Below are 72,089 nucleotides of genomic sequence, written 5' to 3'. Positions count from 1 at the left end.
AATATTTTTTAACCATATAGAATCTCTTCAAAGAAAAAGTACAGAATAGTTTTTAACTGCTGCAATACTCATTATATTTCTTACATTGACAACTATCAAAACTTAATATTTAATCTTTAGAATATAGAAGACTTTTTTATTTTAAGGTATATAAATTTTCGTCTTTTTGTTATGGGTCATTAAGTTTAAGTGGCCCAGATTTTGATGCCTGGGTCTAGCGTAAGACAACAAACTTCCAATGGCAACAAATTTTAAAAAAATAAATTTTAACGAAAGTTATCTGAACATTAAGTTTTAAATTTAAACAAAACAAACTAAAGTTCATAAAAAAAAATGTTCAGACTAGTTTGTCTTTAAAACGAATCCTTAATTTAAAAAAATAATAAATAACCATATTAATAAATAAAGGATTAATAATTTTCGGGTTAGAAACGATCAGTTAGAAATAATTTGGTTAAATTGGGTTAGAAACGTTCGGGTTAAAAATTATCTTATTAGAAAAGATCGGGTTAAAAGTGATCGGGTTAGAAGTGATTTGGTAAGAAATGATCGGGTTAGGAGTGATCGGGTTAGAACTGATCGGGTTAGAAATGATCGGGTTAGAAATGATAGTGAGTTAAAAATGATAGTAAACCGTTTAATTTTATTGTTGTATATTTTAATTTTATTAGACAAACATTAATAGTTAATTTTAATAAACTTTTTGAAATATAGTACTGTTGTATGAATATGCTTATTCCCAACTTACCATATACACCAGTGTTTCCCAAAGTAGGCCATATGGCCCTTTTGGGGCAACTTTAGAATTTTAGGGAGCCGTAAGTTGCAAAGGAGCCAGAGGGGTGCCATGAGGCCATAGTTTGAAACTTATCTTAAATATTTTTAAGCTGGTGGTGAAGCGCAAAAAAAAGTCTTATGCGTATTTAAGGGTAACTTATACTATATGTTCTGGAGGTGATTGCGAAGTGTTTAAGGGTAGTTTTAAAACTTATACTAGATATTCTGGAGTAGACGGTAAAGAGCAAAAAAGAGTTTTAAGCGTTTTTAAAGGTAACTTATACTATATATTCTAGAGGTGATTGTGAAGATAAAGAGTCTCAGGCGTTTTTAATGGTAGTTTTGAAACTTGTACTAGACTAGGACTTCCCAAAATAAGCTGTTTTAGAAATGTAGGGGGCCATAAGACCATAGTTTGAAACTTGTACTAGATAATCTGGAGTTGATGATGAAAAAAAAGGGTCTTAAGCGTATTTTCCATATTTTTTTTGAGAAATAGGGCAATAGCCCTTAAATATTTTTAAAATGGACCAATGAAGAGAGTTTAAGAAACCCTGGTGTACAATTTGAAATATCTTTAGTGCATGAAATTTTAAGTTTTTACATGCTTTTATAAAGGTACGTATTATAGAATTTCTATTCATACATCGTTTTTTACATATATTGACAGTCATACTCTTGTGAAGTTTAAGTTATTAATAGTATAAAATCCTTAGTTAAAAGTAAAAGACGTCAGAAGCACAATACTTTTTTTTCCTAAGTTTGTCTATTAGGCTCAGTCTGTCTCAAGTCAGTTTCCGGTTACTCTGGCTAGTTTATTTTATTTCTTTGTTTGAAAACATGGCAACCCTAATTTTCAAATTAGAAATTTTTTTAAGTATATACAGTTTTTTATATATCTAAATTGTTAAGTATTTATGGTTATTCTTTAAAATAGAGATGTTTTTTTGTAACTTAATTTGATATTTTTAACATGAACAAATTTTGAATTTTAATTATAAAAATGTAAATTGAAAATAAATATAATGTTTTGTAAGGTATTATAATCTGTATTATATATTAGTAAATAGGTATAAGAAAAGTGAATGACCAAAATTTAGTTTTGTATTTTTATTTAATATTTTAGAACATCATAGCCTCACTACCCCCAACCAATATTAAGATGTTACAAAGCTCTCATGACAACTTGCAGAAGCAGAATTCGTGAAATCAGCTACGATTTGTTCTATTTAATAATTACTTGCATGTCTTTGACAACCAATGATCAAGTTCACCAAACTGTTAGTTTAAATTTTGTGTTTACCATATGTTTCAGTAAGACTTAAACAAAAGTATACTCCAATTGTCTTTTTGTAACTTAGTTTAGTTCATGTAAGATATTATATGATTTGCTCGCTTATAGCAATATCTAAAAAAGTACCTTCAGAAAACAACTTTAGTTTTGTGCATCAAAAAATACTATTCATAAATATATCTTAACAAAATGATCACATGTTTTAAAACTAACAGTGTGAAGAAAATATACAAAATTTATTCAATGCATTGAGTGTAACGAAACACGTGACCTGTTGCAATTGCACACCAAACAAATGCTCGATTCAATGCAGGGTTCCTACACGAGTTGGACCAACGACTCAATCGAACAACGCGTTTTTAACACATTACTTGATAGAGCAGGTTAATAATGCTTTTCAAGTTGTGGTTTGGTATTTATTAGAGTATATTGTACTTTTAAGTGTTTTTATTTTTGCACAATAAAATATGGTCAATAAAATAAATTATAATTTAAACAGAATGTGTAGTAGGAGAGGTTTTAGAGGAAGTCATTCCGATTTTGAAAGTAAATTTACAAACAGACAAAGATGTTCATTTAAGATTGAGCTTGTTCACTTTACTGTCAAATCTCATAATGAAAGCTGGTGATGACGGAGAATGAAAAAATTAATTATTTTACAAATTTTGAAAAGTTTATAAATAGTTAGATAAAAAAATTTAAAAAATTTAAATTACATATGATATTTATAGGTACTTATTTTACTCTAGCTTACATTAACTTTATCTTTTCGTTTAGTAAAAACAAAGTGTTTTCAAAGACAGCCTTTGTTAATAAAAAGTAATTTAAGTTCCTCTGTGCTTACCTAAAGCTATTTTTTTTATAAAAATTTCATCAAATTATGTAGAAAGCATCGAAAGCTACATGATATCGCCAAATGTCGCTTACGTTATAAGTTATCCGAGAGATATAAGGTATATCGCTTACGTTTGACTCGATATTCGAAAAGTTCTTCGTGCACCAAGTCTTAGGACTTAATATTTTGAGCGTCTTTTTTGTCGTTTATTAAACTAATATGGTGTGGAGTGCCGGAAGAGTGGCTGGGGCGTTGCGAAGCATCGCTATTGCTACTTTGTGGGCGCTTCTACGTAGCAACATGTTACCTAGCAACCAACAATCAACCTACCCCATTTTTGCCAAATGTCTTACTCTGCTTAAATCTATGCTGATAGACGAGAATAAAACAACCCGAATTACTACAGTAAAAATTTTTAAAAGGTTATTTTTTCCGTTATCTTTGTTGAGTTTTTGCAAAAATAGACGTTTTCACAAATAAATTTGTTCACTTTATTAACATTTCTAAAACCTTGTAAGTTCTAAAATTGCATAAAGAGGTATGCCAAGTTCTAAATTACATTAAATTGCCAACATTTTTTGTTATAAAGCGTGAACTAGTTTTTTTAATTTAAAAAACAAATAAATTTTATTTAATCAAATTATTTTAACACAGATCAAAAGATTATTTTCGTTTAAGAAAAATGATGTTACTGTTATTTCTAAATTTTTCAAGTTTATATTTTACCATGATTTTCAATGATAAAACTTAAATAAAATGTGCATATTTATTAACGTTTGTGGTGCGAGCTTACACGTGGATGATGTTTTACACAAACTGTGCAATGATCTTCTCACCCGGCTTAATGACAGTGATGACCGCTATGACCAAATAAGGAGTGTCATGGCTAGCTGGTAACACGAATTTTTTTAATTTGTTTTTGTACATTGTGTATGTAATGTTCATTTAATTAACTCTTTCATGTCGTGGTATTTTAATAATTAAATGAAATCTTTACAAATAAGTTTCTTAACATTTGATTGAAAAGCTTGTGTTTAAAGTTTTAGTAAAAAAAGTATGTAGTTAAAGTATTTTGAGTAATTATTTAGAACTATATTTAGGCTAGATTAGATAAACTATTTTATTATAAACCATAAATGAAGATGATAACACAGGCAGATAAGAAAAAATTATTTTTTAAATAAAATCAACTTTTAACTTTGGCTGTATAAAAAGGAACAGTGTTTCAACAAAGACTATGACCAAATAAACTTTCATTAAGCTCTTTCTTAAAAAAAACTTGAAAACTATCAAAATATTTATTAACAAGAACAACTTTAACGAATAATCGACATTTGTACATACTTTTTAGATTGTTTTATAATTTTGGCATTTTACCGCTCTTGCGAACTTATAACTAAGATTGAAATTGTAAATGTACGTGCTAGAAACCTTTTTGATCTTTACTAAAATACCCTTTAATGTTATTCTGCATATAGATAACTAAATAACACTGCGTTGTTTGTGATATCTTGAGATAAAACTTACAATAAACGAGTCATTTTAATTATTTACTGAAACCCAGAAACACCTTATGAAAGTTTATTCAAATCATCTTAAATTGTACACAAGGTATTTTTTGATAAATTTCTCTGAGGTGAGAATTGAAAGGTCATTTTTCATAAACACCCTAATAAACAGTCCTCCTAAACTTTTAGTAATATGATTTTTATCGCATTGGTATAAACTTCAACACACTATATACAACTGCAATTGAAGAAGATGAGACAGAAAATAATTCATCTTTTTTTGTGTTATTTCAAAAGTATAAAATTTTCTTAAGCTGTAAAATCAATTGTAATCTGCACTAATGTTTTTGTATTTAGGGTTTTTGATTATAAAAGGTTACTCACTTTTGATTGTGTTTCTAAATTTTTAAAAATTATATGGATATACATATATAAACACATTTAATACAAAACCCATTCTTAAAATTGCTTGAATCTAATTTGTTATTTATATAAGAAATAGTTTTTTTTATAATACTTTGGAAAAGTTTTAATAACAAATAATAGGAACTGAGTTTAGAATATTGCTACAAACCTGTAATAGTGGATGATTTGTGACCCAGAACGATTCGCTTAGCTTAATTCAGAAACTAAATAAATACACGTATCTTTTTTTTATAATTATAACCTTGGTTTTAATACTTTTATCCAAAAAGTGAAAAAAATATAACAAGTTCAGTATCGCAGAATACACTGATATTAACTGAGTCAACAGTAACTTTAACATAAAAGACTACATTTTAAGAATTAAAGTATCATCAAAACTTATTGCTAATTTAGCTTGTCTCACGGCTCAACAAAGTCAAAACTTTTTGCTCTGATAGATTTTCGTCGATATTTTCTTTGATTTTTTATAATTTAAGTAATAGTAAATGTGAGATCCTACTCAAGTTCTTCTGCAGACTTTATTATTGAATACTAATTAATATTACACTTTAATTCACTTTGATAAAAGTTGTTTAATTGCTTTTGATAAAAGCTAAACAGTCAAAAAAAATATTTTTTAAACAACATTGTTTTTATTTTAATTTACTTTGGAAATATTAAAAAGTACTGCAGGAAGTTATTTTCGCTTTATAAAACCTATGTTTAATGTATCAATGTTTTATATTTTAATTTAAAAGTATAATTTTTTTATCATGTTATTCAAAAGAGACTGAACACGTTCCAGTTTAAAAAGCAAAGTTTGTATGAGTTATCGTTTACCTTTGTTAATTTAGTTGAATCAAAAGTCTTGACAAGGGTTTTAAATACCACTGGTCGGAGTACTATCTATATAAGTTTTATACTTTAAAAAACTTTTTAGCAAAGTACTGAATGACTAAATACGCCTTATTCAAACAAGAGACTTAATTCTACTATTCAATTTGCTAACAAAATTCTAAAATACTTCAACAAGTTTGTGTTTACAAACATGTGAATACTTGAATTATAGGTTACAACTTCTTTAAAGAAAGTAAAATGTAATACGCTGAAATTTTTTACAAAAAATTTGACAAATTAATTCATTTAACACATTAATTCAACACAAAAATTTACACAAATTAAGAAGTATAATTTCCAAACTTTCTACTTTAATAATATAAAACAAATTTCTGTGCACTTTAGTTTCAAATGTTAAAAACAAGTCCAAAAACATAACCACTTTGATTTGATGTTTTTAGTTCATGTTTCTAACACTCTACTTACAGCGAGGACCACGTGAAGGAAATAATAACAATTGAAAATTATTTAAGTTAGTTGATACATAACTTGCAATTTCCAGTTGCGACTAAGTGTGCACTTTTTACAGCTTTGAAACACCTTACATGTATTTCAAAGTTGTAAACCTCACCACCAGAATTTACCTGACTTTACCTGAGTTTAAAAAACAACCTAAAACTAATTTTAAAAACTATTTCCTTAAAAAACCTAATATATTAAACCTGACAGTAATATTGAAAACTGTTATTCAAAAAACCTGGTATCTCAAACTGACATTAAAATCAAAAAACATTACTTAAAAAACCTGGAATTTAAAAACCTGACACTAGTATATAAAATTTTAATTAAAAAAAACGTGAAAATAATGCAATAAACTAAACGTTTTAAACCTGACACTAACATTAAAACACCAATAATTTATGTTTTCTAAAAGTTTATCCACTCAAAAACTACTTACAACAACTGCTTACCATTTAAATTAAAGCTTTTATTAAGAGAAAACTTTAAAAAAGGTTAAGATTTAAAGTAAGATAAAGTAATCAACTTTGCTAATTGAAATATTTATACTTAACTCTTATAAAAACTTTAGATGTGAGTAAATAAAAATTATATTAACTTCTATAATAATTAAAAAAATAAATCAAAAACTTGCTTTAACTAACTTGTTATTTCTGAACGAGATCTTAGACTTAAACTTTCGCTTGCGAGAACTGGTCAGAGGAACAAATCCGATCAATTTTGTCGAAGATTTCCGGTCTTTGACCAAATTTGCTTTAGTGTTGTCCATAAACCTTTTCAAGCTCTTCTCGTATTTTGCATCAATCGGTTTTGTAGAAGCTTGTTTGACATTTGTCCGGGAATTTAACTTATTTTTATCGTAACGCTTTTTATCAGCTCTTTCTTCTAACCATTCATATTTTCGTTTTCGTGGGTTGAAACAGCTTGGCCTCGTTTTCGCCCGGCAAGTTAAATCGGACTGGCTTGGGTTTACATTGCTCGTATATTTCGTCATCTGCTCGTTCAGATTGTGCTCTTCTTTGACAAAACGACAACTTTTGTAAGCCCTTTCCCGGTCTTCTTGCTCGGAACATTGTTTGTTGGGTGGTAATTTAAAGTGTTTGAAAGCCAACTGCCTTTTCACTGTAGTAGAAGCTTTCAAGTTGTTGCAAGTTTTGCTTCTGTTGGTTTTGAACTTTTGAAACACACTCTTGCTGGCAACAAAGTCCCGAAGGCTTTTTTTGCTCCTGTTGAAACCGCAAATGTTACGCTTCGCAACAATCGGAGTTTTTGAAGAAAATGCTTCTTTTAGCACAGCTTTCTTGTTCCCTGCTTCCTCGGGTTTAAAGTACTTTGAGGCCCGCTTCTTTTGCGTGGTGCTCGCGCACGGCTTGAAAAGTTCCGCGTCTGAAAGGAACCTGCTCTGCGTTGTCTTGATCTCCGGGTCGCACTCGTAATCCGGCCTGCAAAGTCGCGTCACCTCTGCCTGCTCTCTTTCCTTCATCATTCGCATCTTCTCCATGCTCGCCTTCGACCACGGCTTTAAAACTTCGTCCATAGTAAACATAATCTCATCAGACTTGACTTTTTCTTTTTTGATGTTTTCCTTAACTTCATCGTTTTGAAGAGCTGAAGGGAGCGTAACCTTCCACTCGCACCTTTTCTCAAACTGTTTTAAGAGCTCCTCTTCGTTCGCACAGTCAATAATTGGGCCTTCGAAACGATAGAACCTAAGAACAAGCTTTACACGATCTTCAGGTCCCTCCTGAGGAAGTTCTTCGACTTTATGAACTTTTTTCGATGCGCCGATCGACCCAATTGTCTCGTCCATTCGTTTCATGATTTGATCCAGAAAATCCGAAGACTTTTGACCACTTGACATATTCATTTTTATAATATGTTTTGGTTTTAAGAAAACAAATAGAGAGATCTCAACTGCTGGAGGAGAAGTAATATATTTTACCAATTAGTAAATAACTGGATACCAGAATGCTTTAACCAACTCAAATTTCAAAGACAAACTCACATACTCCAACCACCAAAACAACCAAAGCAAAAAGAAGCCAGCACGAACAAGAAAAACAATCTACTTCAACCCACCCTACTGTCAATCAGTAAGAACCAATATATTTCCTGCAACTAATAGATAAACATTTCAAAGAAGACCACAAGTTAAACAACAAAATAATAAACAGAAATAATTGTAAAATTTCATATAGCTGCATGAGCAATATTAAGAAACTAATCCAAAAACACAATCGAAAATACTTAAAAACAAGAAACGATGATCCAAACGAAACACTTTGCAACTGCCGAACAAAAAACAAATGTCCCCTTAAGAATAAATGCTTAGTTGAAAATGTGATATATAAAGCGACAATCAAATCGGAAAACGAAACAAAAAACTATTTAGGCTCAACGGGTGGAACTTTTAAAAAAAGATGGTACAACCATATTAATGACTTTAAAAGCTATAAAGAGAACGGAACAGAATTATCGAAGTATATATGGAAGCTTAAAAATAAGAACATCGAATACAAAATAGATTGGGAAATTATCCACCACATTGGCAAAGCAAAAAACCCACAAAGCATTTGCAGTACTTGTATATTAGAAAAGGTCGCGATCGCTAAAGCAGACAGAAGGGATAATCTAAACAAACGGTACGAACTCTTTTATTCCTGCCCGCACTTCCGAAAACTCCACTTCAAAACTTAAATTAATCGTAATACAGGTTTTATGCATGCTTTTTAATTTTTGTAACTATAATTTTCTTAAAGTTAATTTTCTTTTTTTTTTTTTTTTTTTTTTCTAAATTATTCAAGCAAAATTTTAAAATTTTGGTAACTATTACAAGCACAAAACTACTTAAATTTACAATATTCAAGTCACAATAAAATTCAGCTTGATTAAAATGCATCTTAACTTAAGCCTACTTATTATTATTATCCTTATTCTTATTTATTTGTGTTGTTCTTTGATTTTTAAATTTAACTAGAATTTAAACTTTGCCAAAAATTCAAACTTAGTACCATAATTTAACTTGTTTTGTTTTAAGGTAAAAATTTGTTTTAACTGTAAGCTTTCATATAAAGCATTTGAGCGGAAATTTAAATTTTAATAACGATTAAAAGCACAAAATTGTTCAAATTTTCAATAATTACGTCACAATTAAAATAAGCTACACCAATTTCAATTAAATTTTAAGCTCATTTCATTAATTACACTTTTACTTAAGCAATGTTTAGTCTGTAAATTATTTAGAAGAAAAAAGAAAGCTACATACAGCTTTGATTATTGTTAGTATTGTTGTTATATTGATTTTAAAACTTAGCTAAAAATTTAAACTTCTACTAAAACTCAGTCTTAATATTAAAATTTGATTTGTTTAGTTTCTTAAGTAAAAATTTTCAGTAATATTTTGTTTTTATCTTAATTTAATTGTTCAATTGCTATTTTCCATGACTGTCACATATCTTTTTTTTTGATTTATTTAAGCACTGAAGAGGTCTTTGACCGAAACTTAGTTTGTAAAATAAATTTTTGAAAGAATAAATATATATTCATTTTTATAATTGTAATGCAATGAAAGTATAAAAACACTTGTTAAAGTTTGTTTTTATATTTTTCGTTTCAAAATTTGTTTTGGATATCAGTTTGGTGAAAACGTCATAAAGAAACTTACTAGATACCTTAAATGCTTAGTTACAAGTTTAAGCATTAGATTAATTTATTGATAAATAAAGTATTAGCCAATCAGAAGCGCCCTAGGTTTGCAGCTTACAGTCATACTTACAGTCAATATATACATCAGGAGTCAGCAGTCTTTTATAAATCGCGGACAAATTTTTCTATAAAAAGCTGTTTGCAGGCCGCGCTGTATAGAAAAAAGTCTTTCTCAGGCCCAAATTAATTCAAATGATTATATTAACCAATTTAAAATTGTTCTTCTTAACCAAAAATATGATAAAAGAAGCAATAGTATAGAGCAGTGCTTCTGAAATGGGGTTCCGCGACGCCTCCCAGGGGTTCCGCGAAGCCTTTCAAAATTTAAAAATTTATGTAAAAATTATTTACATTTGATGTAAAATTAAAATTAGGGGTTCCGCGGAAAAGTTGAACTTTGGAAAAGGGTTCCGCCACTAGAAAAAGGTTCAGAAGCACTGGTATAGAGTATTTATATTAATTAGATTAAGAGCTGTATTGTTATTTTTGTACAAAAAACTTTATATAAATTGTTTTAATAAGTAGTTTTTATTAGGTATGCCGCAGTTTGCTGTCTGCTGATTAAGGTCATAGGGAGATTGACCTTATTTTTTACAAGTTGGTCTTACTTTGTAGAACTCTATCACAGCTATTTGACACTTTTTACCCCTTAATTAAATTTAAAGAAACATTTGAGATAAGCATTAAAATTGGCAAGTTCCATAGGTTTCTTATAGAAAGCCCGAACTAAAATGGGTAAAAAAAGACTTTTTTCTTCAACTATATCTTCCCCTTATTTTTTTTTTAACAATCTTCTTTAAAATTTTACAGTTTACTTTTGACTACTTTTTTGCGTGCAGGAATTTTTACAAAGAGTTTTTACCCCAAAATTTTAGATTTTGATTTCTTAAAAACTTCCAATATACCATTAAAAATTATCTCAATTAGACAAAATACAGAATGATAAAGAAAGAAAGTATATATTTAATACAAGTTTTAAAGTTCTGACTAACAAAAATAGTACATTTTTCTATAAAAATTTTTAAAAATATTTAAGTTTGCATGAGGAGTAAAAAACAATTTGAATTTAAATTTATCACTTATGCTTGATATGTATAAAATAGTTATGATGTTTTTTGATATAATAACTTTACAAAGTATAATTTTTGTTTGTCTAACTCTAACAGATACTCTCCTTAGCAATAGATGAATGCAGTGACAATGTACTTGCTGAACAAAATTGTTGAAGTTTTAGTTATTTAAAAGAAACCAGGAAATTTTTCTGCGTTGTACTTGGCTCTACTAAATATTAAATAAATATATCTTTCTTTGTTGAGTTTATTCACAAACTAATTAAAAGAATGATAAAATATGTACAAGAAAACATAATGAAAGCTAGGTAAATACTTATACATCTCCCCCCAGATTTTATCACCAAGGAGATGAAACGACACGTCTAGCTAACAAAACAAATTATTTACAAAATTGCAAACTTAAATACAGTTTTCTGTGCTAACATCAACGAAACAACTTTCAAAACGAACGGAAATCACTAAAATGGTACAATAAACGTAGTTACAATTTGTACAAAAACATTAATTTTAACAACAGTTTAAACAGGTTTGTATGTACCACTTTCGGCATCATAAATCTTTCTCCGGGTTCTTACACGACCGGAACGACGCAGTTCATTTTCTGGAAACACTCCATCGTCATTAAAATTTCTTTCAGATACCCTAGATTTATCACTAGGGTCCAAACGAGACAATACACCATATTTCTGATTTGTAGAGGATTGGCTTTCATCAGTGCAATTTGAGTCCTCAGGTGAAAGGAAGGTAGCTGGTTTTGCTTTGCAAATTTTGTCAAAGTTATCTCCAGTTTTGAAACGTATTCTTTTATGGGAGCGCACACAATCAAAACTTTTCTCTCATAGTTGCCAGAAAAAACCAACTTCTGCGTTGGTATGTTTGCTTTTCTAAGATAAGGGATACTATTTTGAGATTTGCAAACAGGAGGATTAAATTTTCTTAAAAACTTTCGATTTCGTACAGTTAAGCGACCTGATCCATCAATCTTGACAACATACTGATGATAGTCTTTTAGCTCTACTATTACACCACTTTTCCCCCACTTGATAGGGAAGTTACCTGCTTGATTCTGTATCATGACATGATCACCGCAATTCAATGGTGGCAACAATCTTGTGTGCTCACTTAAATTCTCGAGAGACTTAACATAACGAGACCTAAGAGCTTCTTCCTTTTTACTCCATGCGTTACGCCAAATGTTTAAGATCTGCGGGTTATTGTAAGCCATAATACTCTTCCTGAGGTAAGGCAAGGAGTCCTTTAAATTTTGTCCCAGAAGGATCTGTGCAGGTGATAGTTTGCATCCTGGATCAGGCGTGTTTCTCTGCGTAAGTAAAGCTTGTACCATTTTGTCATTATTTAGTTCACCATTTGAACCAACATTCTACATTAACAATCGCTTAGAAGCCTTTACTGCTAATTCCGCCCTACCGTTTGACACTGGATGATATGCAGATGACATACAATGGTGTATACCCCATCGTTTCAGAAAAACTTTGGTAACTTTTGCAGAAAACTCTGGACCTCCATCAGAAGATATTTCAACTGGAACACCAAAAGTCACAAAAATACGATGCAAAGCTTTACACAGCCCTTTTGAACCAGAATCATTTGTACCCAATTTGATTCTTTGTTGTTCTGTCCATCCTGAAAGTCTGTCGGCAGCTACAAAATAATACCAACCTTTGAACTAAAAATAATCACAAACAATTGACTCAAAAGGAACCTTTGGAATCAATGGTTCAATTGGAGGTAGGCGAGGATTGCTTGGTGCAATTAAGTTGCAACTATTGCAATTTTCCCGACAACCTTGAACGCATTTGTTATTCCCGGCCAATAAACAATCAATTTTGCTCGCTCGTTCATTGCAGTGACTCCTTGATGAGCAGAATGCAACACTCTTAAAACCTCTTTTTTTAATGATGGAGGAATAACAATTCTATATACATCATCCTGAAGTATACTGCTAGGTGATAGAAGCTTATTATGATCAAGTTCTCGTTTACGATCACCACACATAATGACCCCATATATCATAAACAAAGAATAGTGAACTATCCAAAACTCATGCAATTCTAATGGTAGGTGGTCTTTGGTCTCTGGAAAACCAGCTTGAACATAATGAATAAGCTTCATCATTTGTTTATCTTTCAAAGTTTCTTCTTTAACTCGGTCAAAAGTCACAGCTTGAAAATTGTCACCTACTTGATTACTTGCAATGATACACTCACTGTCTGGCAAACGTATTCCAGCTAAAATTTCAGAAGCACTTATCTCAACTTCATCTTTTGTTTTATGTACGGTTTCCACTGGATGACGTGACATTGCATCTGGAGCAAGGTGTAGTTTACCAGGTTTATGTAGAATCTTGAATCGCCATAAACTTCTCTGCTTTAACCGGAAAAGGCGGGGGTTTGCAATTTCATCAAGTGTTCTGTCTCCAAATAATTTAACCAGTGGTTTGTGATCAGTCAGAACCAACAAATTATCACATCCTTGTGTGAAATACCGTGATTGCTCAAGTGCCCATACAATTGCAAGGCTTTCTCCCTCTACCGCAGCATAACGTGATTCAGAAGGTCTAAGAAAGCGAGAGCCTGCTAAAACAATATGCCATCCGGTTTGACAACATCCTGGCACAGCAGACTTACAAGAGCAATGTTTCTGTGACAAAAAGTAACCAATACCAGTTGTAGACCAGTCTGGCTGTATACAAGTGGGCTTTCCCATATCAAAAATTTGTATTCCCTTTGTTATGGCTGCAACTATAGCTTCTCTTGATTTGTAGAATGTATCATCTAGCTCATCATTCCAGTAAAATTTAGTTTTTGGACTTAATAATGGCTTAAACACAATCATCAAATAAGTCAATTGGTTGTAGTGTGAAACTTGGTGCACTAAACCAAACCATGATCGCACATCTGTTATTGACTTTGGTATAGGAAAATTTCTTATAGCATTTATAAACTTTTCTGGTGGCTTAATTTCAGATTTCGTAATAGTAAAGCCAGCAAAATCTATTTCTTTTTGTGCAAATTGAAACTTTTCAGGATTGAGTACAACTCCATCATTAAGTCTAAATAGTCAATCATACGCCACCAATGATCAGCCAACTCCTCATCCCATAAAACAGTGTCATCAACGCATTTTGTCTTTCTAGGTATGTCTATTATGATTTCATCATACCTGCGCGTATATGCATCTCCACTTGCCAAATAACCTTGTGGCGCTACTTTGTAGTAGTACCTTCCCCATGGAGTAAGAAATGTTGTGAGATGATGATCTTCTGGACGAAGTGGTACTGAATGAAACCCATTCCATGCATCGGTCACACTTTTCCAAGTGTTTGCAGGAATTTCACATACTTGAATGAATGGTGGCTTTACATGATGTGTTTCTCGTACACAATACTTATTTAAAGGTGAAAGATCAACAACTCTTCTACAGCTACCATCAGCTTTAGCAACCACAACCATACGATGTACCCAAGTAGACGGAACACCAACTGGAGTCTTACCAAGCACACCTAATCGAGTATCCCTATCCAAAGTATCTTTTACTTCATTTTCCCAATGTTTTGGAATTGGGGAAGCAGTTGATATTGCTTTTGGAATGGCATCTGGGTCAATATGAATTTTCAAAGGTGGACCTGTCATTTCTGGAAGCAATTGGTGAGTACATTTATTAAATGTAGATGACGCGTACCTATCTAAAAGCCATTCTCTCATCTTTTGATTGTTTGCAGGAATGCAAGCAAATGGCAACTTCTTTGGCCTATCAGGGGGAGGAGTTCTAGGTATACAATCACAAGTTTGCAGTTCTTCATGGACAGTGCAGGATTCAATGGTCGCACCAATACGAGGAAAATCATGATTTATTATGCCAAGTGTTATGCAGGCATTTCTTGAAAGAAAAAACCTGTCAGTACATGGGCTGATATATACCATTTCTTTTGCAACATGAACTTTACCTTGTACATCTTTAGCCATTAATTCCATAAATATAGCACCAGCTATTTTGATCTGTTCTCTGTTGGCCGCTAACATTTTCCTTTTAACTGGTATAAGATTTGACTTCTTAAAACCATGTTTGAGGTAACTATTAAGGTCCCATAAGCATGACTGTGCACCCGTATCTGTAACAACGTTAATTTTGCAATAATTTTGTCTAGGGCATTTTATATTCATCTGAGTGTATGCTTGTACATCAATAGAAGCTTTTAATTGAATTGTTGGATGTTTCAGTGACACTGATGCTTTCCATCCATTCAAACAATCAAAGACGTAATGATCAAGTTTTACTACACTATCATTAACATCAACTGCCTCATCAAAATTTTGTGTATATGATCCACCAACTAGAAGTGCATTCGTCTCATCTGCACATTTGTTGTCACCATGATAATCTTTTTTCCTGGATTTAATCCAGCATTGCTTACAAGTAGAACACTCAATATACTTGTTATTTTTTCTGCTCCAAATAAATTTTGTAGATGTTTTACTACATATATTACAAGTTATTTTACCACTTGGTCGTTTTGTAATTTTCCTAAAGGATTTGTACGAGGAAACTGAGGCCGTAACAGCAGGTTGTGTCATTGCATCACGTGCCATCTCTTTTGCTTCAATAAAACCAACTGTCTCATTGACATCTTTCTCGTCTAAACTACCCCATCCTAACACCTCTTTGCGTATATCCTCATCAGCTAAACCGGTTACCATGACATCTTTAAGGATAATGTCTGTGAAATCTATCATTTGGTTACAGCCATCCTTTGGGCAATTACATGTGTACGAGCATGTACTAGCTTTTCCCTTTAAACGGGCAGCAAATGATCTCGTGTTTTCAGTCAAATCCTGTCTTGTACTAAGAAAGTCTGATCGTCGTACAACAACTGAAACAGGAATAACTGCAAGAAGCTTGATCATCCTTAAAAGCTCTTGCTCACTTAAATTTACTACATCATTATGTCCCTTCAAAATAGCATCGCCTAGATCTTCCTCACAGCACTGGTACAGTTGACGATGCTTTTCTACTTCTGTCATTTCCATACTGTTTTTAAAAATAGTCCACTTTTGCAAAAATATGTTCCAACCCTCTTCATTGCAGTCTCTCCCTATACGAGGACGGTCCATTTTTGGAGGCTTTGGTTTTGAAGAATTTGCATTAATGTGAACGTTGTTGTGAATGATAAGTAAAGAAGCAGCTACAGAAGCATCAACGTCTGGTGTTTCATATGTGCAACACTCAAGAGGGCATTTAATCACAGGCATTGTAGATTCAATTCAGCTAGATTTTATCATAAATAAATATATCTTTCTTTGTTGAGTTTCTTCACAAACTAATTAAAAGAATGATAAAATCTGTACAAGAAAACATAATGAAAGCTAGGTAAATACTTATACAAATACAACATTTACAATTTTATTTGAGTGCTAAAATAAACATATATGGTATTAAAATAAACAACTTAATAGAAAAAGTTAGTGTTACAAACTTAATTTTATAGTTTTTTATATTAAAATCTAAGTTAGTTTTAATTCTTGGGTATGCCACTCGATGACAGAGAAGTCTTTTTGCGTATCCATTTCCTTGAACCAAAAAATTTTGAGCAATTTTTCGTTTTGTTCAATAAACTACTATGTTTAATTTGGGAGCCGATCATTTCTAACCCGAACATTTCTAACCCGGTCATTTCTAACCCGGTAACTTCTAACCCGATCATTTCTAACAAGATCATTTCTAACTCGATCATTTCTACCCAATCATTTTCAACCCGATAATTATCTAATCCGATCACTTCTAGCCTGATCGTTTCTAATCCATTTTACTTGTTTATTTTGTTTTTAGTATTAATCTGGATTTCATGCAAAAAAACTAGTCTTAATAAAGTAAAAAAAAAAAAATTAAACTTTTAGTTACTTTAAAACATAATGTTTTTAATGTGATACGTAAAAAAAAAATTTAGTATAAATTTTAATTTTAGTATTAGGTTATCATAAATTTTAATTTATACTTATTACCTAATTTTTTGATTTTTATCCTACACATAATTTCAATACTTTTTCATTATATAATATTTTTTTGTTTTTTCAATCTTTTTTAAGAGACGTTTTTCCTTAATCGTAAACAATTCACTAAATGGTCTACTTTACTACATTTTGAACTCTTCATTGTAGGATTTTAAATTAAGCAGTTATAACTATATTTAAGTTAGATCTTAACATAGTTAACGTGACTATAATAATTTTAACATCAGCAAATTTAAAAAAGTAAGCATTTACAATTGTAATATTCAGACACAAAAACCTATATATTACGTTCTAAAAACTACATTGTAAGTCTGACGTAAATGTTGTATTATTGCTGACTAATCTTTTAACGTTTTATAGTAGGGTAATTTTAAGTTTCACGTTCATAACTTACAAAAGTTGTTCTACAACTTGTCTGCCTATCAAAATAATGGAATTCAAACAATCATTACGAGAAATTAAATACTTTTGTTGTATTAAGTGGAAAAGCATGATTTTTGGATATAACCTAGCTATTAAAAAACTTATGATAATAACAAACCGCAAAATTATGTTACGTCGATTGACTATCTTGATTTCACACCATTTATAAATTCCTACTTAGTCCTAGAACAGGGGTCGGCAAACTGCGGGCCGCGGGCCAAATGCGCCCCTCGAAGGATAAATCTGCGGCCCGCGAGCACGTTATTTTTTTGAATGGAATGCGGCCCTCGAAAGAAAATTTTGCGGCCCGCGAGCATGTTAATGTGGCCCGCTGAGCATAAATATATTTTAAGATCTCTTTTTGTTATTTGGTTTAATTTGTTTCATTTCGTTTTTGCCCCTGTAAAACATTTTAAAAGAATTAAAAGACTTCATTACTTTAGCTTAAAAATGTGAAAAAGACAGATTAGCATTCCATCAGGGTTTTTTCTCAGTTTTATAATAATATTCTTGTTACAACAGCAAGTTATTATCTGAAAAAACATTGTTAAGAATGCTTGGTTTTAGTAAGTTACTTATATAATACGTATTAAGTAAATAATTTACATGATATGTTTTCCATTTTATACAAAAATAATGAAGAGTAACTAACTACGATGTCATTTATTTACAGTTTATATAGTTTTATCAAGTTTTTTATTCATTAGTCTATTTTATAGGTGTTTTTTTACTAAACGTTATATTTGAGACAGTATAAAAACAGTTAGTATTACATAGTTTTAAGAATTAGAATTTATTTTATTTTGATTTTGCCACTGTTAAATTTTTTAGAAGTTTTCTGTGCAATTTAAATAAATTCCTATGCACACCAATGTACAAAGGTGCTCATATTTCAAACAACATTCTATTAAATAACTAAGTTAGATTAAGGTTAGTATATGCGTAACTTTTTACGATTGTTGTTTCTACATGTAATATCTAATTGTGTACAACCTTATTATAAACAATATTTAAGACATAAATTAAAATAGTTTTTGTCTGGTGTATATTTTAATTTTACAAACAAGTTTTTGCAGATTAAGTTAATTTTTATGCGTTGCATACTGATATACACAGTTGCTGTTTTTTGGAAATAGCTATTTGATACAAACTAAATTTTGGATGGTAAATTTATTAAGTTTGTACATTGTTAATCAAAGTAGTTCAAGTTCAAGCAAATAAACAACTAAACATTGCAAAACACTCAGACTATGACTATTCGAAGACTTCAAATCTAAGGCTAATTTATTATTTTTTTAGTTTTGGATTGAATTGCCTTTTGTATACTAAAATATCAGGCTAGTTTTTTGTCACTCAAGCTGGATTTTTTACTTTAAAGAATGACAAATTAAACTAATGATACATGTTTTGTTTGATCTACAGTGTTCGTTTTCATTATAATATATGTTAAATTTAAAATATTGCAGCTGATACAATTTAAAATATTATTTAAATAATTGTATACACATAGGCGTGAACAATCAGTGTTGCTAAAAAACTTGAAACCCGGAAAGGCTTTGAATTTGAAAATTTATGCTTTAAAAAATCAAGAAAAGTCTGAATTTGAAAATTTTTTGAAAAAACTTTGAATTTTAAACGTTTTATACATGTAAAGTAGTGAATTTTCGTTTTGACACATAAATCTACCATAAAAATATTTTTTTATTAAAAAACACATCTAAAGTAGCTTGACAGTATTTTTAAATGTTGTGATGTTATTTAATTTTATTTTATACTGATAATAGAAGCAAAAAATTTCACTTTTAAAATCTTTATGTTGGTGCATCGCACCTTTGCTTTTAAAATGTTTTTGCCTATTGTTGTGTTTTGCATTGAACTAAACCTAGAAAATTTTCTAAAACGTCAAAGTTAGTAAAAACACCTCTAGTAGAACGTTGGTATTTTAGTAGAATCTAAAATTAAATGAACAATTTTTGTTGTATCAGTACTCTCATTTTAACAGATTTATTAAAGTCCTAATTTGATTTATGCGGCTTTATAACCTTATGACATTTCCTATATACGACTTCTTGTTATCATTAAAGAACTAAACAACAAAATTTTGCTACCCAAGTTCTTTAAAAAAGTTTAAAACACTAAAGGGTAACTTCTTTTAGTAGTTAGTTTTGCTACGTTATAAATTGCCTTTAAAAATTTAACTGATCAGTCTGTAGTTTCTGAAAATAATCATGTGCTTTGTTGGAACAGACTTAAGCGATTTTTAATTTTTTTTTGTTTCTCTGAAAAATTCTTACAAACGTTTTTTAATTCTTGTAGCTCGTCTTATATTTCACATTCACTCTTTTTAAATGCAATATTTTTAATGCAGATAAAGTTTGCTATAATGCCTAATAAATTTATTCTACTTCATTAATGGCTTAATAAAATTTTATACTTTTGTAAAAATGTTTAAATAACTTAATTGTTCATTTAAGCTGACTTATAATGAATTTTTTTCAATGTTGTTAATTTACTGTTAATAAACTTTATTATTTCTTTATTTTCTGAATTTTATTTTAAACAGCGTTGCCAAACACACAGGCTAGTTTCAAAAATTTGAAAAAATCAGATTTTTTTAGACCTATTAAAGATATTTTTTAACAACTCAGGGTTGTGTTAAGCATTTAACACAACAGTTTAAATAAATATTCGAGATCTTAGAATATTTTTATGTCTGTAGTGTAGCCCACTAATTGTTTTTTTTTCTTGTCTTCTTAAATATTGTGTATTTTTTAATGATGATATTTTAGTTAGGTATTTAACCTTGATTAACAGCAATTTTTATCTTTTCTAACTTTAATAAACTTAAGCTGGTTTAATATAACTCAGACGTTTTTTGCTTTTAAAGTGACAACCATGTAAAAACTAGTTAATTACTAATAATGTATTTTATTAAAGTATTTGTCCATTAATTATAATATAGAAGTTGTTTTACCTTTTCTATAATACAAATAGGTATTAGTTTTATTTAATTAAGTAACTACTATTTTTTTTTTTAATGAAAACGAAAAATTTTACAAACAAAAAACTATTTTCAAATAATAATTTTTTAAAATATTAAAAAGTAGTTCATAGTATACAAAATGTACAAAAGTTTACAAAAAATGTTTTTCAAGCTCGATTATTAAAGATAGTTAGGTTGTAAGTAAAATATAAAAAACATTTAGTTTAGATTATTATGTGTTTAAGAAAGTTAGTACTTTACTAAAACTTAAGTATATTAGTCAATGTAAACTTATTCAAATAACTAGTTATAATTAAAATTTAAACTATTTGTAGCTAAAAGTCATTTATAAATAATAAAGTAATTAAAAGTAATATTTTCTGTAGAGTGACTAAAACTAAAACCAAAATAACATTCAAACGTCACTAAAACTAAAACTGCGGCCCGCGAAGATTTTGGGAACTTGAATTTTGGCCCGCGAGCACCAACTGCCTGCCGACCCCTGTCCTAGAACAAAAAAAGTCACCAATATTTAAACAGACATGTTTATTTGTATAACAAGTCCGAGGGTTATTAAATCTCGCCTAGGTAATCTTATTTAAAACCTTCACTTAAATTTATATAATATACGAAATGTTTCAATTACGACTTAAATTAGTACTTTAGTTGACAAACATTTCTGTAAAAGTTACTTTATTATGAACAGATGAAATAACGTAAGTAAAAACAAAATAAGTACTAAAAAAACATTTTGAAATAGAATAACAAATAAATTATAGATAAACTAAGTATAACTAGGAGCATAAGTTTATAAAAACTCCATCAAGTTCTTTGTTTCCTTAAATCAACTATTTTTTCAGACGATTATTACACGTAAAATATTTACTTTTTATTCATTACAGTGAAGCCAGATTGAAGTCTATTGACTTTATTCTCGGTGTTTTTATTTTGCATCTCAAAATTTCTATAATTTCATGAGTTTTTCCTCATTAGAAATTTAAGCCTACATAATAGGTTTCAAAATACAAACTATTTTTATTATTTCATTATAAGTTTTCAAGATATATAAATTAATCTAATAACTCATAATTATATTTCATATTTAATGATCGCTAAATAACATAAAGTTTTTGTGTTTTTGAAAACCTGTGAAACAATAATTTTTAAAAGATATCAAGAAAATTATAAAGAAGATTTTACTATTAATCGTGAGAAAATGTTTTTATAATTTTAAACTTTTAAAACTTTTAAATTTTTATTAAAAATATAAACTTATTTTGCTCTAAATACATCATATTTTAAAAGAAAAAAGAAAAAAATGAAAACAAAAAGTTTTCGACACTTAACTTTTAGAGTTAAGATTATTATTTAACATTTCTTATTTAATCTTTAGATAGAATTTACCATTTGCTAAAAGAAGAAATTAAATTAATATCTTAGTAAATGACAGGTTCTAAATATTAAAAAAACGTCTACCTCTACTTTTGACTTTGTATTTAACAGTATACAATTTCGTTTTAAGAACTTAGAATTTAATGATGATAATTTTAAATGAAACCACCACACTAACTACGATTACTAAATTATATTTACTATATTATTCTAAATTTCATTTATACTGATATTAACACTCTTGAAAAGTTTTATTTCATATAAATTCGCCCTAATTTTGAATGCAACTTGCCAATTTGGTCTCTATACTTAAAAAATATTTTTTAACCATATAGAATCTCTTCAAAGAAAAAGTACAGAATAGTTTTTAACTGCTGCAATACTCATTATATTTCTTACATTGACAACTAATAAAACTTAATATTTAATCTTTAGAATATAGAAGACTTTTTTATTTTAAGGTATATAAATTTTCGTCTTTTTGTTATGGGTCATTAAGTTTAAGTGGCCCAGATTTTGATGCCTGGGTCTAGCGTAAGACAACAAACTTCCAATGGCAACAAATATCAAAAACTAAATTTTAACGAAAGTTATCTGAATATTAAATTTTATTTTAAACAAAACAAACTAAAGTTCATAAAAAAAAATGTTCAGACTAGTTTGTCTTTAAAACGAATCCCTAATTTAAAAAAATAACAAATAACCATATTAATAAAGAAAGGATTAATAATTTTCGGGTTAGATCGGGTTAGAAACGATCGGGTTAGAAATAATTTGGTTAAATTGGGCTAGAAACGTTCGGGTTAAAAATTATCTTATTAGAAAAGATCGGGTTAGAAGTGATCGGGTTAGAAGTGATTTGGTTAGAAATGATCGGGTAAGAAATGATCGGGTTAGGATTGATCGGGTTAGAACTGATCGGGTTAGAAACGATCTGGTTAGAAATGATCGGGTTAGAAATGATAGCGAGTTAGAAATGATAGTAAACCGTTTAATTTTTATTGTTGTATATTTTAATTTTATTAGACAAACATTAATAGTTAATTTTAATAAACTTTTTGAAATATAGTACTGTTGTATGAATATGCTTATTCCCAACTTACCATATACACCAGTGTTTCCCAAAGTAGGCCATATGGCCCTTTTGGGGCAACTTTAGAATTTTAGGGAGCCGTAAGTTGCAAAGGAGCCAGAGGGGTGCCATGAGGCCATAGTTTGAAACTTATCTTAAATATTTTTAAGCTGGTGGTGAAGCGCAAAAAAAAGTCTTATGCGTATTTAAGGGTAACTTATACTATATGTTCTGGAGGTGATTGCGAAGTGTTTAAGGGTAGTTTTAAAACTTATACTAGATATTCTGGAGTAGACGGTAAAGAGCAAAAAAGAGTTTTAACCGTTTTTAAAGGTAACTTATACTATATATTCTAGAGGTGATTGTGAAGATAAAGAGTCTCAGGCGTTTTTAAGGGTAGTTTTGAAACTTGTACTAGACTAGGACTTCCCAAAATGGGCTGTTTCAGAAATGTAGGGGGCCATAAGACCATAGTTTGAAACTTGTACTAGATAATCTGGAGTTGATGTTGAAAAAAAAGGGTCTTAAGCGTATTATCCATAATTTTTTTTGAGAAATAGGGCAATAGCCCTTAAATATTTTTAAAATGGCCCAATGAAGAGAGTTTAAGAAACCCTGGTGTACAATTTGAAATATCTTTAGTGCATGAAATTTTAAGTTTTTACATGCTTTTATAAAGGTACGTATTATAGAATTTCTATTCATACAGCGTTTTTTACATATATTGACAGTCATACTCTTGTGAAGTTTAAGTTATTAATAGTATAAAATCCTTAGTTAAAAGTAAAAGACGTCAGAAGCACAATACTTTTTTTTCCTAAGTTTGTCTATTAGGCTCAGTCTGTCTCAAGTCAGTTTCCGGTTACTCTGGCTAGTTTATTTTATTTCTTTGTTTAAAAACATGGCAACCCTAATTTTCAAATTAGAAATTTTTTTAAGTATATACAGTTTTTTATATATCTAAATTGTTAAGTATTTATGGTTATTCTTTAAAATAGAGATGTTTTTTTGTAACTTAATTTGATATTTTTAACATGAACAAATTTTGAATTTTAATTATAAAAAGGTAAATTGAAAATAAATATAATGTTTTGTAAGGTATTATAATCTGTATTATATATTAGTAAATAGGTATAAGAAAAGTGAATGACCAAAATTTAGTTTTGTATTTTTATTTAATATTTTTGAACATCATAGCCTCACTACCCCCAACCAATATTAAGATGTTACAAAGCTCTCATGACAACTTGCAGAAGCAGAATTCGTGAAATCAGCTACGATTTGTTCTATTTAATAATTACTTGCATGTCTTTGACAACCAATGATCAAGTTCACCAAATTGTTAGTTTAAATTTTGTGTTTACCATATGTTTCAGTAAGACTTAAACAAAAGTATACTCCAATTGTCTTTTTGTAACTTAGTTTAGTTCATGTAAGATATTATATGATTTGCTCGCTTATAGCAATATCTAAAAAAGTACCTTCATAAAACAACTTTAGTTTTGTGCATCAAAAAATACTATTTATAACTATTTCTCAACAAAACGATCACATGTTTTAAAACTAACAGTGTGAAGAAAATATACAAAATTTATTCAATGCATTGAGTGTAACGAAACACGTGACCTGTTGAAATTGCACACCAAACAAATGCTCGATTCAATGCAGGGTTCCTACACGAGTTGGACCAACGACTCAATCGAACAACGCGTTTTTAACACATTACTTGATAGAGCAGGTTAATAATGTTTTTCAAGTTGTGGTTTGGTATTTATTAGAGTATATTGTACTTTTTAAGTGTTTTTATTTTTGCACAATAAAATATGGTCAATAAAATAAATTATATTTTAAACAGAATGTGTAGTAGGAGAGGTTTTAGAGGAAGTCATTCCGATTTTGAAAGTAAATTTACAAACAGACAAAGATGTTCATTTGAGATTGAGCTTGTTCACTTTACTGTCAAATTTCATAATGAAAGCTGGTGATGACGGAGAATGGAAAATTAATTATTTTACTATTTTTGAAAAGTTTATAAATAGTTAGATAAAAAAATTAAAAAAATTTAAATTACATATGATATTTACAGGTACTTATTTTACTCTAGCTTACATTAACTTTATCTTATTCGTTTAGTAAAAACAAAGTGTTTTCAAAGACAGCCTTTGTTAATAAAAAGTAATTTAAGTTCCTCTGTGCTTACCTAAAGCTATTTTTTTTAGAAAAATTTCATCAAATTATGTAGAAAGCATCGAAAGCTACATGATATCGCCAAATGTCGCTTACATTATAAGGTATCCGAGAGGTATAAGGTATATCGCTTACGTTTGACTCGATATTCGAAAGGTTCTTCGTGCACCAAGTCTTAGGACTTAATATTTTGAGCGTGTTTTTTGTCGTTTATTAAACTAATATGGTGTGGAGTGCCGGAAGAGTGGCTGGGGCGTTGCGAAGCATCGCTATTGCTACTTTGTGGGCGCATCTACGTAGCAACATGTTACCTAGCAACCAACAACCAACCTACCCCATTTTTGCCAAATGCCTTACTCTGCTTAAATCCGTGCTTATAGACGAGAATAAAACAACCCGAATTACTACAGTCAAAATTTTTAAAAGGTTATTTTTTCCGTTATCTATGTTGAGTTTTTGCAAAAATAGACGTTTTCACAAATAAATTTGTTCACTTTAATAACATTTCTAAAACCTTGTAAGTTCTAAAACTGCATAAAGAGGCATGCCAAGTTCTAAACTACATTAAATTGCCAACATTTTTTGTTATAAAGCGTGAACTGGTTTTTTTTATTTAAAAAAAAATAAATTTTATTTAATCAAGTTATTTCAACACAGATCAAAAGATTATTTTCGTTTAAGAAAAATGATGTTACTGTTATTTCTAAATTTTTTAAGTTTATATTTTACCATGATTTTCAATGATAAAACTTAAATAAAATGTGCATATTTATTAACGTTTGTGGTACGAGCTTACACGTGGATGATGTTTTACACAAACTGTGCAATGATCTTCTCACCCGGCTTAATGACAGTGATGACCGCGATGACCAAATAAGGAGTGTCATGGCTAGCTGCTAACACGAATTTTTTTAATTTGTTTTTGTATATTGTGTATGTAATGTTCATTTAATTAACTCTTTCATGTCGTGGTATTTTAATAGTTAAATGAAATCTTTACAAATAAGTTTCTTAACATTTGATTGAAAAGCTTGTGTTTAAAGTTTTAGTAAAAAAAGTATGTAGTTAAAGTATTTTGAGTAATTATTTAGAACTATATTTAGGCTAGATTAGATAAACTATTTTATTATAAACCATAAATGAAGATGATAACACAGGCAGATAAGAAAATTTTTTTTTTTAAATAAAATCAACTTTTAACTCTAGCTAAATAAAAAGGAACAGTGTTTCAACAAATATTATGACCAAGATTTATACAAAGCACACTTGAAGAAATGCATTCAAGCTTGCTTATTCATATGGATGATCCGAGCACAGAGTTTCAAGTTTCAGTTAAAGGTTAGCGTTTGTTTGATGTTATATTAATCAATTTTTGTAGTGTTACAAAAAATAACTCATGCAAAATAGTCAAACGAATGCAATTTCCGTATATTCTGAGTTTGAAACATAGCTAATAAGTATAGACAAATTCCAATGTTGATTTCTCTATTTAGATCAATACAGTTTAAACAACGGACAACTTTAATGCAACACTAAAAAGAATATGATAAAAATTTAAGTATGTTGAAAGAAACATAAGTTACAAGTTAGTAGCTTGCTCTTATCTTCTTCAGAAGCTAATTTAAGCTAAGAATATTGTATATATTTATATACATTTTAAATATCTATAAATTTGTAGTTTAATTAGCGGAAATATTTTTTTGGTAGTCTGTAAACATTTAAAGTTTAATAAAAAATCTTTACTTTTCAACTTTTCTATCTTTTTAGAGTTTTTTAATGGACTATAAACTTTACATACACATATATACTTTTTGAATCAATTTTTTTTACTACAATTGCAGTTAAATTAATTTTGTTGTAACAGATGCACAAGTAGAAGGAGGTCGGTTGTATCCTCAACTACTGATAGAAGAAATACAAAAAGTCAAGCACAAACACATAACGCCCTATTACTGTAAACAACTATCTCAACATTTTCCTAATTTAACCACTAGTGGTGCCTAGTTTTTTTAAGTTTGATTAGTTTTAATTATTTTTTCGTTAACAATTTTTAATATTTATTTACTTTTTTTTTAAACATTTTATGTAGTTAAAGATATACATTTGCCTAACTGTCCTTATATATAAATAATTAAATTTTTATTTTAATTGTAGTTATATAAAGTGAGTTAAACTTGATGTCAAGGTGATGAAAGATTATAATGCTAAAAACTTCGGAGGAATGTTTATTAGGTCGCTTATAAAAAAGCGACCTTTGAACTCTCATCTCAGAAAAATTTTACACTATAAAACTACTTCTGTAAAACTTTAAATAACCTAAATAAACTTTCATTAAGCTTTTTCTTAAAAAAAAAATTGAAAACTCTCAAAATATTTATTAACAAGAACAACTTTAACGAATAATCCACATTTGTACATACTTTATAGATTATTTTATAATTTTGGCATTTTACCGCTCTTGCGAACTTATAACTAAGATTGTAATTGTAAATGTACGTGCTAGAAACCTTTTTGATCTTTACCAAAATACCCTTTAATGTTATTCTGCATATATATAACTAAAACATACTTTGTTGTTTGTGATATCTTGAGTGTGATACTTACAATAAACGAGTCATTTGATTTATTTACTGAAACCCAGAAAGACCTTAAGAAAGTTTATTCATATCATCTTAAATTGTACACAAAGTATTTTTTGATAAACTTCTTTGAGGTGAGAATTGAAAGGTCATTTTTTATAAACATCCTAATAAACAGTCCTCCTAAACGTTTAGTAATATGATTTTTATCGCAGTGGTATAAACTTCAACACACTATATACAACTGCAATTGAAGAAGATGAGACAGAAAATAATTCATCTTTTTTTTGTGTTACTTCAAAAGTATAAAAATTTTTTAAGCTGTAAAATCAATTGTTATCTGCACTAATGTTTTTGTATTTAGGGTTTTTGATTATAAAAGGTTACTCACTTTTGATTGTGTTTCTAAATTTAAAAAAATTATAGGTATATAGATATATAAACACATTTAATACATAACCCATTCTTAAAATTGATTAAATCTAATTTGTTATTTATATAAGTAATAGTTTTTTTAAATAATATTTTGGAAAAGTTTTAATAACAAATAATAGGGACGGAGTTTAGAATATTGCTATAAACCTGTAATAGTGGATGATTTGTGACCCAGAACAATTCGCTTAGCTTAATTCAGAAACTAAATAAATACACGTATCTTTTTTTTTTAATTATAACCTTGGTTTTAATACTTTTATCAAAAAAGTGAAAAAAATATAACAAGTTTAGTATCGCAGAATACACTCATATTAACTGAGTCAACAGCAACTTTAACATAAAAGACTACATTTTAAGAATTAAAGTATCATCAAAACGTAATGCTAATTTAGCTTGTCTCACGGCTCAACAAAGTCAAAACTTTTTGCTCTGATAGACTTTCGTCGATATTTTTTTTTGATTTTTAATAAATTAAGTAATATTAAATGTGAGATCCTATTCAAGTTCTTCTGCAGACTTTGTTATTGAATACTAATTAACCTTACACGTTAATTTACTTTGATAAAAATTCTTTAGTTGCTTTTGATAAAAGCTAAACAGCCAAAAAAAATTTTTCAAACAACATAGTTTTTATTTTAGTTTACTTTGGAAATATTGAAAATTACTGCAGGAAATTACTTTCGCTTTATAAAACCTATGTTTAATGTATCAATATTTTTTTTTATTTTACTTTAAAAGTATAAATTTTTATCATGTTATTCAGGGGCGTAGCGTGGGGAGGGACACTGGCGCATGCGTGCCACCCAAAAAAAAATGTAAAAAAAAGAATGTAATATCTTTATCCTTTAAAGTTTATTTTTTCTGCTTAATTTGCCTTTTTTCAATTATGTTTATCTAGTATTCAAAAAGTTAAACGAAATTTTGAATACCAATTAGTGACAAGTTAGGAAAGTACATGTTATTACTCAATATACTGATTCGGTGCGTAATTGCAAATGCGCACCGATGTTGATGAAAAACTCCATAAGGAAAAATTTTATTAGTTCATTAACTTCATAAGAATTTAGACTCAAAAAGCACGCAATTAATATAGCGCACCGCTGTAGTATAACCTTATGGCAGATTATTTTTTTACAAAAAGTTTACAAAAATACGTCACGCTTAAAGAAAAATTAAACAATTTTACAATTTTTTTTTATGCTACATTGTTAAGACTACTGCTAGTTTTCTGAACTTTATTTTGTAAACATACAAGATAAGCGTGTCGGCCTATGAGAAATAAACTTTGTTTGTGATTTTTATTTTAAACAAATTAAATTATTTAAACTTAAAATTTATACTTTTAACTATTTTACAAAGTTGTAATAAACTGTAATAACAGTTATAAAGTTGGTCTATTTTAACTTCTGTGTAATTTTATTGAAATTATGTGCAATGAGGTGTTGTTATCACTGTTGTATTGTATATTAAAGAGATTGATATTTTTTTCGTAAATAAAACAGATACTTTTGTTTCATTGAATATATTATTTTTTAAAGATATAAAATTTACTATAAGTTATAAAAACAATTTTTATTTAGTAAGTTTACATTTTTGCAAGTATAAGTAATTCTAATGAAATTTATACTTTTATTTAATTGTTTAATTTTGTAATATATAAATATTTTTTTTAAACAGTTAACGAACTTATTTTACTTAATAAATTTATTTCAATTATATTACTTATAAAAAGTTTTTTATAGTTAATTACAAAAGTTTTAATTTAGAGGATTTTTTGAGAAAAAACTTTGCGCACCCCCTGACCAAAATACCACGCTACGCCACTGATGTTATTCAAAAGAGGCTGAACACGTTCCAGTTTAAAAAGAAAAGTTTGAATGAGTTATCGTTTATCTTTGTTAATTTAGTTGAATCAAAAGTCTTGACACGGGATTTAAATGCCACTTGTCGGAGTGGTATATAACTTTTTATACTTTAAAAAACTTTCTAGCAAAATATTGAATAACTAAATACGCCTTATTTAAACAAGAAAATTAATTCTACTATTCAATTTGTTAACCAAAATCTAAAATACTACAACAAGTTTGTGTTTACAAATTTTAATCACACAAGCTATACAACTTATTTTAGAAATTTTAATAAATTTGCAAATTCTTGTTAAAAATTAAGTTAAAATAATAGCCATGGGTAATTTCAAGTTAACGATATATAAAACTCATATTATAGCTTAACGAATACAAAATGTATTAAGTTTGAAATCAGAAAACTTAAATTTTAAATAGATACCTTCTAATCAAAACATACTAGAATTTATTTCAAGATTATCAAAACACATAACTTAATTCAAAGCTCAAAAGGAGTTAAAAAATCTAGTTTTAGTTACAAAAAAAAAATTGTTTGTAAATTCAGAATTAATAAACTAAATAAAGCAATAAAGAAAAGGGCTTCTTGACGAGCCAAAACTTCAGCAAGTATGTGAGGTTAGTCAAGGCAAAAGGCAACCAACTATTAAGAACAACTAATTAAACAATGAATTAAAAATTAACTGCTAATTTTTTTTTCGAAAATAATCTTTTTTGTTCGACATAAATACTATTTTTTAAAACTAAAACTATCGCTTCAAAATTTTAATTTTATCAGTTTCGCTCCATTATATCAATAGCCGAGCAGTAAGTCTTTTGTTTCGATATGGTGATACTTTATTGATCGTTCTAACTTTTAAATTCTCACTAAAATTTCTGTCTAATTTGTTTGTTATTTTTAACTTTTTAAACATAGAATTTTATTTTCTATAACTTCGATAATGATGGCTTTTTACTTCACTATTTTGTACAAAACATGTTTTTATAAAACAATTATGTTAATAATCTATACTATGTACTACTAAATACCATACAAAAAGTATTAAAAATTATAGTTAAAAATAATAAGTACTGTATTTTATGTCTGTTCAAAATATAGATTTAATCGTTTGCTAACAAAAGATCCTAGTGAAACAAGTTCACTGGAATATAAATAAAAACAAATTATACAGTAATCTTCCTTTGTTGTACCAACATGTGTTTCTGTGTGTTAACGAATCAACACACAGAAACATATGTTGGTACAATAAAGGAAGATTACTGTATAATTTGTTTTTATTTGTTTTTAATGTCTTCTTTTATAACACTAAAGTTTCGTTAATAAAAAATCTTAAAACCTATTTTAGTAACTGTAGTGAGGTTACTTTTACAGCTGTTGAAAGTTGTTAAAACACGTTTTTTTTTAGTTTCTGTGCGTATCACTAAGTCTTTAATTTTAGCTTACTGGTTAAAAATAATTAACAGAAGCTAAAAGAAAATCAAACTATTAAAATTATTTTAATATGGTTAAAAAGTTTTTAGTTAGAATTTACTTAAAGAACCAACACAGTACTTCAAACATATTATTGTACTAAGTAATAATTTAAATACATTTTAGCACATACTATACTATGTCAACAATAACACTAAAGATAATTTACTAACAATTTCCATAATTTAAATACATTTTTAGTAATTGCAAAAAGTACAGCAAATATATTAAACTAAACTAAAGTTAGTTCAACAAAAAACCGTGGACAGGTTTCTGTACCTTTAGATACAATTGTATAATATTTAAATAAGGAAAAGTAAAAGTTTATTAAGAGGTACCTATTACAGATTATACAAACTAGTTGGTTATTCAATAGAATTTGTCAATTTTATAAATACTGTAAAGTTAGTTTTTGCTGTACATGAATAAAAAACAAATGTTTAACTGAAATCATAAAATAACACAACTACCGAAAAGTGGGATTGTATTTTGAAAATTAGTATAAAAGTTTAAATTAGATTTGAAAGCATGTTTTTCAAGCGTTTGTAAAAGAACCAAATAAAAACTTTAAAAATTTTTAACCATCTATGCTCAAAAATCATAACCTAAACTATAGTTTCCCGAATTTCAATACCATAGATATATTTCAAATTTCCATATCATAATTAGTATCTTTTTTGTTCAAATCACACTTTAAGAAGTTTCATGTTTAAACTTTCTTCTTTAATAATATAAAACAAATTTATGTGCACTTTAGTTTCAAATGTTAGAAACAAGTCCAAAAACATTAACCACTTTGATTTGATGTTTTAGTTCATGTTGCTAACACTCTACTTACAGCGAGGACCACGTGAAGGAAATAATATCAAATGAAAATTATTTAAGTTAGTTGATACATACTTTGTAATTTTCAGTTGTTATTAAGTGTGCACTTTTTACAGCTTTGAAACACCTTACATGTATTTCAAAGTTGTAAACCTCACCACCTGAATTTACCTGACTTTACCTGAGTTGAAAAATTACCTAAAACTCATTTTTAAAAGTATTTCCTTAAAAAAAACCTTGTATATTAAACCTGACAGTAATTTTAAAAATTGTTATTTAAAACCCTGGTATCTCAAACTGACATTAAAATCAAAAAACATTACTTAACAAACCTGGAATTTAAAAACCTGACGCTAAAATATAAAATTTTAATTTAAAAAAAATTAACGTGAAAATAATGCAATAAACTAAATGTTATAAACCTGACACAACATTAAAACACCAATAGTTTATGTTTTCTAAAAATTTGTCAACTCAAAAACTACTTACAACAACTGCTTACCATTTATAATTTTTTTTTTTAAGAGAAAATTTTAAAAACAAAAGGTAGAAATCTAAAGTAAGATCAAATAAAAAAGGCTAAAAAAGTAATCAACTTTGCTAATTGAAATATTTATACTTAACTATTATAAAAACTTTAAGTTTCAGTAAATAAAAAAATATTCTAACTTCTTAAACAACTTTAAAGAAATAAAAAACGTTCTTTAACTAACTAGATATTTCTGAACGAGACTTAAATTTTTGCCTGCGAGAATTGGTCAGAGGAACAAATCTGATCAATTTTGTCGAGGATTTCTGGTCTTTGACCAAATTTGCTTTAGTGTTGTCCATAAACCTTTTCAAACTCTTCTCATATTTTGCATCAATCGGTTTTGTAGAAGCTTGTTTGACATTTGCTTGGGAATTGAACTTATTTTTAGTAGCACGCTTTTTATCAGCTCTTTCTTCTAACCATTCACATTTTCGTTTTTGTGGTTTGAAACAGCTAGGCCTCGTTTTCGTCCGGTAAGTGAAATCAAGCATGCTTGGGTTTTGATCGCTTGTATATTTCGTCATCTGCTTGTTCAGACTGTGCTGTTCTACGACAAAACGACGTTTTTTGTAAGCCCTTTCATGGTCTTCTTGCTCGGAACATTGTTTGCCGAATGGCAACTGAAAGTTTTTGTAAGCCAGCTGCCTTTTCACAGTAGAAGGAGCTTTTAAATTGTTGCAAGCTTTGCTACTGTTGGTGTTGAACTTTTTAAACCCACTCTTGCTGGCAACGAACTCCCGAAGGCTTTTTTTGCTCCTGTTGAAACCGCAAATGTTACGCTTTGCAATATTCGGAGTTTTTGAAGAAACTGCTTCTTTTTGCACAGCTTTCTTGTTCCCTGCTTCCTCGGGTTTAGAGTACTTTGAGACCCGCTTCTTTTGCATGGTGCTCGCGCACGGCTTGATAAGTTCCGCGTCTGAAAGGAACCTGCTCTGCGTTGTCTTGATTTCCGGGTCGCACCCGTAATCCGGCCTGCAAAGCCGCGACACCTCCGCCTGCTCTCTTTCCTTCATCATTCGCATCTTCTCCATGCTCGCCTTCGACCACGGCTTTAAAACTTCGTCCATAGTAAACATAATCTCATCAGACTTGACTTTTTCTTTTTTGATGTTTTCCTTAACTTCATCGTTTTGAAGAGCTGAAGGGAGAGTAACCTTCCACTCGCACCTTCTTTCAAACTTCTTTAAGAGCTCCTCATCGTTCGCACAGTCAACAATTGGGCCTTCGAAACGATAGAACCTAAGAACAAGCTTTTCACGATCTTCAGGTCCCTCCTGAGGAAGTTCTTCAACTTTATGAACTTTTTTAGATGCGCCGATCGACCCAATTGTCTCGTCCATTCGTTTCATGATTTGATCCAGAAAATCCGAAGACTTTTGACCTCTTGACATATTCATTTTTATAATTGTAATGCAATGAAAGTATAAAAACACTAATTGAAGTTTGTTTTTATATTTTTGTTTCAAAATATGTTATGGATAACAGTTTGGTGAAAACGTCATAAAGAAACTTACTAGATACTTTAAATGCATAGTTACAAGTTGAAGCATTAGATTAATTTATTGATAAAAAAAGTATTAGCCAATCAGAAGCGCTTTAGATTTGCAGTTGATAGACTTTTCATATATACATCAGGAGTCAACAGCCTTTTATAGGTCGCAGGTTAATTTTCCTAGAAAAGGTTGATATAAAAAACATAGATATAGAAAAATTTCTACCACGGGCCAAAATTAATTTGAAATATTTGTATCAATTAATATTAAACTGTACTTCTTAATCAAAAGTATGATAAAGGAAGCAATAAATAAAATTAAGAATGACTATTAGACTTAGAGCCTTATTCTAAAAGTTTACTGCAAAAAATTTTTAACAATTGTTTAAGAAGTATGTTCTTAGCTTTTGTATCTCGCGGAACGCAGCTTTTTGATTTACGGGCCCATTAGGCGTGCTAATTAAGGCCATAGGAGACCTATCTTATTTTTTACAAATTGATCTTATTTTCTAGAAACTTACCATAGCTATCAGACACATTTTACCGTTTAACAGAATTTAAAGCAACTTTTAGTATATAAATAAGCAATAAAGTCGTCGAGTTTAGTAGGTTTCTTATAAAAGGCGTAAATTAAAAAGGCAAAAAAATACTACTTACTTAAAAAATGTATCTTGCCCTTAGTATTTTTAACCAATCTTCTTAAAACTTTTTCAGAGTTTTTTAACTATATTTTTATGTGAATGAATCTTTATAACGGAGTTTTTAACCAATAGATAGTTTTTTTGTATCTTTAAAATTTCCGTTACTCCATTTTTCAAGAACATATCAAATAAGAAAAAGTACAGAAATAAATAAATTGTAAATATACTTTTAGTATGTATTAAAACATTAATCTATTTAAGTGGTATAAAATTTATATTTTAAAGATTCGTTTTAAAAAATCTAAAAAGTTTCCTCGAGTCGTTATGGCCTCAAACAGAATACTTTTATAATTTGTTTAACTAAAAAGCATGTAACAACTTAGTTTTAATTTAAATGTAAAAAATTATTTTGACTTAAATTTAAAGTTTTGTTTTATACATTGTAAAAAAAAATTATGTGAAATTTATACAATAAACAAATTTTCAGGACATACGAAGTTTTTACTTAATAAGAACTCGTTCATCAAACGAATAAATAAAAACAGTATAATTTAGAACATTAAAAGAAAGAACTTTCGATCAACGTACTAGTTGAATTTCAAATATAAGATAAAGTTGTATTACTCTTGGAAATCTCCTTTCAAATAAGCTCAATGTTTCTAAATCTCTCCATTTTTTACAGCAAGCTTTAAGCTTGTTCCAAAAACTCTCAATGTGCTGCGTTTGAACTCTTGTCAAATATACAGCTTTTCAAACCCTTAAAGGTTGCTGCTTTTCAATTCTAAAGGGTGTGCTAAGTGTGTCCAAAAACGATTTAAACTAGCTAACGGACAACATTTCAATTTCATAGTATTTTCTTCGTTAGCCTTTACAAGAAAAATAACTTGGTGTTCTAAAACATAATTCCTATTCACTAATTAAACAATGATGAAGAGAATCTAATGAACAATTAATTTAAACATTAAAACGATTGTGTTTTGCAGTAAGGGAAGGAACATAAACTGATTTAACTAAAAAGTTTTTTATTATTAAAATTAAACTCATCTACTGATATTTTCAACAATTCGGAGTTTGGGATCTATTTATTACTTTTATCAAGTTTAAACCAATTATAACTTTTTTTAAGAAGTACAAATCTCGAGGTGTCAAAGGATTTTTTCTCGATTTAATAAAAACCTGGCAGTCTCAATATAATTTATTATTTAAGATGACAAGAATTTACTCACGGTAATGAAAAGATAAATTCAACACTATTGATTGCTAGAAATATACCAAACTCTACTTTATATCTTTAAGTTTATTGTCTGTTTTGCAATACTTACATTATTTTTATTATTTCTTTTACACCTATTAAAACAACTTGTATCTAAAAACAATCTGTTTAAACATTCTTCAAAAATAAACAGTGATTGTATTTTTTTTATGAAATTATCAAAAATATAATTGGATTATTACTTACTAAAAAATGTATAAAATGTTAAAAGTTAGATTTTTTTCAGCATACTTTCTACACAACTCAGTGTAAGCATGTAAAATTTACTTTTATGGTCCTTAACCAGTTTTTAATAACTGGATAAGTTGTAAGCTGCTTTGTAAAGTGAGAACAAATATTTTACAAGCAATCTAAAATATTAAAGCCTTGGTTTACATTATCAGTTAAAAAAAATCAAAAGCTCCATTAAATTTATTCACAAATGTATAAATGTTTGCATAAAAAATCAGTTAAAGCTCACTGAACAAAAAAACTTCAAAATTAATATAAAGAACTAACTGATTTAACCGAAAAAAAAACATACAAACAAGCAATACCATATTTTAAAATTTATCTAAATTTATAATATCATATATGAACCTTTATTGAACATGCTAAGGAAAAAAATGCCTAAAAAACTTAACAATCTAATTTATCTTTAAGAAAACTTTAATCTATAAATACTCATACAAATATTAATTATAATGAAACAAAACAACAAAAAAATAGTGAGGTTCTATTTTACATGATAGATGCGTTTGATTTAAAACATATTCAAATTGTAAAATGGAAAGGCAAAAGGATTAAGACAAATGATTATATCACAAAACTTGATTTAAATTATTATTTTTACTTGAAACGTTGGCAAAGCAAAAATTGACAATATGAAGTTATAGTCAGCAAACATAAATAGTTTTATTTGTTACATTACAGGGTTACCAAATGTTTTTGGCAAACTTTTTCCAGGTTTTCAAAATTTCTTCCAGGTTTCAAATTTACACATTTTAGGGTCCGTTTTTAGTTTAAAATTAAGTGTAAGGTAAAAAACTGTGTTAATTAGTATAAGAAAATTGAAAAAATATCTTAAAGCTTCTTTAAACATGTTTTTCTATAAAAAGAAAATTTGATGAAGACGATAAAATGTTTTCTATACAATAGATTATTTTGTGTCAAATCAAAATTTTACTACTTAACATGTAAAAGTTGCTTAAAATTCCAGGTTTTTTAGTGACTTTTGTTTAAAATTCTAGTTTTTTTTTTTAATTTCTTAAATTCCAGGTTTCTCTAGTTGTTTTTAGCTTAAACTGTCAAACTCCAAGTTTTTCAAGGATTCCAAGTTTTTTGGCAACCCTGTACATTAGCACCGTATAAACATTTTAGTTCATATTTAACGTATCTATTGAACTCGTATTAAAAATAGTAACAGATCGATTGGAAGCGAAACACGATTGAATAAATAAAACAATTAATTGATAAAATACAAATGGGTTGCCTAAGGTTTTTTGAATCATGTTCTAGGTTTTTTTAACTTCTTCCAGGATTTTATCAGTACAAGTTTTTAGTCCGTATTTAATACAAAATAAAGTTTAAGGGAAATTTTTTTATTAAATATATTAAAAAATTGAAAAGCTACTTCAAATGTGTTTTACAATATAAAAATTTCTAAACGATCCAAAAATTTATTTTTATACAAAATATTTTTCGTGTCTCATCTATATTTAATCATTTGACATGTAAAATGTTAAAAATTCAAAAATTTTTCAGGTTCATTGTGATTTTTGTTCTAAATTCCAGTATTTTCTCAAAACGCCTCAAATTCCAGGTTTTTTGGCAACCCTGATACAATCTTCCGACATACAATCTATTTCAACTTATTCTGCCTCCTTCAAACAAAATTTTCATCATCATTGAGAATTTGCACGTAATTGGCGGGGAACAACCCGACTTTTCCCTGGTCGACCCGCGCCCCCCTCCACCAATCGTCCTCCCCCTTCTCGTACACCTCTATGACGTCATCCACGGAAATGGTGAGCTCGTCCTGCTGGGTGGCGCTATAGTCGTAGATGGCGACGCACTGGCAGATGACGTTGCGATTCTCTGTGACGTCATCGTTGCTGGCGGATGCGAGCGACTTTCCTTCCTTGTCTGATAAAAATAATATTTTTTAATATATTTATAAGTCTCAAGTTTTTTGTTGATCAGGTTGCATGAAAACGTAAACTTAAGTTATTTAAGATGTTAGTTATTTCTGTCTAACAAAAAAGTGAAACATTTATATTAGTAAAACGTATAGTTGTTGTACATAATGTTCCTTTTGGGTTGCCAAATGTTTTTGGCAAATTTTCGCCCGGTTTTCAAAATTTCCTCCAGATTTTTTAAAATACACATTTTTGGGTCTATTTTTAGTTTAAAGTTAAGTTTAAAGTAAGAATTTATGTAAAATATTATAAAAACATTGAAAAGATACTGTAAAGCTACTTCAGATATGTTTTTTAATAAAAAACTTTCGTTATCATCAAAATTTATTTTTTGAGTCAAATCGAAACTTTACTACTTATTATGTTAGAATTCCAGGTTTTTCCAAGTTTTAAGGTTTTTTGGCAACCTTGTTTATAGTTTCTTTTGATGAAAAAAGCATAGATAATGCTTGGAAACAATAATTTCTAAACACAATATTTTTTGGGGTAGAAGTAATGATCGGCAAAAAAGCTTTTTAAAATAAAACTTTCATATACTTCTAAACCTTGTAGTTTATCTGAATTTCCAAAAAAAGAAGTAAGAATACAAAAGTAAAATTAAAAATCTAAAAAATGTGGTTCTACAGCTGAAATTTACAAAAATATATCACAACCTATTTTAATATTAAAAACTAGTTGAAAACTATGCACCAATTAAAAAAAAAACAAGTTTTTTTTTTTTTTGCTTTTGAGACAGTTATTGCTGAGATTCTTTAAATAATATATTCAAACATTTTAAAGTTAGACTATAACTATATTTTAAATTCTACCATGGTTTTCAATTTTTAGCAACATACTAAATAATTAGATGATTAATCATCACTAAGAAACAGTCTGGAGCATTTAAAATTGCTTCTTAATTGCTTTGTCAACAAAAATGCAAAAAAGAGTATGATAACAATATGGAGAAATTGAACTTGAGTTTTCAAAATTATGTGTTCCAGAGCATGTAATTAAAGGAATAAAAAGAAAAGTTTTTACAGGCGTTGTCATTATAAGAACAATTAGCAAAAGCACAAAACAAAAATATTTTTTTAGCAAAACATATATGGCGGTATAAACATAAAGAGGCGAGCACTTGAAATTTGAAAATCAAGAGAATTGATCATTGCATAGCCGCAAGCTACCTAAAACAATTGTTAGCAAAATTACAACATCAATATTTCAACTTAACTTATCATTTTTTAGAATTGTTCGTAAAGCTGTGTTTTGTGATTGTTTCAGGTAACTTTGGATTTATAAACAACTTAACTTCAAGAAAATTATTTTCTTATAACAATTTGCTAATGAAGGTATATAGAATACCTTTCAAATTACTGTTTTAATATAACTTATTTTATAACTAAATATGATGTGTCATAATCTATTATTATTTAAATATAAAAAACACCATACATACCATTAAATATACTTCCACAGTACTTTTTTTTAAATAAGTCATACTGGGATATAATGAAATTTACTTGACGCAAAAGATTTTACGAATAAAAATATTTTTATACAAAATAATTAAGTTATGTAAAAAAATAGCATATATCACTTAAATTAGCTTTAATAAAGTATACCTTAAAAAAAAGCTTCTGTTTTAAAAAAGAAGATAATATAAATTCAAATAATTGGTGTTTATCAGAGCATGTTATATCTAACGTATTTTGTACCGCTTTTATTTGAACGAAAGAAGTATAAACAAAGTAAAAGCTTTGTTTAACTTTTTTCATAACTAAGACAGCTTTATTAAAAAAAACTGTATACAAATTATAACAGTTCAAAAATATTTTGGTGATGTTTTTTTTTTGGAAATATTTAATAAAAATTTGTTCATACAATATTTTTTTTAATTGATGAAAAGTTTTAAAGTTACTTGGGAAGATTTTCATGAAAAACTATAGAAAATAACTTTTTCAATGAACTTTTAAAGTTGTTTCCTTTACTTTCGTACATGATAATTTTTATGAATAAATTTATCTATTGTTTAAAAACTTCCCACAAAAATATATCAAAGTTGGGTCAGAACATTTTTTAGCAATATAAATACAATTATAAAACATACTTTAATTTGAAAACTATTTAAAAAGTATTTTTTGTTCTTCGTTCAATGATACTTTTTTAATTAAATATTAAGGAAGATTTAATAAAAACTTTAAAAATAACTTTTCTATGTTGCTGTTAAACTACTAGAGAGTAAATTTGAGTAAAAATTTAAATTTGTAAACATTTAAAAAAATTATAATTTAAAAAGCCTCCATTAGCTTTAATGTTGCAAAAACTAAATTAATCACTGTGAAAGAGTTAATTTAATTTGTCAACTTCAAGTCTAAACTATATCTTTCGAAAAAAACAAACGTAAAAACTAAATTCTATTTTTATTAAACTCTTTAAGAGGTTTCATTATACCCTAACATTATATAAATTATTACGTAAAATGATAAGGGAGGCATATATCTTAACTAAATAAACAAAACTTCAAAAGTTAGAAAAACGCATAAAACTTACAAACACTTAGTTAACTCTTTTCATCGCTGAAAAAAAGTAACTACATTTATTCAAAAAAATCCTAATTCTTTTACTAACTTAAGTACAAATTCCATAGTATTTTTAAAAGTATATCAATTCAAACAATAACCTATGTTTTCATAGCTCGGAGGAGGATCCTTGTGACTTTTCTGTGAGGAAGAGTGTCCGCTGGAGGAGGTGGAGTTGTTGTCGGACAAGTTAACTAGTTGCTTCGATTTATTCCTGTTTGCTCTCACCGTCGCCACCTGCTGGTTTCTCGACGACCTTCGACCGCTCGACTCGACAACTAAATTAAGAAAGATTGTAGTTGACGCGTTTAGTTGGTAAAAGTTTAAAAAAGCTCGAGAACAAATATCGCCAATTAAAAAAAAAAAAAAACTGAACCCACCATTGGAGCTGCCAGCTGCTGAAATGGTGCTGTAGTTTTTGTATTTGTTGCTGTCATTGTACGAACCTGTATCAAGTAACACAAATATATAATTTTGAATAAATAAAAATAAATCAACACAATGCTTTGATCTTATTTACTATAAGAATTAGCTAACAAGTTATTTTTGTAGAAAAACTAAGTCAAACAATAATAGATGTTTATTACAAGCGAAAATTAAAAATATATATAAACTTACTTTAACTAATTTCATATATTAAAAACAACTCAAATACAAGTTAAATTAAAGTTATTTATTATATGTTTTATGAAACATAACAAACTTTTCGATTTTCTTCTGTTTCTTTCTTTTAGTTTTTCAAGGTCATCACCAGGTCTTGTTTTGAGTACAGAAAATTTAATGCCCTTAAAATTAATGCTCTGGTCATGAATTTAAAAATGTATATACTCTAAATTGAACCGCTAACTATTTTAATTAGATTATTAAAATTCTATTATAGCAAGATTTTTCTATTTTTAATAAAATTATAATGTATGTTTCACACAATTAAAACTACCTTATAATAAATCCTATAACGGCTTTGGCATTATTTAAAAATGTACGTAAAACTTTAATGAAATAAATATTAGGTCGTTTACTCATCGTTATTAGTTTTTTAATAGTACGGTTGTATTTGAAAGTCAAAATTTGAAGTAAAAAACATTTCAAATAAAAAATTGTACACAAAACTCCTTAATATTACAACAAAAACTTCAATTAAACTTAGAATTCTCGTTTCTTTTTAACATTGTACCTGTCGGTCAGTAACTTCTTCAACACTTTTTTCAAACAAATGAGTCGGTTTTGAAGAGCTGCCGTCAATTGTCGCCAATGTTTTGTTCAGCTTGAATCTGATCACATCCAAATAATTCAAAGTTGCAGTTGACTATTTAATAGTTTAAATTATTCGAATATCTAGAATTTATAAAATGTAGAATTTTTGAACTTTCTTGGCACTTGTAACAGATATGTAATGTTTATTTAACACATGCTGTTTATAAAGCTTATTCAAACGACACTTTAGTATTCAGTGACCATTTCAATACAGTATTTAACAATACAAAGCATTGAAAAAATGAAAAGACCATATATATAAATTGAATACAGAACTTTCTTTTAATTAGAATCATGGCATTTTTAACAAGATTAAAAAGAAATTGAGACTAACTAACAGTAATGTCGTAAATAAGATACAAGCATAATATATTCAAAAAAATAAAGTAAGATTGTTTTTTATAGTCCTTTAAATTTTGAAAGAAACAAATTCTCCTACAATTTAGTTTTTTGTGTAGCTTTAGTTCATTTATTTCCTATATATGGCCACACCTTAGAGCTTTTATAATTGTGACATACGCCAATTGAAATTCAATATGAAAAAAATTAAAATAATATTTGCATCGTAAAAAAATTCGTTGTAAAAGTATTTAAAACAACAAAATGTTATGTATATCTATGTTATTACAAATTTAAACCTTTGTAGTTTTTATATAGTTAATAAAATTTAATTATATAGTGTACTCAAGACAAATTCAAAAATAGCATTAATAAAAACTATAACATTTTATTTATAACACCACTATGCTTCTTGTTCAAACAGTTTATCAAAGTAATACATTTTATAAATAAAGTATTTTTGGCTAACTATGTACAATGATAATCCACTTAAACAGAAGGTTGCTTAAAGGAGAACTAATACAATATTTAAAATACTTGTTTTTGGTGTATATCTAGTAAAATTTTATTATTGTCAGGTATGTATACACGTTTTTAAGAGTTAACTTAGAATTTTAATATCAAATAATGTTCAAAACTTTTTTTAAGTTTATTTTTGTATAAGTATTGCCCAAATATGATTGTAATTTGTGCTATTTTATTTCAGATTTATTATTATTGTAACTTATTTGTTAATCTTTAAACACAAAAAAGATATGTATCAAATTTTGTGCAAACTCATTAGCTAACTTAAGCAATTATAAACCTGCAGCAATTTGTTTTGTATGTTTAAACCCTCACTGGTCATTGATTGTTCTTCAATGCGCTTCAAACCGTCTTTGTGAATTGTTTCTTTTTGATAGTCGTTCAAATATTTCTCAAGAAGCCTCCGTAATGACTGTTTGCGCCTATTGACTTGCATGGGAAAATTGAAGTTTTCTTGCTAAAAAACTAGGTTTTTTAATATCTACTTAAAAACTTACTAAATAAAAAGTATAATTTTTCATTTTATGCTTGAGCTTAAGGCAAAAAGCATGAAGCGAAGCATGTGTTCAATGGTACCAAATAAATTATTAACTTTCGACTGAACATCTAAATATTTGTGTTTGCACTTGCAATGTGTTTACATTGTGAATTCAGCAAACTGTTTCTACTCTTAAAAACTGTTTTTTTCTTTTTTGTAAAATGTTAAACTTATTAATTTAAAAAAACCTGTTAATTCATAGTTTTAAATTAATAATTGTATATTTACTCTAATATGTTATAAATTCAAAACTAACATAATAATCGCATAGTATCTGTTCAGAATAGTAATCGGCTCCCTTGCATTTTTCAGCAACAACGGATATTTCTTTGGAAGGTGACAGACGCTTCTCATCAACCGCTTCGTCGATTATCCGACAACACTGTTAACAAATCCGTTGGAAATAATTAACTAAAACTTATATTACTACAGAATACATATGAGCAAGTACAGTTGCTTAAAAGTCAAGTAAAACAAAAAAAACATTTATTAGTTGAAAAATAATTTGTATAAACTTATAAAAAATAAAAATAGAAAAAATGAAAGCAAGTTTAGTTGCTTAAAAATCAAGTACAACAAAAGAAAAACTTTTTTTATTTTGGAAGGAAGGTCGTACATGACGTCAGAGTATTGTCGGATTACGTGGCAGATTTCCCTGTACTTGTTGTCCTCCATATTCTATTAAAAAAATAAGTATTTCATACAGTTCAAATGCAGATTAAAAACTCTTCAATAAAATAAACTATAAATCTTAAACAAATACCTCTATATCGTCGCAACACTGGAAACTGTTCAGTTCCCACTCCTGCCTGCTTCGTTCCAGCGTCATGAGCGAGTTGTAGTAGTCGCCGTCTGTTTTGCGAATCACATCTTCACTGCGGGCTTGCTTGTTCACCAACTGCAAGATAAAATAAGTTTTTTAAATTCAGTTTTGCAGAAAAGACAAAATGACTTAGGTACGACGCTAAAACTTTTATTGTTTTTAAATAAGTTTAACACTTTAAACAAAATTTTCTTTTTAGCTTTATGTAAAGGAGTATTTGAAAAACTACTTTTATTCATACTTTTTTAAATTAAGGAATTCTTAATCAGTACAATAAAGTATAAAACAGTTATAAAACTAAAATGTTTACTAATAATTTATTACTGTAATTATTACTGTTACTTACATTGTAGCTGATATGTGTTTATAAATTTAAAACAAAAAGTACAATACACACTTAAAATATAATACATTTGTGAAGTATATTTACACAAAAGATAATAATAAACTTTGTGTAATAATTATTACAGCTTGTTTTAAAGTATAAATACTAGCTTTTATAAATTTTGTTGCCTTATAAAGTTTGACAACTATTACAAACAAGCTTGTATATAAGAAAAAAGTGTACCAATAAAGTAAGAATAAAAAAACAAACTTGACTTTATATACTGTTAATCTTAGTATTTTTTTATAATACAACTTATTTAGGAACACTAAATTACTTTCAAGTTTTGGAACTTTTTGATTTTTAATTTTATAATAAAAAGTTTGAAGAAAACATAATATAAAATTAGACAACTAAAAAAATAAGCTGAACACTTTAAAATCATCTATTGTATTACAAACGCTAATAAACTAAATATATTTTGTTAAACATATGTATGTACAAAAAGGCCAAAAATTAACTATAAACAGAGTCATGTAGTCTTCATTTTATTTTTTATTAAATTAAAATTAATTAACAAACAAAATATCTTTGTCATATAATCGCGTTAAATTATACAAAAACACAATAGAGCCTTAAGAAATATCACGCTGTTTTAAAAATTTAAGTTCTTAAATTAGAAAGACATTTTATAATCAAAACTTATTTATATACAAAAAAGTAAACTGTTAACAAAACTAAACAAATTTATACATTACAATTTTTTACATAAAAACAAGTTATACATGCTTCGCTATGTAGTATTGGCTGTTCACCACTTTTTCTTTAATAATAACATTAAATTTTAATAGTTTTATAAATATAAATTGATTATTGTCATGTTTGTTGTTTGCTGCTAATATTTTTTATGTAAATTTACTAGGCATAACTTTTATGCAAAGTTTGTTCATTTGAAACAATTTCTTTATTATAAACTAAAAAATACTATGTACAAAAAATATACAAAACCAATAAATATTTAGTAATTTTGTTACAACATGCTAAAAGTGTAACTAATTTAGTAAGGAAATAATATATAATTAAAGCATAACTACTAAATACTAACTTTTTGTTGTTCTTTTTCCGTTTTAGTTCTTGGTCCGTCTATTTGTTCGATTAGCATTTCATTTTCACGTCTCTGAACATGCATTCTCTTTTTTAACTAAAACATTTCAAAATCAATTAACTAAAGCTAACAAAAGCATTAAAACTATACAGATTATTAATAAATATAACGAAAAGCTAAAACATACTTTAACATGGTCGGCATACTTTTCATTCCATACTTTGAAACTAGATTCAACTCTTTGTTCAGCCTAAAGTTAATCAACACATCAATACAAGTTTCAAATGTAGCAGAGAAACATTAAAAAAAAGGTATAAATGATTACTTTTAAAACTAGTAAGAGTAACTAAGTATATGCTTTACAAAAACATCATCCTAGAGTTGTAAATTTTTAATAAGCTTAACTAAAAGAAATTTGAAATTCTAATTTAAAATTACTGACAATGATAAGTATTTCATAACTTATTTAAGTTATGATGCAAAAATTTACTAGCTATTTTTCAAAATATATACAAAATAAACTGTGAAAAAATGATACAAACTTAAATATATGCTCAACACAATAATTTAACATTAAAAGTATGATTACAAGTTTTCTCTGGTGAGTTTAGATTCATTAGCTTACAAACATTTTGCACCTTTTTGACAAAAAAAATCTCGTTTAAATATTATGAAGTGATGCTTTAGGTGACATATAAAAACTATCTAAGTTCAAAAGAAGACTAAAATATTTATTTAAAAATTTATAACAAAACAAAAGTTATTTTAATTAGTATAAAAAACAGATTAAAAAGTTAAACCAAAAACGAATAGTTTGAGTAAAATTGTTGTAATTTTTAAGACTTCAAAGTTTTATTGATTCACGCTTAGAGAAAAACAGTTTTATTTGAAAAACAATACAGCATTTTTTATACTCATATAAGTTTAAATTCATCTTTTCTAAATCAAATAACTTAATTATTATATTTTTATTTTAGGTCTATTTAAAATAAAAGAACTAAAATATAAAAACTAACGATTTTCCGAGGTTTCAATTGTGCTTCAGTAAGAGTAGACAGTGGCCTTATACATCTTTCATGTAAATCAGCGCAGAAGTCCCTTTTATAATGTTTAGACAATTAATGTATTTTTAAAATAAACTCTTTACTAGCTTACTTATAATAATAAGGTAACATTCAACTTTTTACACTTAAAATTAATTATTTAGTTATTAAATTGAATAAATTAATTAAAATATATCAATCAAATTAAAGTTTTTATTTCAGTAAGTTTAAAGTTAATAGGTGTATTTATAAACACACCTTATATGGGTATTTAACGTGATTGTATTAAGACATTCTAGAGGTACTTAAATTACGCATTTAAAGTTAGAAACTCATTAAAAAAAATTCAAGCTAATACATGAACTCAATAAAGTAAAGTTGCACAGTGGACTGAAAAGGGGGGTCGAGTGGTCTTTGATATATATCTGTCACAAAAAGCACTATCATACAACTTATAATTACACTCAGTGTTACAACTAGAACAAAGCCTAATATGGTTTGTTTTTATTTTTCAAATGGTAAAAGTTTTAATTTATAATTAAACTTTAGGACTAAAATAGAAAATACCTCAACAAAGTCACATTTCCTACTAAAATCACCTAAACCCTAAAAAAACTGTTATATTCCATTTAAATACATATTTGTATATGGATTTCTTGTCATACTTGCTAAAACATAAAAATAATAATTGTCTGTGACAGGTGTTTTCATAAATTTAACTCTTAAAAATACCCTTTATTGTTCGAAAAACACCAATGACTTTACAGAAAGAATAGCAGTTTTTTTAAATGAGAAATAATACACTTTTATTTTTAAATTACATAAAAAGCAAAAAATTGCTACATTTAAACTTACGTAACTATTACTATACTGAAAGAATAGTAGAACCTAACAAAGAAACCCAGCTCCAAAAAGTTTTTGTAAGCAGAAGCCCAGCTCTAAAACATTTAAATAAATTTCTTGGTTTAACTTTTTAGTCACTGAATTGGTCAATGGCCGCTTGCCAGCCCACTGTGAGTTGTTATACAAGTACTTATTACAAAAACAGTTTCAACCTTTTTAGTTTACAAATATTAAAACTAAACATACAATAACATGGCGTATAAAAAAATATATATAGTATTAAAAAACTAAATATAGTGTTTCAATGATGAACCTATTATAGTAAAAATTTTATGAACTAAAAATAAAGTAAAATATGTTACAAACTTATGAATGTCTGCTTCTTTTTCCATTTCTAGGCCAACAGTGTTCCAAGCACTGCTTAATGGAGAAGATATTATCAAACAGGAAGCTTTTGAAATTTTTTGACCAAGCCTTCTCAGACTTTTTGAGTACATTTGCTCTAGTTGAATCCTGCAATATTATGTTGTTGAAACTTTAAAACTAGCCAAGTTTTATTTTTAGCTGTTATTGGAAAACCTTAAATTTCAACAATAAGTTATAAAACCATTCATTTTGTTTTATTTATTAAGTAAGTTTAAAACCACAGTGTACTTAAAACCAACAACAATGAAGGCATATAAAACTATAGGAAATCAAACTGTTTAAAATTTGCTTCACTGCTTTTATCCCTATTGTGCAAATTTTATAAAACCATTTATATACTATTTGCAACTAAGTTTATAGAAATTACTCATTTTTATTTCATATTTTATTTTACAAACATTTTCAAAACTATACAAGTTTCATTATCAAGTGGTAAATGCTAAATATTTTTGAAAATTTTTTTTTAGTAAAACTGTTTAAAAAATAAGTTTAAATTACAACTTATAAACTAATTCAAATTAACACAAATTTTAGACTCTAGCAATTAAAACTTTAGTAAAGATATGTTAAGCAATAAATTGTTAATAGTTTTGCTTTTCCATTTAATGCTATTTGCATATTTAACTCAAGTTGTTCTTACCCAATCAACATTGATTCCAAGCTGTAGAGTTTGCTTTGGCTATGTCACTTCAAAACTTTAAAGCTTTGAACTATGTCAGATTTTGACAGCGTGTGCAATTATAAAGATGGTCGAACATTGCACTGTTTTTATCTGTTTCACAGTGGTCTGTAATTTGTTGGAAGACTTGTCGTGATGTGTCTCCAATATAGGAGATGCTCTGATCCACAGAGCAGGTGTATTTATAAATAACATTTGCGTCAAACACTTCCAAGCATTTATTTTTGCTACTGAAGTAGTCAGAAACTTTTTTGCTGGTGTAGGCCGGTTTTATATAAATATTGTGTTTTTGAAATGTGGATGCTATTTGTTTTTAAAAACGTAATGAACAACTACCAACGTAAACTGTTGTGAAATAAGAGCAGTTTTCAATGTCTGTTTATTTTTTTTTAAAGTGGTAATCTTTTGGTTGTTTGATTTTGAGTTGTCAATTTTATGAATTTCAACAAATTTGTTGATTTTTGACTCTTATAATGTTTTTTGGATACTGATTCTTAAGTAATAAGATTTTAATTTTTGTAATTTTTTTAAAGCTGTGAAATTAGAGCATATTTTTAGCGCTCTGTTTAGATAAAAGTTCATCAAACTGAGTTTCCAAAATTTTGGACAAATACTGGTGTATTGCAAAACTAGACCCGTGTCTGTTGGTTTTCTGTAAACATTTGTGTGTAGTTAGTTTGATACTTGCTTTACTTCAGTGTTGAGAAACGGTAGTTTTCCATTAACAGTTGTTTTCCATTAAGGGCATAGGGGGGTCTGACATTTTTTTTTACTAAAAATAACATTGGATCTTATGTGAAAGCTTAAAGTAAAAAATACCAGCCAGTTTTTATAGAATTAAAAAATATTATTTAACTATTGAAATATTGTAATTTTCATAAAAAGTTTCCTATACAAATGTATGAACCGCAAGTTTTTGAGGGTCAATTTTCTCGGAAATTTAAAAAATCACTAAAAACCTATCTTCTCCTTCATTTTTTGAGATAAGACCTCAAACCTTCAGGAAACGTTCCTTTTATAGTTTAAAAGACTTTAAAAGTTGGAATATCATAAATATTTAAAAATAAAAATTTTAGATTAAAAAAAAAATAGCTGGTTTTTTTTAATAAAAATTTTAATTTTAAAAATTAAAAAATATCCTTCATTTAATCTTTTTAAAATTTAATAATACATTTTCTGAGAAAATTAAAAAAAGATTCCTTAAAAAATGAAGGAGGAGATAGATTTTTAGTGAAATGGTCTTTTTTTGCGTTTTTAGTTTGCACCTTCCATTAGGAACCTATTGAGGTCACCGACTTTGACTGCTCATATCTCAAAAAATACTTTGAATTTTTTCAAGCCAACATATAAACATACAAGACAACTTTTAGAGATATTATTGCATAGTACTCAAAACATATAACTACAACATATTTTTATTATAGTTTAGAATACATAACTTATATTATTTAAGTATTTTAGAATCTTTATACTATAAATACCTGTATATAGTTGTTTAGACCAGTGGTCTTTAAAGTGTGCACAAGTGCACACTAGTTTACACAAAAGTTATTTTGGGGTGAACAAAATGTTTTATGTGATGCATGAATTGTAACTTGAAAAATTATCCTAAATTTTGAAACTTACACTAGATATTTTGGTTTTGATGATGAATATCAAAAAAAAAGGTCTTAGGGATTTTTAGTGTAGTTTTTAAACTTATACTAGATATTATGGATAAAATTTAGGAAATCTATGGGGCAATAATGCCATAATTTAAAATTACACTAAATATTCTTAGTTGGTGATGAAGAGCAAAAAAAAAAGGTCTTAGGCAGTTTAAATTTTTTTAGGAAACCCTGTACTAAATATTATACAAAATTTGAAACTTATAATAGATATTGGCACATTAGGGTACACAGAATTTTAACTTTGCAATTTAGGGTGCTTTGATTAGCTTGAAGACCACTGGTTTAGACAAAAGTTATATTAAAATTTAATTATACAAACTCTTACAACTTATAAATTTTTTGATTAAGTTGTTTTTCATTTATTCAATTTGTAGTCTTATTTTTGGTTAAAAAATATCTTAATAAGGTTATAAATGAGTAAAATAATTTTTTAGTCTTTTTTTATGCATTAACAACTAAGCTACTAGTTGCTTTTTATAGTTTTATATAATTAAAAATAGCTTTTGAGATATAAGCAATCAAAGTTATAGAGTTTCATAGTATTCTAGTAGAAGGCGCTAAAAAAGGGCTAAAAAAGACTATTTCACTAAAATTTTTTCTTCTCCTACAATTCTTGAGCAATCAGGAGATTTGGGGTCAGTTTTGAATTCATTCTAGAGTGACTGATTCCTTCTTCATTGTGCAGTATATTGTTTTGCCATACGGATTCAAGTGGTTTGTTGCACAAGTTGAAGATGTAAATCCTCAATCAAATGAGGTAGAAATCTTATACTTTATTTATCAGATCAATATGAAACATTTATTGTATCAGAGGAACCTCAGTGTTGGGAATTCCCATTGAGGATTTTGATGAAGCTTTCACATTACAACTTTTAAGCACCTCTTCGATCACCGATCAGGTTTTATTACACCTTTTCTGAGGAAAAAGTTGCCAGGGCTAATACAGCATTTGCTCAATGGAAGTACCATAAAAAACATAAAAAAATTTTAAGGTAAAAAAATGCATATATAAAAACAATTATTATGATAACAGACAATAAATATTTATCAAAAACTATTTCTTACTCAACAATTTATTTTTAGCTACTGACTGGCTTATAACAAACAACTGTAAAATCATTCTTAAAAAATATGTAAACAGTAACAATGACTCAGCTATTAAAAAGAATGTAATGCCACTATTACTTAAATAATAGTTTAGAATCAACTTACTTTTATTTATAGTGACATAAAACATATATTACTATTTATAATACAGACTTTTTTTCTACATTTTTTATTATAATCAATTAAGTTATCAATACATAAATTTGTTAATAAGAAAAAGAAAAGTTTTTACAGTTTGAAGTAATTTAAAAATAAATAATACTAAAATTAAAACTATTTAAAGTTCTCATATTGTAGCATTTATTATCTTTTTAAGAAGTAAACATCAATTTTAATATAGTGATACATGATTTTATTTATAAAAAAAAAAACAATGCATACATTAAAAAAACTAAAGTAAATTTTAAATCTTATCTGGTCAACTGTAACTAAATAAGTATCGTCATCTTATAAAATTGCTTTATTTTAATTTTGTTATCACATACCTTTCACTTAAAGCTGCAACTATTTCTCTACCAAAATCTGTTCCAGATCTCGTGTATCTTTTCATTTCTTCAAACCCATTAATACCCTGTAAAAATATTTGCTTTAGCTTTATAGAAATATAAAATTAATTAAATACTCAAATAAAGGTTATTCAAAAAATATTCAATTTATGAGTCTTTTATTTTACAACTTATTATTAATTTGTTTTTCTAGGTCATTAACCCAACACAAAAAACATTAATACTTTCACTATTAATCTTTAATGTTAAACTTTCTGTGAGGTGTACAAGGGATAAAATTATCATAAAAAAATGAAAACTTACACTGTCATAATAGCTTGTCTTTTCTTCTTTTTAAGTTACTCTTGGCTTTTGACTATAGTAAAAAATTCAACTTGTGTAGTAGAAGCATAAAAACAAACAAATAGTAGGTTTTTGTATTATCTCTTTTCAAAAAATTTCTTAGAAAATACTTTTTTATTTCAATTTAAGGCTTTTAGTCAAATTAAACTTAGCTTTTATACATAGTCCTCTTGTCAACTTGAGATCAAAAATAAGCTCTAATTTTGTTCTAAGCTTTTTAATTATTCCTAACATTTATTTTTTCTCAAAGTAGTCAAGATTTTTGCTGTAGGAGTGTTAAAACTTTCAAAATAGTTTACTTAGTTTATGTGTAAGTGATAACAAGTCTATCAATTATTTTCTCAGTATATAACTTTAAGAATAATAAAATAAAACTAACCATGAAAGTATGACGAAAATGAGTCATCCTTTTTTTTTAATTAACAGTTTTTTACTAGATAAATTGAAGAATGTTTGTCTGTAAAAATATTATATTTTTCTAATTATAAATGTATATTTATTTACATGGTTTAAACAATTTTTTTATGGAAAAACTTAATAATAGTTTAGATTGTGTAAATTGGATATTTGATTGTTTATTTAACAACAATAAAAAATATCAAAATAATTGGCCCTAAGAACTAGTGTACATAAAACCTTTTGATTATCTAGACATAAACCACATGGATACAGTTTAAAGGACCTCGTAAAACTTAGTTGTTAGGGTGAAACTTATAAATTATTTGGTTTAATATTATAACAAAGCTTCTAATAAAAAAAAGGATAACTTTTAAACTTTGAAATGTCTAAAAACTATACCGATTAGAACAAATTTTTTAACCTGTTTTACTACTTAGAAAACACTCAGTGTAGACTATTTTACAATTAAGTATTACAAGTTTCATGCAAAAGCATTGTTATAGTGAAGCAGTAATGATCATTTCGCACTTTAGTTAGTTTTGATTGTTAATGCTCTGCAAATGGTTTTGAAAAATTTGATTTTTAAAAATTTAAGAAAAAAGTTATTTATGAACAAATATGCAACATTTTCTAATTTTCTCACTTCTTATATATTTATAGTTTTTGATTTATTATAACTTTTATTTGATTTTTAGAAAATTCCTAACAGTTCTAGTTGGTATATGTACTGTTAATTCCCAATAAAGTTATTTTTTATCTATAGTTTATTGAACGAAAAAAAGCGCTCAAAATATTTGGTCTTAATACCTGGTGCACAAAGAACCTTTCGGTTATCGAGTCACACACCACGGATATCTTTTAATGTCTAATAGTAAGTTTATTGAGCAAAAACGAAGATGCTCGAAATAAAAACTTTGGTTCAAGTACCTGGGTACCTCAAAAGGCCTCTCGGTCATCAATTCATACACCCAACTTAGATAAAAATTGTATTGAGCAAAAAATTAAACTTTTTATTCAAGATTTAAACTGTTAAACAAAAAACTCTATTAAACTATGAAAAACTAAACTCAGAAACTAAGCACTAAGCAGTTTTAATTATTTTCTAAACAAAAACCTATATGTAGTAGTAAAGTTTTTACCAAAAACAAATAAGTTAACTTGAAACAAAATAAGCAAGTTTATCTGAAATTAATGGCACATAAAATTCATATTAAACTTTATGTTATAAGGTACACTGTTTATCTAAAATAACTTTCAATTTAAGTTTTATCAATACTTTCAGAAAGTAATTCAAGTTTTATTAAATTTTTACGAAAACAAATTTAAACAGTAAAAATATTTTAATAAAATATTCATTCTACTATAAACTTGTTTCAACTTATTAAAAAATACATTTAAAAAACCAATAAAATAAAACTGTAACATTAAAACAACATAACTCTGCTTAAAATAAGTAAAATAGTTTAAATTATGTCATTTTATTTAAAATTATTAGTTTTTACAACTTTTTTAAATATAAAAATTTTAAAGTTTATCTTTAATCAAAAAAATAATGTAAACAGACACTAAAAAAAAAAAAAAATAAATTAATTATTTTTGTAAAAAAAATCAATAATAATAACAAAACAAGTAAACCTAATAACAGTTTTACGTTTTTCTAGTAATTTTAGCTTGTCATTCAAGTAAATATGTCGATCTTATGATAAAGTATTTATAGAATCTAGTCTAGTGAGTTTGTTGACATCGATGAAATGTTGACATTTAAACCAATTTATATAGTAGCACTTTAAAATACTTAAAATTTTTTACTATCTAGTCTAGATCGATGCCATTGAAACCAATTAATACACTCAAAAATGACAATACTCAAATATAAAAATTTTATAATTTACTTCTTAATTATAAATATGGTTAAAAACTGATCGTTGTTCATCTAAAATAAACTTTAACTAATTAATCTTTTAATAAGCTATCCTTCAGGTCAATAGTAAAATTCAAATTTGACTTTGGTCTTTTAAATTGATAAGTAGGTTGCTATATTAATTTAAAACTAATTACCAACTGACCGGTATCCGTCCAATTTATTTCACGTTCAATCAATTCTTAGTTGAATGTAAAAGCTTAAAATTATTACTACATACTGTTTGACACCTTTTTTTTTACATTAAAAAAATAGCAGATATTTTTTTTTACAATAAATATGTGCAATAAAAGTCACAAAAATCGTAAATCAGTTAAACAAGCGCTAATAGGTGTAATTAACCTTAACTAAACCTGGTAAAATATATTTTCAAAAGTCTAACATTGTTTAAAAAAATGTTTGGGTTAAGAAGTTCTATTTTAATAATTTACTATTTAATATGTACTTATTTTATATACATTTGATTACAAGTTTGTATCAATATTGATTAAATTTGAATAAGGTCGCTCTTCCTCAATCAATATTGATTCCAGCCTGTAGAGTTCCAGACTGTAGAGTTGTAACCAAAGCGAACTCTACAGCCTGGAATCAATATTGATTGAGGAAGAGCGACCTTATTCAAATACGCAAACATCATTAAATGGAAAAACAAAATTATTAACAATCTATTAATAAACATATCTTTATTTTTACTTGCTAAATCTCTAAATTTTGTATTTATTTGAATTTATTCATACGTGATAATGTAAAGTTGTTTTTTAAAGCTGTTCACTTACCAAAAAAATTTTCAAATTTCATTTAAAATTTGTCACTTGACAATGAAACTCGTATAGTTTTGAAAAGCTTTGTGTAATAAAATATAAAACGAAATGAATAATCTATTGATATTAAGTTGCAAATGGTATATAAATACGTTCAAAAACCTTCCTGTAATAGTAACTTTATATATGTTTAGCAATTGGAAAGGAAGTACTTAGGTGGAATTTATTGGATAAAATTATTGTAAGGGGATTGATGATCTATAATGAACTATAGAGTTTATGAAGTTGTTTTGTCTATGTTTAATTTAAAAGAGTGTTTTTACTCGGATGTACTATTTATTAAACTTTAATTGTATGTTCTAAAGGTATAATTAAAAAATATAGATTTCCAAGTTGTTAATAGTAAATTTAATTTAGTACAGAAATAAAACTAGAGTATTTAGGAAAAATAAATTTTAATTCGTATTGTATAGTTTATGTAGAAAAACTACAAAAGCAATTTAAATATTCTTGGTAAAAATGTCTATTTAAATAATAATATTATCATTTATTTGTAAAAAACTTTTTAATAAGTAATAAACATCTAAAAATTTGCAGTGTGAAAATCTGTTCAGGAAAATCGACAGTTCAGAAGTTGAAGATTTGCAAGAACGCTTCAGTGAGAAGACCACTCCAGAACAAATACAAGAATGGGAAAGAAATATAACAGATCTGGTTAGTTTTAAATAAGATAGTTTAAACTTAGTTCAATGATAGTGAAGTGCTCAAGTTTTTTGAATCAAATATTCTTTGAAATAAGTTTTAAGACTTTGTCTTTTTACAGAAGACATGTCTTTTGAACGTTATAATTCAAATAAAAGTGTAAGTAGTTGTTGTTTGTTTATGTATTTAGACCAGGGTTTCCCAAAGTGGGCGATGTCGCCCCCCTGGGGGCGATTTTAGTAAATCGGGGGGCGATAACTAGTAAAGGGGCGAAAGGGTGGGCGAAAACTAGTAAGGGGGCGGAAGGGGGGCGATTTTAAAGTTTTGGCAGTCATAAAAGTTTTACTTTTTATCTCGCTATTTTACTAATTTTAGCTTGCTGTTAAATATTTGAACCTGAGGTAAAACTTAAACAAAAAAAGTCCATCTAGGTCCTCCTAAATCAAGTACAGAGTTCCTACTTTTTAGAATTTGCGAGATTTTTACAATTTTCCAAAAAACACTAGATTTCCTTAGATAAAGTTGAAAAAATCATTAATTTTCCTATATTTAACTTTTTATTTTTAGTTTTGAACCATTTTTTATGATATGTACAATACATAACATAATTTTTTATAGATTAATTTATATTTTTCATGTAAAAAAAGCAGAGTTTAAAAACTAAAACAAAAATAAGAAAATATTACAGATTGTTTTTATTTTTGACAAATATTTTTCATGATTTTTCACTATTTTTTTTTTTTTTTCCAAAGCTAGTTTTTTAAAATTTTGATGAGAAACCTTCAAGTATTAGTATTTTACTGTTGATTCTTTTATTTTTTCAAAAACTCCTTAATCTAATTTTAGATTTAGTATAACTTAAAATCAACAAAGCCTGCATTTAACTAACTAATTTAAAAAGTTAATGCTTCAAACTTAAGTTTTGATTTTCTTGAAAGCTGACTGTTATAATATAGATTGATTTCATACATATCAGCAGACGTTTATTATTAAAAGTTTTTAAATATTATGCACAACCCTAACGTTTTTATTAATTAATATATTGTTGTTCAATCCAAAATTATTTTTATGCACAACTCTATACATAAGTGCATTTTTAGTTTTAGAAAATAAATTTGTTTCTTAATAGTTTTGGAAATATCCTAATTCAAAGGTTAGTTGTAGCAGTTAGTTCTGATTGTAATAGTCTGCAAATGCTTTTATTATTAACTTTAAGTTTTTTTAAGTTAGTTAATTAGAAAGTAATAAAAAAGTTTAGAAAATGTTTATTTTTTCGTTTAACAAATGACAGTCCTGTTTTATTTTATTAATTTTTTTGTATATATTTGAAAATAATGTTTAGATTTTATAAACTTCAGTTGTTTATTGTATTTATTTTGACTGTTTAACCTTTATGAATTTAAACTATATCAAGCTATATTGTAACTCATTTAAGCAAGTACAGTTTTAATTTTATAATGTACAATCATTCGTTAATGGCAGTTTAACAAGTAGTATTTCTTTGAACGTTTTTTATTAGAATGCAAGTGTAAAAAACACTCTTTTTTTAATCTTACTCGAGTATCAGTCTGTTAATATTGATTCTGTCATTTTTCGAAAGACATCTAAATCTAATTTAAGATTTAGTTTAACTTAAAATTTACAAAAGCTGCATTTAACTAATAGTTAAAAAAAAAATTGTGGTAACACTAAATCATTTATTTTCATTAAAGATAAATGTTGAAACTTATACTGATTTCAAAGATATCAGCAGACATTTATTATTTAAATAATTTTTAAAGTTTATTTGTAAAGTTGAGATCATTAAATTTAATTTATACCATATATTTTGTTAATAATGGCTACTATATCCAAAAAAGTTAGATATTACAAAGAATACTAATTACAACATGGTTTTATTGAGAATGTAAGTAACAGAACTCAACCTTTATGCCTAATATGCGAACTATTCAGTAATGAAGCTATGAAACCATCACAGATCAAAGATCATCTTAAAAGATTTCATTCAGAACATGTAAACAAAAATGTAAAGTTTTTTAGAAAACGTCTACATGAGAAAACAAAACCGTGCAAAATCACAAACATATTCAAGAAATCTACTCAAAGTTTTGAAGATGGACAATTAGTTTCTTATTATATGTCTCTCATAGTTGCTAAACAAAGATTGCCTCACACCATTGGGGAAAAAAGTTTATTCCTGTCTTAAAAACAGTTCTGGAAAAATAATTCCTTGTAAAAACATCAGTAATATTTTACGTTCGATTCCTCTAAGCAACAACACTGTGAGAAGACGTACAGATGAAATGTCAGAATATATTGAACAAAAGTTAGATCAAATGATGTGCAATAATTTTTTTTTCGATGCAGGTTGACGAGTCCACTTAGCTGGGAAATAAATGTCTTCTGCTTGCTTGCGTGCGTTTAATAGTTGATAATACAACATACGAAGAACTAGCGTTCTCGCAACTAATGGAAACGCATAGCACAGGAAGGCTTGTATGTAAAAAATGTTCACAGTAGTACTTCCTAGATCAGTCGTCGGCACGGTGTACACTGGTGCACACTAGTGTACATGAATTTTCTTTTAGGGTGCACGAGACTTTTGGGGTGCATGAAACTTATTTTGGGGTACATAATTTTTTTTTAGTGCAGAAACTGAATTAAAGTTTTTTTTTAAATCTTTCTACATTTAAGACATATTTAACCTTGATATCTAATTGACCATTTTGTTGTTAATAAAACGATCATTTTTGTACTCTCCTAGTTCTATTCTGTTACATTATGTAAAAATTCTTCCACCCTTAGCCGCCCAAAGAAAAACCGAAGTGAGCAAACCTCATAGATTCTTAAAACAAATTAAAAAGGTTAGTGTTCTATTAAGTGTTAATTTTATTAATTTTTATTGTTTAAAAGCGTTTTGCTACATTAAAAATATTTTAGTTAGTATTTTAGACCTGGGTGATACAAGTAAAGTATTTTTGTAAAAATTATATCATCGATATTAAAAGTTTATTGAAATGGATGGGGTAAACTGGTAAATTTGAAGTTAGCGTGTAAAAATTAACTGGGTGTTACCGAATTATCAGCAAAAAAAAACGATTAAAATACATATACTTAAACACTAGCGGCGCTAAAGAATGCAAATCGGGGTGCACAGAATTTTAATTTTGTGATTTAGGGTTCACGGATTCGAAATAGCGTGCCGAACACTGTCCTAGATCACAATAATACTGAATCATTTTATTACAATTTTGCTCGAGTTTTTTAATTTTCTTATATGTTAGTTTTTCGAGTTGTGCAGCCTGCAAGTACATTATTTTAACAAGTCGACACTAGAAAGCATTTTTTAGTAAATATGACTTCCTGCCAACAAAAATTGTCCACCACTAGCCTAAAAGTTACATTAGTTCCAAAACAATTGACGTTTAAACACAATTAGTTACAGAATATACAAGGCTTTTTAATAGTTAAGTATTTTAATAAACTTTATTGGGCTTATAAGAAAATAACTGTAAATTATTTTCTCAAGCCCTGTAAACGACTTTGAACACAGCCTAAAAGTGCATGCATAAGAAGTACTAGACTAAATTACTTTTCGAACACAACTTTTTCGGCTCAAAAGTGCGTAATCAAAAAAAAAATACTTTATAAAATCATGGGGGGCGATTTTTTTTAATTTCTGAAAAGGGGGCGATTTAGTAAATGAGTTTGGGAAACCCTGATTTAGACATAAAAGTTGTAATTATTTCAATAAAAGATAAACAATTACAACTTTTAAAGTTTTCTCAGCGTAATATTACCAGTTTTGTATAAATTCCTGATTAATTTTAATATTTATAAACATGTATTGTTTTTGTTTACTTTTTGATATTGTATTTAGCATCCTAGTACTTTTGCTCAACAGTTTATGAAAGTTTAGCAGTTTTGTATCAACGATAAGAAATAATACATTTTTAGGGAAAAGAAATTGCTGAAATGAAAGCAAAGCTGGGAGATGCTTGGAAAGACGACAAAATTTGTAAGCAAAAAATCGAACTATTGAAGGATCTCAAGCAAAAGCTCGAGAAAGCGACAAAGAAAAAGAAAGATAAAAATAAAAAAGGTGATGGAAAAAAGCAGGGTAAAAAAAATACCAAAAATCAAGGCAAGGGAAAAAGTCAAAAGAAAAAATAATTAATTTTTTTATAAATATTTATTTTGTTATTAAGATTCGTAATTTTTTTTAGGAAATCGAATATAGTTCTGTCTATTTAACTTTCAATGTTTAATTCAATGCTTTGTTTAATTGCATTAAGAAGCATCTTATATATATTTTATTTTAAATTGGTGTAATTGATCAATTAATAAGTTTTTAAATCTCTAATAAAGTATGCTAACGGTGACAAAAATTAATTGGTTAAGCGTTTATACCACTTAACTTGGTAGAAATTTAATATTAAAGATAGTGTAGAATAAATGTAATAAAGAGCTTATAATTTTGTTAACATCATAATATAGGTGGGTTACTGCATATACAAAACACTTATCGTTCTATCTAATTAAAATATTTTTTTGATAAATTTTTGAAGTCATTTATTTATTTGCTCCAACTTAAGTTTGATGAACAACACATTCTAAAAACCGTGAAAGAAAAACGTTTTAAAATTTAAGTTTTTAATTTCCTTATGACTTAATCGTGATAAAAAAAAGTTACTGAAGTAATTGAGAAGTTAAAAGGTAAAATTTTAATGATAAATATTTAAAAAAATTATTTTGTTCAAGTTTTAAAATAATGCTTATTTTAAAATAATTCATAAACCTTAATATAATAATAGTTAATGATTTGTCTTATTTTTTTGACGTATTTTAGTACATTAAAACTAGTGATGTGCCAGACTCACTATCCGGGTCCGGATCCGGCCGGATATTGCCATTTTTGTCTGATATCCGGATCCGGCCGGATCTTGATATGAAAAAAAGATCCGGATCCGGTTCCAGCCAGATCTCGATTTAAAAAAAGATCCGGATCCTAACAAAGATGCGGCCGATTCGGATCTACTTAGTAAAAAAGAGCATACAGAAAAGTACTTTTTCAAAAACAAACCCTGTGTAAATTAAAAAGAGTCATTTTCGTCAGTTAAAATTAAACACCTACCGTGATTGGCCTTGATTTTTACAAGTTGATCTTATTTAATAGATTTTAATCTTAGCTACCAGATACTTTTTACAGCTTAACAAAATCAAAAGTAGTTTTCCAGATACAAGGGGTTAAAGCCGGCCAGCTCAATAGGTTCCTTATAGAAGGGGCAAACTAAAAATGCGAAAAAAAACGATTGATATGTGTTTAAAATATATTGTGATTAATTAAGATTTTTTTTACCAGGTTTTAAATTTTATTAGCATGATATGTACAAAAGACGAAATCTAAAAATATAGAAATTCAAGTTAATGCATACATTTAATATTATTATTTACAGTGTTCATTTTTGTATAAGATTATTATTAACTATGTCATTTGTATGCGTGAAGTTATTTTACCGTAAGCTCAGAAGATGATGCTATTGCTGTTTGCACAAATTGCACCAACAAAATTAAAAGGGGTAATAATCCTAAAAGTTATATTACTACTCCTTAACATAGACATTAATCTGCTAAGCACAACGTGATTTACACAGCAGCGAAAAAAACTTCAGCAGAAAAGGCAGGAAGCAGCACTGGTTCGCCTTCAGCTCCAAAGAAAATAAAGCTCGCTGCTATGAAACAATCAACCATGAATGATTTTGAAAACTTCAAGCCTTGGGGCAAAGATGATCCAAAAACAATGATGGTTATTGAGAAAATCATCAATATGATTGCTATTGACAACCAGCCGTTTTCAATAGTAAATGATAAAGGGTTCATTGAACTCTTGGCACATTTAGAGCCAAGATATTTGATCCCAAGCAGAAAATATTTTAGCGAGGTAATGCTTCAACGGGCTTACCAATATTTGACGTCTGATATTTCTAAATTTCTGGAAAAGTCTTCAAACTTTTCTTTTACGACAGACATATGGACTAATTCAAAGACCAATACGTCATATCTTTCACTGACGGCGCATTGGTTGAATGAAAGTTTTGTTTATATTCACCGTGTCTTGCATTGCCGGGAAATGGAAGGTCGCCATACTGGACTCAATATTTCTGCTAATATTAAAGATATGCTCCAAAACTGGAGAATAAACCACAATCAGGTGCACTTGATTGTGCGAGATAATACTTACAATATGAGGCTTGGTATGGTGTTGTCAAATATAGCATCAATTACTTGCTTTATTCACACACTACAATTAATTATAAAGGATTCATTGTTTGGGGACGAGGATGTAGAAGTGTTGCTATCAAAAGCACGAAAAATTGTTGGCCATTTCAGCAATTCCTCCTCAGCTTGTGAAAAGCAAAAATTAATTCAATTGGTCTAGATTCCACAATAACAAAGCAAACAGCCTTGCTACTTGTTCAAGATGTCCCAAAGAGGTGGAATTCGACCTACCTAATGCTAAAAAGGTTAAATAAGTTTAAAATTAGTGTCCAGAACTATGTAGCTAGCCATTTGCAAGCTCTTATCATTACAGAAAAAGAGTGGCAATTGGTATGTCAGTTACTAAAGCTTCTTAAACCTTTTCAATAAGTTACTAAAGATTGTAGCAAAATGCTGCTATACTCTCTAGTGTTATCCCACAGGCACGAGCACTGAAGAACTTCATCGGTCATCAAGCACGTTGCGCGCTCGATTTAAATGCTGCTACAAACCTAGCAAAAAAAGTGGAATAGGCGTGCGAATACAGGTTACACAGTACCTCCTCGGATTTAAACCTGAATGATAACAGTTTACTGTTAACCACAACGGCTGTTGATCCGCGCTATCGCCTTTCAGTTTTTCCTTTTGAATTGAAAGAAAAAGTTAAGACACTGCTGCAAATGGAGGTCAAAAAGCATAGAAGCTGTGAGGCAAATGAACGTTGTGACTCTCCTACACATAAACCGTTAGAGAGTTCAAAGTCACAATCTTCAACGTTTGATCCAAATGACTTTCTTAGCTTTTACTCTACTGAAGAAGAAGAAGAAGCACAGAACGAGCAACAAAATATAAAAAGTGACGAGGTTGTTGCTGAGATTAACAGCTTCTTAACCGAATTAAATTTAAAAAGTCATGCCAAAGAAGCCGATGTTTTAGAATGGTGGAACTTAAACCGATCAAAATACCCCTATCTCGCAAGCTTTGCAAAGAAATGTCTGCCTGCACCTCCATCTTCTGTGTATTCAGAACGATTGTTTTCTGAAGCTGGCAATTTGTATGAAAATAAGCGCAATCGCTTACTTCCAAATACCGGGGAAAAACTTTTACTTCTTCACCACAACTTAGCAAAATAGATATTTTAGTATTTTTTATTGTTCTTTCAATTTGAATTTTTTTACTGTTTTTTCAATTTCAAGTTTTTATTTTGTACTTTCAATTTTAATAAAATTTAAATGTAATTATTGTTCAGAAAATTAGCAAACATACCAGCTACTATTTTTAACTGTTACTCTTAACTAGACCTTAATAACATATCATAAGCTTTCTTATTATTTAATTATTTTAGCAGCACGTTAATATTTTTTAGTCTAAATTTTTTTTAAACTATAATTTTTCAAAATTCAAAAGGATATAGTTAGATATAACACATAAAAGATAAACTTCACACAATTATATTTAGTTAGTAAAAATATTAATTAATAAAATTGCATTATCGTACATAGTAGTTTTTATACTATTTACATTACAAATAACTTAAAAGAACCCGGTTCCGGATCCGGCCGGATTTCAATTTAAAAAATATCCGGGTCCCGAAATTGTGGGTTTTTTCCCTAAACTATGCTGGTCAGCGCCCAGTTGGGCTTATAACCAGATGAAACGACTAAACCAATTATGTTAGTTGTAACTGCATAGCCTGTAAAAAATTAGACTTTTTACAACAAATTCTATTTTTTAAATTTCAAACTACTAAATTAGATATAGCCCTTGGAAAACATTTAAAAAAAAATCTATGAAGCTTGAAATTTTCAAATCTATTAATCAACTAAACCAATTATGTTAGTTGTACTTTCAGAGTGTAGACTCACCAAATCTTAAACTTTTTAAAACAGATTTAAATATAGCACACTGACAAACTCACTTTATGATACTCCTCTCTCACACCTCTTTCAATATTGAAAATACTCTTACTAATTATTTAGATCTTTTTTAAATCAAAAAATAGACTATAAAGTAAGCATCACTTTACTGCTTCAAATTGTCTAAATATCATAAAAATAATAATAAATAATTTACTACCTGATATACGATTTAACATGATCAGCTAAAATTCAATAATACTAAAGTGTTGCCAACGATTTTTTGAATTTTTTTTAAGTTATTTTAATTTCTTCCGGTTTTCTAAAGAACAAGTTTAAAGTCTATTTTTGGTATAATATTAAGATGAAAGAAAAAAAAAATAGCATAAGTTTATTGAAAAGATACTGTAGAGCTACTTTAAATGTATTTTTTAATAAAAGAATAATCCAATATTTATTTCAACAGTTTATTACAATCAAAACAATGTTTCACTCCTATACTTGCATATAGGAGATCCTCAGTTGTTGTAAATAGGTCTGAAAAAATTTTTTGAACAAAATAAACTGTTGAAAAAAAAAACCATTTATTTTGTTCAAAAAATTTTTTCAGACCTATTTACAACAACTGAGGATCTCCTATATGCAAGTATAGGAGTGAAACATTGTTTTGATTGTAATAAACTGTTGAAATAAATATTGGATATAAATCTCCTTTTAGACATTTAAGTCGAGAACTTTAAATTGTTTGATTTAAAACAAGTTACATTATTATAAAAGAATAATGATAATTTTATTTTTTATGTGATAGATTTTTGAATATAAAAGAAACTTCATTACTTTATATGTTAAAACTCTATGTTTTTTACCTAATTTTACAAATTCCAGGTTTTTGGCAACCCTGCCTTGATCAGCAGATAACAAACTGCGGCCCACGGGCCAAATGCACCCCGCAAGGCAAAAATCTGAGGCTTGCGAGATACTTTAAACTAAAAACATGTTTATAAAATAAGTTTTAGCGGTAAAAACTTACAGTAAGGCTCTTTATCTAATAACTATTCTTTACTCAATTGTTTCTTTTATCATACCTTAAATTAAGAAGAACAGTTTTAAATTGATTAAAACAATTATTTTGAATTAAACTGGGCCTGTGAATGACTTATTTCTATACAGCGCGACCGGCGAACATCTTTTTCTATGAAAATTGGCCCACAAAATTTAAAGATTGCTAACTCCTGATGTCTATATGTAAAATCTTTCAGCTTAAAATATAAAGCGCTTCTGATTTGCTAATATTTTATTTATTAGAAAATCATAGAAAAATTAATTAGTTGCTTAAACTAGCAACTAAGCATTTTCTTTATGACGTTTGCAGCAATTTGATATCCAAAAAGTATTTTGAAACAAAAAACATAAAAACAAACTGTAACAAGTGTTTTTATACTTTCATTGCATTACAATTATTAAAATGAATATGTCAAGAGGTCAAAAGTCTTCGGATTTTCTGGATCAAATCATGAAACGAATGGACGAGACAATTGGGTCAATCGGCGCATCGAAAAAAGTTCCTAAAGTCGAAGAAATTCCTCAGGAGGGACCTAAAGATCGTGAAAAGCTTGTTCTTAGGTTCTATCGATTCGAAGGCCCAATTGTTGACTGCGCAAACGAAAAGGAGCTCTTAAAACAGTTTGAGAAAAGGTGCGAGTGGAAGGTTACTCTCCCTTCAGCTCTTCAAAACGATGAAGCCAAGGAAAATATCGAAAAAGTCAAGTCTGATGAGATTATGTTTACTCTGGACGAAGTTTTAAAGCCGTGGTCAAAGGCGAGCATGGAGAAAATGCGAATGATGAAGGAAAGAGAGCAGGCGGAGGTGTCGCGGCTTTGCAGGCCGGATCACGAGTGCGACCCGGAGATCAAGACGAAGCAGAACAGGTTCCTTTCGGACGCAGAACTTTTCAAGCCGTGCGCGAGCACCACGCAAAAGAAGCGGGTCTCAAAGTACTCCAAACCCGAGGAAGCAGGGAACAATAAAGCTGTGCTAAAAGAAGCAGTTTTTTCAAAAACTCCGATTGTTGCAAAGCGTAACATTTGCGGTTTCAACAGGAGCAAAAAAAGCCTTCGGGAGTTCGTTGCCAGCAAGAGTGGGTTTAGAAAGTTAAACACCAACAGAAGCAAAACTTGCAACAATTTGAAAGCTTCTACTACAGTGAAAAAGCAGTTGGCTTTTAAACACTTTCAATTGTCACCCAACAAACAATGTTCCGAGCAAGAAGACCGGCAAAGGGCTTACAAAAATCGTCGTTTCGTCAAAGAACAGCACAATCTGAACGAGCAGATGACGAAATTTACGAGCAATGTAAACCCAATCCAGCCCGATTTCACTTGCCGGGCGAAAACGAGGCCAAGCTATTTCAACCCACGAAAACGAAAATATGAATGGTTTGAAGAAAGAGCTGATAAAAAGCGTTACGTTAAAAATAAGTTCAATTCCCAGACAAATGTCAAACAAGCTTCTACAAAACCGATTGATGCAAAATACAAAAAGAGTTTGAAAAGGTTTATGGACAACATTAAAGCAAATTTGGTCAAAGACCAGAAATCCTCGACAAAATTGATCGGATTCGTTCCTCAGACCAATTCTCGCAGGCGAAAATTTAAGTCTAAGATTTAGTTCAGAACTAACAAGTTAGTCAAAGCAATTTCTAATTTTTTATATATTTTTTATAATAAACAACATTAATTTTGAATAATAAATACTTAAGTTCTTATTAGAATTAAGTATAAATATTTAACTTGAAAAATCCGATTATTTTTTGTGTGTATTGTTTGAATTTATTTAATAGATTCTAACCTTAGTTTTTATTTTGTACAACAAAAAAGCAATTAAAAAAACTTGAGTATGTTCAATGGTAAGCAGTTATTGTAAGTAGTTTTTAAGATGATAAGTTTTTAGAATGACTAATCTATTGTTTTTTCACTTGGTTTATCAATTTTATATGTTTAATAAAACATAGAATCTGATCAATATTTTAATTTGTTTTAGATAATCGGATTTTTTAATTAGTTTTTATTTCTGAAGTATAAGAACGTATATCAGGGTAAATTGAAAACTCGATAATTTTCAGCCAATCAATACAAAGTTGCTATTACCTTTTGAGGCTAACTTCCTTTTTTTTTTTGATATTTAAAGTTTGTTTATTATCATTTAACTGTTAAAGTAAACAATACGACTTAAACTCTAAGTTATAACTTTTAAAAATCTATCAAATAACTAAACTAGTTTTCTATAATTCTCAAATGAGAATAAAAAACTTTAAACTTCATTTTAAGTAGTAGATTTCTATAGCTTATTTTAAAGTTTTTAAAACTATTTGCATAAATAATTTTATTTAATGATATGAAGACCTTAAAAAATATTTCTGTTTTCAGTAAAATAATTAAGAGAATATTTTATTTGTTTAAAAATTTCACAATTTTAAGTAATAACTTTAAATGTTACTGTCAAGTTTAAATACCAGGTTTTTTAAAAGTAACGGTTTTTTAACTAGTTTTAGGTTATTTTTCAACTCAGGTAAAGTCAGGTGAGCTTAGGTAAAGTCAGGTGAACTCAGGTGGTGAGGTTTACAGCTTTGAAATGCCAGTAAGGTATTTGAAAGCTGTAAAATGTGCACACTTAATAACAACTGAAAATTACAAAGTGTGTATCAGCTAACTTAAATAATTTTCAATTTTTATTATTTCCTTCACGTGGTCCTTGCTGTAAGTAAAGTGTTAAAAACATTAATTAAAAATATTAAATCAAAATGGTTAATGCTTTCGAACTTGTATTTAACATTTGAAACTAAAGTGCACAGTTATTTGTTTTACAATCTAAAACAACAAAGTTTAAAAACGACAATTCTTAAAGTATTATTTTGAACTAAAAAAGGTATCTATTATGAATACAATACATTTTTGTCATATTCAAATTCTGGCAACTATAGCTTAGGTCAGGATTTTCCAACCACAGGTGCGAGTCAGCATTCCAGGGGGTGAGATGGTTTTTTTTTTGTTTGATAATTAAGAAGGTTTTTTTTGGCGACTGTAAGTCGAATTTTTTTTTACTATATAAAACATAACTACCGATTATCAAAACTAACAAGCAATTCAAATCATTCAAAACGGAGTCCTGGATGAAGAAAAAATTAGTACAGGTCATAAGTGTTTTTAAAGCTAATTTTGAATCTTACACTAGATATTGTGGAGTTCTGGATGAAGAGCAACAAAAAAAGTTTTAAAACTAATTTTGAAACTTACACTAGTTATTATGTACTTTACATGTACTGCAAGGAGTGCGACAGCAAACTGACGAGACAAATGTTTTATGGGTGCGGGGTATCAAAAAGGTTGGGAACTACTTGCTTATTTATACTTAAGTTATCAATTTTGACTTTAGGAATGTCAAACAAAAAAGTTTTTGAAGTTTTGAAACATAGCCAATTCTTTAATAAGTTTTAAAAACGAATTTCTCGACCACAACTTTTTTGTAGTCAAGTCAATTTTCACGGATATTCGAACATTCACTTAAACTCTTTAACTAGAGATTTTAAACTTCTAAATAATGCCCGTTGCAATTATAAAAATATGTCAAATTGTTTTTATTTTGAACTAAAAAAGAAGTATATTATATCATTACAGAATAAAAAACTATTCATTTTTATATGAGCTTTTTGAGTATATAATATTTATATGCTATATTAATGTACTATTGTGGTGTAAACATCATAACTTTAAATAAATCAGGGTTGCCAAAGGTTTTTTGAAAAAAAAATCAAGTTTTTTAAAATAAAAGCTTTTTTTGTTCATTTTCAGTATAAAATCAAGTTTCAAGTAAAAAGCTGTATTAAATAGTATAAAATTAAAAAAAAAATACTGTAAAGCTAATTTTAATGGGTTCTTGAACAAATGAAATTTTAAAGGATACAATTTATTTTGTTTTATGATAAATTTTTCGTACCTAATCACATTTTCGTCATTTTGCATGTTTAAAATTCCAGGTATTTTAAGTGATTTTTGTTGAAAATTCCAGCTTTTCCAGTTTATTTTTCTATATTTCTCTGATTCTAGGCTTATACAGTTTATTTTTCTTAAATAAAGGGTAGCTACTAGTTTTTTAGAAACTTCTTCTAGGTTTTCAGAATTTCTTCCATGTTTTTAAAAGTACATGTTTTTTGGTCTAATTTTAGTTTATATGAAAGTTTAAAGTAAAAAAAAACTGTGTTAAATAGCATAAAAATATTAAAAATATACTGTAAAGTTACTTTAATCGTGTTATTAAATATAAAAAAAAAATAATGACGACAAAAAATCTTTAACTATATTAAAGATTTTTTGTGTCAAATCAAGATTTTACTACTTTACATGTAAAAATTTTAAAATTCCATGATTTTCAGAGATTTTTGTTCAGAATTACTCAGATTTTAGGTTTTTTCATTTTTTTTTCTTAAATACAGGGTGGCCACTAGTTTTATAGAAAATTTTTCTAGGTTTTCAGAAGTTCTTCAATGTTTTTAAAAGTACATGTTTTTTGTTCTAACTTTAGTTTAAAACAAATTACTTAAAGTAAATTTAAAGTAAAAAAATAATTTAAATAGTAAAACAACATTGAAAAGATACTGAAGAGCAGCGGTTCTTAACCTTTTTATTCACGCTTTACCCCTTTTTGGAAGATTATTTCCAAATTTACCCTCATATACAAAATATAGTTTAACTTTAATGAAAAAGACTAGATTTTTTGAACTTTAAGCTTATTAAATATGAAAAATTCTTAAATATAAAGAGCTCATTAAACTTAGAAAAAAAATGCAGGTAAATACTGAATTATAAATTAAAAGTATAATTTAATAAAAATGTGTTTACGTAAATCGTAATAAGTTAATTTACCCCCTAAAACAAGAGAATTTACCACTTGGGTAAATTTACTCCAGGTTAAGAATCTATGCTGTAGAGCTACTTTGATTATAACTTTTAATAAGAAAAGAACAATGATAACTGTATTTTTCTATATGATTTTTTTTATCTAATAGAAACTTCATTACTTTACATGTTAACTCTCATTAAAAATCTATGTTTTTTACCTAATTTTACAAATTCCAGGTTTTTGGCACCCCTGCCTTGATCAGCAGATAACAAACTGCGGCCCGCGGGCCAAATGCACCCCGCAAAGCAAAAGTCTGAGGCTTGCGAGATACTTTAAACTAAAAACATGTTTATAAAATAAGTTTTAGCGGTAAAAACTTACAGTAAGGCTCTTTATCTAATAACTATTCTTTACTTAATTGCTTCTTTTATCATACCTTAAATTAAGAAGAACAGTTTTAAATTGATTAAAACAATTATTTTGAATTAAACTGGGCCTGTGGATGACTTTTTTCTATACAGCGCGACCGGCGAACATCTTTTTCTATGAAAATTGGCCCACAAAATTTAAAGATTGCTAACTCCTGATGTCTATATGTAAAATCTTTCAGCTTAAAATATAAAGCGCTTCTGATTGGCTAATATTTTATTTATTAGAAAATCATAGAAAAATTAATTAGTTGCTTAAACTAGCAACTAAGCATTTTCTTTATGACGTTTGCAGCAATTTGATATCCAAAAAGTATTTTGAAACAAAAAACATAAAAACAAACTATAACAAGTGTTTTTATAATTTCATTGCATTACAATTATTAAAATGAACATGTCAAGAGGTCAAAAGTCTTCGGATTTTCTGGATCAAATCATGAAACGAATGGACGAGACAATTGGGTCAATCGGCGCATCGAAAAAAGTTCCTAAAGTCGAAGAAATTCCTCAGGAGGGACCTAAAGATCGTGAAAAGCTTGTTCTTAGATTCTATCGATTCGAAGGCCCAATTGTTGACTGCGCAAACGAAAAGGAGCTCTTAAAACAGTTTGAGAAAATGTGCGAGTGGAAGGTTACTCTCCCTTCAGCTCTTCAAAACGATGAAGCCAAGGAAAACATCGAAAAAGTCAAGTCTGATGAGATTATGTTTACTCTGGACGAAGTTTTAAAGCCGTGGTCAAAGGCGAGCATGGAGAAAATGCGAATGATGAAGGAAAGAGAGCAGGCGGAGGTGTCGCGGCTTTGCAGGCCGGATTACGAGTGCGACCCGGAGATCAAGACGAAGCAGAACAGGTTCCTTTCGGACGCAGAACTTTTCAAGCCGTGCGCGAGCACCACGCAAAAGAAGCGGGTCTCAAAGTACTCCAAACCCGAGGAAGCAGGGAACAATAAAGCTGTGCTAAAAGAAGCAGTTTTTTCAAAAACTCCGATTGTTGCGAAGCGTAACATTTGCGGTTTCAACAGGAGCAAAAAAAGCCTTCGGGAGTTCGTTGCCAGCAAGAGTGGGTTTAAAAAGTTCAACACCAACAGAAGCAAAACTTGCAACAATTTGAAAGCTTCTACTACAGTGAAAAAGCAGTTGGCTTTTAAACACTTTCAATTGTCACCCAACAAACAATGTTCCGAGCAAGAAGACCGGCAAAGGGCTTACAAAAATCGTCGTTTCGTCAAAGAACAGCACAATCTGAACGAGCAGATGACGAAATATACGAGCAATGTAAACCCAATCCAGCCCGATTTCACTTGCCGGGCGAAAACGAGGCCAAGCTTTTTCAACCCACGAAAACGAAAATGTGAATGGTTTGAAGAAAGAGCTGATAAAAAGCGTTACGTTAAAAATAAGTTCAATTCCCAGACAAATGTCAAACAAGCTTCTACAAAACCGATTGATGCAAAA

General features: G+C 28.1%; 1 protein-coding gene across 1 annotated transcript; it reads right to left on the bottom strand.

Annotated features, from left to right (window-relative positions):
• Positions 1 to 36,801: 36,801 nt before the first annotated feature.
• Positions 36,802 to 52,871, bottom strand: LOC145849792 (nostrin-like). Its single transcript, XM_082954849.1, has 15 exons — positions 52,792 to 52,871; positions 52,050 to 52,135; positions 48,049 to 48,195; positions 46,813 to 46,894; positions 45,984 to 46,046; positions 45,797 to 45,892; positions 44,307 to 44,441; positions 44,132 to 44,221; positions 43,800 to 43,925; positions 43,286 to 43,462; positions 42,062 to 42,193; positions 41,591 to 41,672; positions 41,268 to 41,333; positions 40,989 to 41,165; positions 36,802 to 38,273 (listed from the first exon to the last, which is right to left on the bottom strand). The coding sequence occupies exons 1-15, from the start codon at positions 52,816 to 52,818 to the stop codon at positions 38,014 to 38,016; spliced, it is 1,746 nt and encodes a 581-aa protein (XP_082810975.1). The 5' UTR covers positions 52,819 to 52,871; the 3' UTR covers positions 36,802 to 38,013.
• Positions 52,872 to 72,089: the final 19,218 nt, after the last annotated feature.

Source organism: Thalia democratica, chromosome 2 (genome assembly GCF_965202585.1).
Source record: "Thalia democratica chromosome 2, ktThaDemo2.hap1.1, whole genome shotgun sequence".
Taxonomy (NCBI): domain Eukaryota; kingdom Metazoa; phylum Chordata; class Thaliacea; order Salpida; family Salpidae; genus Thalia; species Thalia democratica.
The sequence above is the reverse complement of the archived record's forward strand: the minus strand, read 5'-3'. Positions and strand labels throughout refer to the sequence as shown.

Coding starts and splice junctions, on each gene's coding strand:
- LOC145849792 (XM_082954849.1), bottom strand. CDS start 52,818: ATGACTCATTTTCGTCATACTTTCATG. Junction 46,047..46,812: donor AATTGAAACCTCGGAAAATC/GTTAGTTTTTAT, acceptor GATTAACTTTAG/GCTGAACAAAGAGTTGAATC. Junction 41,673..42,061: donor AAGAAGTTACTGACCGACAG/GTACAATGTTAA, acceptor ATTAATTTTAAG/GGCATTAAATTTTCTGTACT.